Source organism: Salmo salar, chromosome 12 (genome assembly GCF_965601325.2).
Source record: "Salmo salar chromosome 12, fSalSal1, whole genome shotgun sequence".
NCBI lineage: Eukaryota > Metazoa > Chordata > Actinopteri > Salmoniformes > Salmonidae > Salmo > Salmo salar.
The window spans coordinates 48,469,229-48,541,317 of NC_138302.1; the positions used below are offsets into that span (position 1 = coordinate 48,469,229).

General features: G+C 42.3%; 2 protein-coding genes and 1 long non-coding RNA gene across 3 annotated transcripts; 1 reads left to right on the top strand and 2 right to left on the bottom strand.

Moving 5' to 3' along the window:
- Positions 1 to 21,073: 21,073 nt before the first annotated feature.
- Positions 21,074 to 22,826, bottom strand: LOC106565268 (P2Y purinoceptor 1). Its single transcript, XM_014132183.3, has one exon. The coding sequence runs from the start codon at positions 22,416 to 22,418 to the stop codon at positions 21,372 to 21,374; it is 1,047 nt and encodes a 348-aa protein (XP_013987658.1). The 5' UTR covers positions 22,419 to 22,826; the 3' UTR covers positions 21,074 to 21,371.
- Positions 22,827 to 24,497: 1,671 nt separating this feature from the next.
- LOC145859507 (uncharacterized) lies at positions 24,498 to 26,810 on the top strand. Its single transcript, XR_014379707.1, has 2 exons — positions 24,498 to 25,399; positions 25,654 to 26,810. It is a non-coding gene; the product is annotated as an uncharacterized LOC145859507 (long non-coding RNA).
- A 2,225-nt stretch (positions 26,811 to 29,035) lies between these two features.
- LOC106565316 (CCN family member 5) lies at positions 29,036 to 49,339 on the bottom strand. Its single transcript, XM_014132265.2, has 5 exons — positions 49,183 to 49,339; positions 46,244 to 46,463; positions 34,763 to 35,017; positions 30,471 to 30,730; positions 29,036 to 30,053 (listed from the first exon to the last, which is right to left on the bottom strand). Exons 1-5 carry the CDS (start codon positions 49,237 to 49,239, stop codon positions 29,766 to 29,768), a joined length of 1,080 nt encoding a protein of 359 aa, XP_013987740.1. The 5' UTR covers positions 49,240 to 49,339; the 3' UTR covers positions 29,036 to 29,765.
- Positions 49,340 to 72,089: the final 22,750 nt, after the last annotated feature.

The following is a 72,089-nucleotide window of genomic DNA, read 5'->3' on the forward strand; positions in this document are numbered from 1 at the left end:
GTTCGTATCAGTCTGATTCTCTGTGCACTGAGTCGGACGGGGACCAGCTTGAGATAGGCTGTACCTTCCAAAAGTGTTGAAAGTATATATCTCCCATTTATAACACTGCACTAATCCATCACATTTTCTCACAGTAAACTGTAACCTGTGTGTCTGCTTGTTTACGTCTCTGTCTCCTATCCTGTTCCCTTAAACTCTTCTCCAGTTCTCCAGGACCTAGGGGTTCTGCCCAACACCCAGACGTGGATCCACCAGATGTCCTCCATTACCAACCACCCTCCAACTTTTCATGACATCATCGACAGCTACTGTTATTGTCATGTTGTCATTATCTGCTAAGAAAGTTTTCTCACTCTATCATACTGGGCACATAATATGTGAGATACACAGATTAATTAACTAAAAACACTAGCACTGCAAACATGCAGAACAAAGAGAGCAGGAGTGCCTGGACTTTACAGTCTCCCTCTTCAAGTCCCCCTTCCCGAGCCTGGCTGCCTGTTGAGAACAAGTGGCAGGCAGAACCTCCCACCCACACAGCAACCACCTCCTCAAAATTCCATACACCAGAATTCAGTATTTTAGTCTATGATTGCCATGTGAGTGTACAAAAAAATGGTTGAAAATAAATTAATGACACAACTGTACCAAAAAATATCAACGTTTATGTATTAAAATTTTAAATATTTCCAGGTTGGTTTTCACATCTGTTTCACAGGGTGTTCATTATTGTAAGTTGTAAGGTGTGCTTTGATGGTATTTATTTGTTCCACATTATTCATTGTTGTATCCTAGGACCTACAATAAATACGTAATATATATTCAACTATAAGGGCGTACTATGCGAAATAGAAAAAAAATGAATCATAATAGAGGACTACTGAAATTATATTACTTCAGTGTAGGTAAGGGAAGGTCAGGTTAAAATAAAAACATGACAGCCAGACAAGCCAGTGTATGAATCATGCGTATTTGCATATGAATGGAGTGGAAATTAGCTGACTTCGTGATCTAAGCAGATTACACATTTTATTTGCCATTTCCGAATCGTAGCAACGTTTAAGATGTGGATTTCATGTTGTAATGTTAACAAGGTACTCAAAAGTAGTTTGAAGTAATGTTTTCATTTTATTAGCTAAACAAAACTTGTTTAAACTGCGAAATTGTTGCCGAAATCAGCCTTGTTTGCATAGCGATGAAGAAAATAACGTAATTTAGGCTGTAATGGTCTCCAAAATTCTAATCATTAGGTCATCACACCGTTGATGTAGCATTGGACGCTAATTGTTTATCGAATCCCATTGTGACGCAGAGAGAGACACTTTTTGGCCGGGGGGACATTATTTGGCATGACAGCGCCACTAAAATGTTTTGACCAGGGCTCATCGGGGTAGTTCACTATGTAGGGAATAATAGGGTATCATTTGAGATGTAGATAGAGACCGACAGTCTGTCAACATTTAAGCCTGATGCTCATATTTCACCTCATCAGGCTTGCAGTGTATGGGTAAATATTTGTGCTGACAAGCAGAGGCAAAACAGGTGCGCCTTGGGGTATTTTTACTCTATAATCACGGTATGATTTGAAGAACCCTTTTTACTAAGGGTTGTTTTTTTAAATTTTATTCTCTCTCTGGTATTTATGGGTCTGAATAGGAGGTTCTTGGGTTATAATTTTCCCCGTGAGAGAGGTCCATCATTACAGCTCGCTTCTGGAAGACAATGATGTTGCTGATCACACAAATAGCCTGCATAACAATGGAAAAACGTCATAGACGCTTCCCCCTACTGGTGAAATCTTATCACTGCCACAGTCATGCTATCTGTGGTTTATAAACAAAATACAACATAATTGGATTAAAAAAAAAATATGAATTGGGTGTTGGATTAAATTTTACGTGGAATCCAATAGAAATGTCAGATTTATAAGTGAAAGCAAAACAATTCTATTGCTGATGGTAATAACATTATATAACAGAGCTTATACTCTGATTGTACAAAACATAGGAACACCTGCTCTTTCCTTGACATAGGCTGACCAGGTGAATCCGGGTGAAAGCTATGATCCCTTATTGATGTCACTTGTTAAATATACTTCAATCATTGTAGATGAAGGGAAACAGACAGGTTAAATAATGATTTTTATGCATTGAAACAATTGAGATTGTCATACATAACCACCAATGCAGTTCAAGAAATAGAGTTTAGAAAATATTTACTAAATAAACTGAAGTAAAAAAATATCTAATAAATCAAGAAGTAACACAAGAAAATTACATAACAATAACAAGGCTATATACAGGGGTACCGGTATCGAGTCAATGTGCGGGGGTACAGGTCAGTCGAGGTCATTTGTAAAGTGACTATGCATAGATAATAGACAGCGAGTAGCAGCAGTTTAAAACAAAGGGAGGGGGGTCAATGTAAAGAGTCCAGGTGGCTATTTGATTAATTTTTCAGCAGTCTTATGGCTTGGGGGTAGAAGCTGTTAAGGAGCCTTTTGGTCCTAGACCTGGCGCTCTGGTACCACTTCCCATGCGGTAGCAAAAAGAACAGTCCATGACTTGGGTGACTGGAGTCTTTGGCGATTTTTTGGCCTTCCTCTGACACTGCCTAGTACATATAGCACCTTGCGGTCAGATGCCGAGCAGTTGCCATACCAGGCGGTTATGCAACCGATGCAGCATGCAAATTATTGATTATAATCGATGTGTTCAAAACATTCAATTTTGAGCGCATTATGAAGCCTTCAGAAGGTATTCACGCCCCATGACATTTTCCACATTTTGTTGTGTTACACACTGAATGTAAAATGTATTACATTTAGATTTTTGTGTCCCTGGCCTACACACCATACCCCATAAACATTGTAAAGCTGAAATACGGTATCTTAAGTCAATAAATATTCAACCCCTTTGTTATGGCAAGCCGAAATAAGTTCAGGAATGAATTATTTTTCTTAACCTCTCTGGGGTATGTGGGACGCTAGCGTCACAAAAAACAGAAATACAGCTAAATTTAATCACTAACCTTTGATGATCTTCATCAGATGGCACTCATAGGACTTCATGTTACACAATACATGTATGTTTTGCTCGATAAAATTCATATTTATATCCAAAAACCCCATTTTACATTGACGTGTAATGTTCAGAAATGTTTTGCCTCCCAAAACTTCCGGTGAATGACACATCAATTTACAGAAATACTCATCATAAACGTTGATAAAATATTCAACAGTTATTAAAAGAATTATAGATACACTTCTCCTTAATGCAACCGCTGTGTCAGATTTCAAAAAAGCTATACGGCCAAAGCAAATTTTGCAATAATCTGAGTACAGCGCTCAGATATCAAAACAAGCCATACAGATACCCGCCATTTTGGAGTCAACAGAAATGACAAAAATTACATTATAAATATTCACTTACCTTTGATGATCTTCATCGGAATGCACTCCCAGGAATCCCAGTTACAGAATAAATGTTTGTTTTGTTCGATAAAGTTAATTTTTATGTCCAAATACCTCCATTTTGTTCGCGCGTTAGGTTCACTATTCCAAATGTAAGGCACGCGCTTACTAAGTCCAGAAGAAAAGTCAAAAAGTTATACTACAGTTTGTAGAAACATGTCAAACGATGTATAGAATCAATCTTTAGGATGTTTTTATCATAAATCTTCCATAATATTCCAACTGGACAATTCCTGTGTCTTCAAAAAAGAAAAGGAACACAGCTAACTCTCATGTGAGCGCGCGCCACTGAGCTCATGTCATTTTCTCACTCATCTAATTCCAGGAGCTCTTATTCTCTCCCTATTCACAGTAGAAGCATGAAACAACGTTCTAAAGACTGTTGACATCTAGTGGAAGCCTTAGGGAGTGCAAAATGAACCCTAAGTCACTGTATACTGTATAGGCAATCACTTGAAAAACTACAAACCTGAGATTTCCACACTTCCTGGTTGGATTTTTCTCCGTTTTTTGCCTGCCATATGATTTCTGTTATAATCACAGACATCATTCAAACAGTTTTAGAAACTTCAGAGTGTTTTCTATCCAAATCTACTAATACTATGCATATCCTACCTTCTGAGCCTGAGTAGCATGCAGTTTACTACGGGCACACCTTTCATCCGGACGTCAAAATACTGCCCCCTACCCTAGAGAAGTTAACAAGTCACATAATAAGTGGCATCTCTGTACACCACATATAATGATCTGTAAGGTCCCTCAGTCGAGCAGTGAATATCAAACACAGATTCAACCATGAAGATCAGGGAGGTTTAACAATGGCTCGCAAAGAAGGGCACCCATTGGTAGATGGGTAAAAATAAAAAGCAGACATTGAATATCTCTTTGAGCATGGTGAAGTTATTAATTAGGCTTTGAATGGTGTATCAATACACCCAGTCCCAACAAAGATAAAGACATCTTTCCTAACTCAGTTTCCGCAGAGGAAGGATATCGCTCAGGGATTTCACTTTACAGATAACTGAGGATGGATCAACAATATTGTAGTTACTCCACAATACTAACCTAAATGACAGTGAAAAGAACGAAGGCCTGTACAGTATAAAAAATATCCAAAACATACATCCTGTTTGCAATAAGGCACAAAAATAAAACTGCAACAAATGTGGCAAAGAAATTAACTTTGTCCTGAATAAAAAGTGTTATTTTTGGGGCAAATCCAACACAACACATCACTGAGTACCACTCTTCATATTTTCAAGCATGATGGTGGCTGCATCATGTTATGGGTATGCTTGTAATCAGCAAGGACTAGGGAGTTTTCTAGGATTAAAAAGAAATGGAAGAGAGCTAAGCACAGGCAAAATCCTAGAAAGAAAACTGGTTTACTCTGCTTTCCAACAATAACCTAAAACACAAGGTCAAAAATACATTGCTTACCAAGACAGCATTACATTTTACATTTTAGTAGACGCGCTTATCCAGAGCAACTTACAGTAGTGAATGCATACATTTCATACATTTTTTTTTTCGTACTGGTCCCCCGTGGGAATCAAACCCACAACACTGGCATTGCAAACACCATGCTCTACCAACTGAGCCACACAGGAGTATTGAATGTTCCTGAGTGGCCTAGATACAGTTTTGACTTAAATTAGCTTGGCAAGAATTGAAAATGGCTGTCTAGCAATGATCAACAACCAACTTGACAGAGATTGAATAATGTTTTTAAATAATAATGATAAAATATTGTACAATCCAGGTGTGCAAAGCTCTTAGAGACTTACCCAGAAAGACTCACAGCTGAGCACCGGGTTATCTCTGAGATAGGCAAAGCCAAGATGCCAAAGGTGATTCTAACATACTGTATATTAACTCAAAGGTGTAAATACTTATGTAAATGAGATATTACTGTATTTAATTTTCAATACATTTGCAAATAAATCTCAAAACATGTTTTCACTTTGTCATTATGGGGTATTGTGTGGTAATCCGTTTTGAATTCAGGCTGTATCACAACATAATGTGGAATAAGTCAAGGGGTATAAATACTTTCTGAAAAATTCCACACACTCTGATACGAAGACCTCTGGCTGCTGTAATCGTCAGACATTTTCGAGGACTTTTCTCAAATGTATACAAAATAACCTCACAACGTTGAACCTGTGTTATTTGTGTTCATTGCTATGGTAATTTTGAAGCACACCTTTCAAAACACAAATTCTGCGAAGACTTCCAGATGTTTTCAAACCATTCGTTGTGCAAGATGGCAATTCATTAGACGGAGCAGGTAAGTTATTATACTTGAAATTCAGTAGGCCAAATGTACACCGTCGGTTAGTCATAGAGAATTGTTCAACTTGAAGAAAAGACATCTTCTCTGTGCATGTTTTGACCACTGTTCCCGAAAGCCTTGGCCTTCTGTAAATTTGCACTTGCCATCTTCTGCTATTAGTAGCCTATCATATATGAATTGTCTGGACACAATCTCAGTAATTTGGGGAGTAAAGATTAATATATTTTCATGTGGTTGAAATTATGATTACTGGTGCTACTGCTAAGAATGAATCAATACTGAGAATACATTAGCTAGCCTATAATTTAATGAGCTTGTCTTGTAACATGGCTGCCTGTGATTTCTACCATAGGAGGTTGGTAACACCTTAATTGGGGAGAACAAGTTAGGTTGAAAGAGGAAGTCTCAAATCTGTCTTCAACGGAAAACCTGACCAAAAAAGAACTAGCCAAGCTTATCGTTGCTCAGCTTGAGCGTGTGTTCAGTGTAACCTCCAGATAAGAAAGAATACACAGTATGTAGCAAAGTAATACAGACAGAGATCAATTATAATCTAAGGAAAATGTCCATTTATGTCTTGCAGCTAAAAGGAAAAGAATGATGAGCAGCTGCAAGGGCAAAGTGGAGATGGAGGCCATAGCCTATGGATATCAGGAGGTCGACTACATACATCAGTGGATTGTGCAGCTCATTAAGGCGATTGCGGACTTGAACTCGTTACTAATGTCAGGGCAGCAGCACACAAAGCACAGGCTCATCTCTGAGACGGGCAAAGCCAAGATGCCCCAGATCCATTTGAGACTGTCCGTCAAGATGCACAGGAAGTTCGACATGTCTCTGGCTGACAGCGTCCGGCTGCACTGGGGCAGGAGGAGCAGGAGCCCAGGGAGCAGTTTGAGATCTGCTACAAGCTCCTCCAGCTGACCAACATGGAGGAAGGGAACCAGCTAGGAACAGTGACCTGTGACTCATTCTGCATACAGGTCAACAACCTGTTGGCGCAGAGGTGCTACGAGTTCACGGTGAAGCGGACCGATGCCTGCTGCCTGGTCAACGGGTTCTGGAAGGACACCATGGTGCCCAGAAACTATCACCAGGGGGCTTCACTAGGAGGCAAGAGCAGAGGAGGATATTTCCCTTGTAGTGGGCTAGTGGGGCGTGAGTGCATAGCTATATATTTATTTTTTCATCTCTCTAATAAAAGACGTTGTCAATATAGAATTTTTTGGAGCTCAGTCCTTTAATGATACAGAGCAAAAAATGAATGTTTGTCTGATATGTAGTTATGACATTGTTATGTCTACATCCTAGACATATTGCCATATCTCACATAACAGCATGTTATTATTGGTAGTCTTTTGAAGCTGTGTGTGGTATTGCATCTCTGTGGTTGGGATTACTCGCAATCAAACAATCTGACATTTAACTCAACACACTATGTTTATGCAATCATATAGGTTTTTTTAGAGCATCAGGGATTGCCTCTCTCACAAATGGAAAATGCTAATATTTATTTTATGTCTACAAAAACATGCAGTACATTTGGACACACCTCATTCAAGGGTTTTTCTTTATGTTATTATTTTCTACATTGTAGAATAACAGTGAAGACATCAAAACTATGAAATAACACATATAGAATCATGTAGTAACCGAAAAAGTGTTAAACAAATCAAAATATATTTTAGATTTGTCAAAGTAGCCACCCTTTGCCTTGATGACAGCTTTGCACACTCTTGGCAAAGCTTTTGAATGGTACTGTATGTGAGGCCTTAATAAGCCCTACACAAAACAATGACTGTATCCCAAATGCCACCTTATTCCCTATATAGACCACTATTTTTGACCAGAGCTCTATGGACCCTGGTCAAAAGTAGTGCATTACATAAGAAATCGGTTGCCATTTGGGACACAAAAATCTCATCTCCAGCTTCCAATGTATCAGACAGATAGAGGGGGATGAATCAGTGCTTGGATGTGTTCATATTTCAAATGCCAAGTATGGTCTGAACTTGTCTGGCTAACACTTAACTCTCAAAGTTTTCTTTTGAACTAGGCCTGTTAAGGAAAAAAAGTATGAGACGTGACGTTCAGAGCCCTTGTTATTGTGAAATATGTGAATGCTTGTAGTGCATTACAACCTTCCAGCATTAAGCCCTTCCCAGTTTTTACATTGTGTCATGTTGGGGGTGTATAACTGATTACACAAGAAGGGCACTGGGCACTAAGGGCACTGTAAGAATTGTGCATTGGGATGCCGAAATTGTTCCAGTTTATTTTGAGTTAAAGTTCTTGAGTCCAGCCTCTGTGGACGTTTCACACCAGGAGCATACTGTTCAACTGTGTGTTCCTGTTTACTGCCATACCATGAGCCAAAATGCAAACCAGAGAGAAAGTGCAGTGTGTCATGGACTCCAGATGAATTAACGGTATTGAGCAGCCTCCAGGTCCTGTTGATCACTGCACAGAAAGGACACCTTGACCACAAGGGGCCAGAGCTGGACAGCAGACCTGGGTTCAAATACTATTAGACATCATTTCAAATACTTTAAGTGTGCCTGATTGAGCTGGCATGTTGCAATGGAACCTATAGAAAAGTCCCAAATGTGCAAACACTCAAGGTATTTGAAAGATTTCAAATAGTATTAGAACCCAGGTCTGCTGGACAGGGCTAAATATACGACAGAGATACTGTAGAAGCAACAAACAGTTCATGAACATTTTGCAGTCACTATGTCTTTTTCCCCCCTCATTAACTCCAAACTCCTTCCTGTTTTACTTCGGGTGATTCATGGGTTTTGGGGGGGTATTTGCACGCTCGTATTGTTTTATTTCCCAGAAACTTGTAAATAGTGACCATTTCCATTTCAGGTGAAATGAAAATACCAGCTTGACTTTCATTTACAGTCACGGCTGGAGATAAGCAGGTGTTCCCCTTTTCTTGCATGGCCACCCAACCCTTATCATAACACTGTACACACACTACATGTCTATTTCCTTGGAACTAGTGTAGTGTAGTGTAGTATTTAAGGTTGTCATGTCCTGACCAGTAAAGGGGTTATTTGTTATTGTAGTTTGGTCAGGACGTGGCAGGGGGTGTTTGTTTTATGTGGTTCGGGGTTTGTTGGGCTATGTGCTTATGTAAGAGGGGTGTTTGTTTTATGTGTTCCGGGTTTTTTTTGGTCTATGTTCTATGTAAGTGTATTTCTATGTTAGTTCTAGTCTTTCTATTTCTATGTTTAATTAATGGGGTTGACCTTCAATTGGAAGCAGCTGCTCCTCGTTGCTTCTGATTGAAGGTCCTATGTATAGGGGTGTTTTTGTAATGGGATTTGTGGGTAGTTGGCTCCTGTTTTGTGTCTGTGCACATGACAGGACTGTTTAGTGGTTGTTTTCACCTGTTTAGTTGTGGGTAGTTGTTTCTGCAATGCGTTTTGTTAGCCTGCAAAACTGTTCCTGTTGTGTTTCTGTATTTTCTTGTTTTTTCGTGTTCACGTCTTTAATAAATAATATGTTGAGCACGCAACCCGCTGCGCCTTGGTCTCATCACTACGACAGCCGTGACACTGTGCCTAGGGTCAACTTAATCCCAGAGCCACGGAGAGAGGCACGATAGTGACTGTTTTCCTCCTGCCACTCAAACCAGGTTAATCCTAATCTCATTGGTCCTATACAACAGGACGGGGCTAGGATTCAAGTTCCTGGTGGTAAGGATCATTGGATAAAGAGGGACACTGACTGGAGCAGTTCATATGTTGGGCCTATAAGAAGCCTTGCACAAGCCTTGGCTCAGTGTAAAAGTAGAAATAATTTCAAATTCCTTATGTTAAGCAAACGGCCCCATTTTTTTATTTATGGATACCCAGGGGCACACTCCAACACAGACATAATTTACAAACGAAGCATGTGTGTTTAGTGTGTCAGCCAGATCAGAGGTAGTAGGGATGACCAGGGCTGTTCTCTTGATAAGTGTATGAATTGGACCATTTTCCTGTTCTGCTAAGCATTCAAAATGTATCAAATATTTTTGGGTGTCAGGGAAAATGTATGAAGAAAAAAGTAGATTATTTTCATTAGTGAAGTAAATGTGAAAGTTGTCAAAAATATAAATAGTAAAGTACAGATACCCAACAAAACCTACTTAAGTAGTACTTTAAAATATTTTTGCTTAAATACTTTACACCAATGATAATTGGTATAAGTTTCCTACATGGTTTTATTTAAAGTATTGTTCTCAAATTAAGAAACAACATTGTTCTGTGGGAATTTCAGTACTTCAGCATAACATTTTACTTCAGCATAACAGTGATATGTTGTTTCCATTACTTCAGGCCCTTGTACCTTCCTCGTTATTATTTGTGATTGTGCAACATGGAATTGTAATAGATGTGATTAAATGGAGTCCCCAAATATTCTTACTGTATGGTAATTGATAGCATGTCAGCGTCACTACAGCTGGAGTGTATTTCTTTAATTCTCAACCTTTATGTTGCTTTTGTCAGTAAGCATGTAAAGAACATACATTTTATTCATTCACATGATGGACAAAACACTTATTGTACAGAAAAGGATTAGACTATACATGTACATCAGTTCACATACTGGCTAAACAATATGAAAATGATTAGACTACATGGACATCAGTTCACAAAAACAGTATGCCAATCAATATGCCAAGCAGTCAAATGCACTTGGTATTGACCCCACAACTGGTGTCTGGGGTGCTTGCTCATTAAGGGCTGGAATCCCAGACATAGATTAAGCTTGTAAAATTGCCAGTGTAGACATCCCCCACAATAACCAATGTCTAGTCAACAATATGTATTCCATTTTATTCACATTTAATAGACAATCAAAAATTGTTTGGTGACAACAGTATTACAGACAAGACAGATTTTGGGGCATAACATGGGACACAACATCACAGTAACATCTCGATAAATGCATTAGCTATATTGTAGGATATTTCATTTATTTATGTTAGAAATTTGGATCACATCTAAGCCTATGTAATTATGTTGTAAGGATGTAAGGATAAAGATGTATTCAAGCTCTAAATAGTCATCCCCAAAAAAGCAAACATGCATTGATAATGGCGACATCAACCATTTATGAGCATGAAGGGCCTTCAGCTTCCAAAAAAAAAAGAAGGTTGTCTCCCACAATGCTTTGGTTCCAATTTCAAGTTTCAGTTGGTGGGGAAAAACTGCAGAAATTTCCAGTTGACAGCAGTTGAAAGTTTATGACCCCCATCACATGGTTGTTGTAAAGGTCGCAAGTCAGACATATTTTGTACCCACTTTTTTGCAACACACTTTGAAAGACGCTGACTAAAGACACTTCTTGACAAAAGTGATCCTCTTGAACGCGCCCAATTGGCTTGTTCGACATTGCAGCCGACGGTGCCGACTACCAAGAACTTTGTATCATAAATAACTACTCATAATTTTTTTTACCCCCTTTTCATGGTATCCAATTGGTAGTAGTTACAGTCTTGTCTCATCACTGCAACTCCCATGTGGACTCGGGAGAGTCGAAGATCAAGAGCTATGCGTCCTCCAACAACCCAACCTAGCCACACTGCTTCTTGACACAACACACATCCAACCCAGAAGCCAGCCACACCAATGTGTCACCTGGCGACCTGGTCAGCATGCAGTGCACCCAGCCCACCACAGGAGTCACTAGTGCACAATGAGACAAGGATATCCCTGCCAGCCAAGCCCTCCCTAACCCAGACATCTGTGCATCACCCCATGGACCTCCCAGTCACGGCCAGCTGTGACAGAGCCTGGGCTCGAACCCAGAGTCTCTGGTGGCACAGCTAGCACTGCAATGTAGTGCCTTAGACCACTGCGCCACCCGGGAGGCCAACTACTCATTATTATATATTTACCCATGATACATTATGGTTTTGATCCTCTCGAACACAGCAAGAGAAAGACATGATGGCTCTGGTGTGGGCAGGGCTTTTTCTTCCAACCAATTAGTTGAGCGCATTACCTTTTACTCCGATCAATCACATGAGCGCATTGCCTTTTCTTCCGACCAATCAGGTGAGGTTTTGTCACTCTGCGCCCTTAACCTAACTTTGCAGGCATGAAACATATACCTGAAAATAGATTCTCTACATGATGTAGATTCTCTACATCAGGGCTTTGATCAATTCTGAACATTAATAAATTATCAGCAAAAATATTCCAGCCACAATCTGACATTGAGTGCCAAAATTAAAAGGACTTTGGTGGTTGTCTATAGCAGTGGTGCCCAAACTGCTGGAAAGGGGTCCCGAGTGATACATTTTAGGAACCCTGGTCTATAGTGTAGTTTCTAGAGGTTTTGGGGGGGTTCTGTCTATGTAGCATGTTGATTATTTTGTCTTCATCTGATTTTGGCTCTAGTGTTGGAACGGTTTAAGCTACAAAATATTATGACCCCATTCCTGAAAGCTACAACTCTCAGGAACACGTATGTGCCTCTCTGATGCTCTCAAGCACTTGTTAGAAGTGAGAGTGATCAAAACATTTAACTAATGACTAAGGGAAATGAATTCAAAGCATACTTCCTTCAGTCTGGAATTTGATATTACCTGATTTGACATGTCTTTGTGTTATTTATTGAAATGCTTAATTTTCAGATGATTTTAAAACAACCTAATTACTTTTAAGAAGCTTTTAATAGTTAAACTGGTGAACGAGAGTTGCGCCTTTGCCTTTTCAATGATGAGCTAATGTTTTGGTTGCACCTCGACTCACGTTGGTTGAACACCCTCCACTTCTTCCCTAATTACTTTTAGCAACATTTCATTTTAAGAAAAGTTATTTATTGCTGTGTTGCTTTTTTATACAGTTCTTCTGATGAATAACCGCATGTGGGAAATGCCCAGCCCCCCTGAAATTAACCTTTTATAAATCTGGCATCTGTAAAATATACACTGAACAAAAATATAAACGCAACATGTAAAGTGTCAGTCCCATGTTTCATGAGCTGAAAAAAAATATCCTAGAAACTTTCCATATGCACAAAAAGCTTATTTCTCTCAAATTTTGTGCACAAATTTGTTTACATCCCTGTTAGTGAGTATTTCTCCTTTGCCAAGATAATCCATCCACCTTGTGCTGGGGACAATATAAGGCCACTCTAAAATCTGCAGTTTTGTCACACAACACAATGCCACAGATGTCTCAAGTTTTGAGGGAGCGTGCAATTGGCATGCTGACTGCAGGAATGTCCAACAGAGCTGTTGCCAGATAATTGAATGTTCATTTCTATACTATAAGCTACCTCCAATGTCATTTTAGAGAATTTGGCAGTATGTCCAACCAGCCTCACAACCGCAGACCACGTGTAACCATGCCAGCCCAGGACCTCCACATCCGACTTTTTCACCTGCGGGATAGTCTGAGACCAGCCACCCGGACAGCTGATGAAACTGTGGGTTTGACCAACCGAAGAATTTCTGCACAAACTGTTATAAACTGTCTCAGGGAAACTCATCTGCATGCTTGTCATGCTCACCAGGGCCTTGACCTTACTGCAGTTCGGCGCCGTAACCGACTTCATTGGGCAAATGCTCACCTTTGATGGTGTGTGTGTGCTCTTCATGGATGAATCGGTTTCAACTGTACACGGCAGCTGGCAGACAATGTGTATGGCGTTGTGTGGTTGAGCGGTTTGCTGATGTCAACGTTATGAACAGAGTGCCCCATGGTGGTGTTATGGTATGGGCAGGCATAAGCTACGGACAACAAACACAATTGCATTTTATCAATAGCAATTTGAATACATAGAGATACCGTGACAAGATCCTGTGGCCCATTGTCGTGCATTTCATCCGCCGCCATCACCTCATGTTTCAGCATGATAATGCACAGCCCCATGTCACAAGGATCTGTACTCAATTCATGGAAGTTGAAAATGCCACAGTTCTTCCATGGCCTGTACACTATCATGAATGAGCCTTTTCAATGTTACTTGAATATGACTCCTCTAGTCCCCAGAATAAACTCTGGTAATACTGAAACAAGAAAGAGCAAGAAGAAGCGGAAGAAGGTCAGGAAGCAGCCTCAACCACAAGCAGCGAGAGAGCAGCAGGATGTACTGTATGCAGATGTTCCTCTACTGGAGGGCGGACGTTCATCTTGGCAACACCCCCTTCAAAATCAAGCCCTGGGTGTGAGCTGGTAGAGTTGACGGATGGCACATGGGCCATGAAGCAGATGACATGACGGTTTGTCGTTACCTCCGAAGAAACCAATGTGTTACCTGACTCTGTGTAGACATCACATTTAAAGGAGACAGTGTTTTATGTAACTTTTCTTAAATGTTATGTGTAAGGGGAGGATGTATTGTGTGGCTGTAGTCAAATGAGGCATGGGCTTGAGCAAAAAGTGTATAAAACCCAGGGGTGAAAGTAAGGCAGTACGGTCTGGTACGGCATCCCAGTAAAACATGAGCCTATCACAATAATGAAAACAAAATGTCAAGAAACCTCTAGGCTATTACATCATTATCTATCATTACTGCATGTCAGAGGCATGAAACACTTGCAAATGGACTTGAAAACAGGTGGTATATCCTATGCAAAATGTGATGTGGTTCGACAAGAATACTGACATTTTGCTAAGGCAGAGATGAGTGGCCGAAACCGAGACACGTGCGAACAGCAGTGGTGTCATTAATTTTTTCCTAATGACAATTGGCAAATGTCATTACACGTTTTGTTGTTTTGTGTAACAGACGTCTCTTTCCATTCACCACTTTGTTTGGAGGCTTCAAATACAATGCTTTCGAAAAGTTTTCAGACCACTTAACTTTTTCCACATTTTTTGCATTACAGCCCTATTCTAAAATGTAAAAAAATGTAATCCTCATCAATCTACAAACAATACCCGATAATGACAAAGCAAAAACAGGTTTTTAGAAATGTTTGCAAATGTATTCAAAATAACACCGAAATACCTTTTTACATAAGTATTCAGACCCTTTGCTATGAGATTCTAAATGGAGCTCAGGTGCATCCTGTTTCCGTTGATCATCCTTGAGATGTTTCTACAACTTCATTGGAGTCCACCTGTGGTAAATTCAAATGATTGGAAATGATTTGGAAAGGCACACCCCTGTCTATATAAGGTCCCACAGTTGACAGTGCATGTCAGAGCAAAAACCAAGCCATGAGGTCGAATTCATTTTCCATAGAGCTCAGAGATAGGATTGTGTTGAGGTACAGATCTGGGGAAGGGTACCAAAAACATTCTTCAGCATTGAAGGTCCCCAAGAACACAGTGGCCTTGATCATTTTTCTCCCCAATTTTGATCTTGTCTCATCTTGTCTCATTCCTCAACGGGCTCTGGAAATGAAGGTCGAGTCATGCGTCCTTCTTAACACCCGCCCACTTAACTCAGAAGCCAGCTGCAGAGGAAACACCATTGAACTGATGACCAGAGTCAGCCTGCAGGCGCCTGGCCTGCCACAAGGAGTCGCTAGAGCACGATGAGCCATGTAAAGCCCCCCCCCCCGGCCAAACCCTCCCCTAACATGGACGACCCTGGGCCAATTGTGCGATGCCCTTTGAGACTCCCAGTCAATACTGGTTGTGACACAGCCTGGGATCAAACTCAGGTCTGTACTGATGCAGTGCCTTAGACTGCTGCGCCACTCAGGAGGTCCATAATTCTTAAATGGAAGAAGTTTGGAACTACCAAGATTTCTCCTTAGAGCTGGCTGTCTGGCCAAACTGAGCAATCGTGGGAGAAGGGCCTTGGTCAGGAAGGTGACCAAGGACAGAGCTCCAGAGATCCTCTGTGGAGATGGGAGAAACTTCCAGAAGGACAGCCATCTCTGCAACACTCCACCAATCACTCCTTTATGGTAGAGTAGCCAGACGGAAGCCACTCCTCAGTAAAAGGCACATGACAGCCTGCTTGGAGTTTGCCAAAAGTCACCTAAAGGACTCAGACCATGAGAAACATTCTCTGGTCTGATGAAACCAAGGTTGAACTCTTTGGCCTGAATGCCAAGCATCATGGTGAAGTATGGTGGTGGCAGTATCATGCTGTGGGGATGTTTTTCAGCAGCAGGGACTGGGAGACTAGTCAGGAGCAAGGGAAAGATGAACACAGCAAAGTACAGAGAGATCCTTGATGAAAACCTGCTCCAGAGCACTCAGGACCTCAGACTGGGTCAATGGTTCACCTCCCAACAGGACAATGACCCTAAGTGCACAGCCAAGACAATGCATGAGTGGCTTCGGGACAAGTGTCTGAATGTCCTTGAGTGGCCCAGCCAGAGCCCGGACTTGAACCCAATCGAACATCTCTGGAGAGACCTGAAAATAGCTGCGCAAATTATTTTCCTGTATTGCATTATTCATCAGGAAGTGCTCTGTGAATGTGCTCTGAAAATGAGCCATGTTGTGGATACAGTCACTAAAGTGGTAAACTTCATAAGAGCAAACTCTTCAAACCACAGGCAGTTTGTCTCACTGTTGGAAGAGACAGACTCCAGTCATGCAGAACTCCCCTACCTCACAAACGTGAGATGGCTGAATTTGGGGTAGGTGCTTAAAAGGGTGTGGAACCTGAAGTCAGAGATTACTGAGTTTTTGCAAATGAAAGGAAAATATGTGGATTTCCCTCAACTGCAAGATAAAGAATGGTTGGCTGAATTTGCCTTCACTGTGACATCATGACCCTGAATAATGAACTGAATTCCAAACTACAAGGGAATGGCCTTTTTGCACATCAGATATACAGTCTTGTCAAGCGTTCAAGGGAAAATTACTCCTCCTGACCCGCCAAGTAGAAGCCAACGATCTCACCCACCTTCCGACACTACTAGTTTGTTGCCTATCAGATGACCAGCGGGAGAAGTATACATCATTGCTGCGTGCTTTGAACGGTGAGTTTTCTCATCAATTTGAGGATTTCAAAGTGTTGGAAAATGACATGCTGTTGGTTTCCTCTCCTTTCACCTTCAATGTGGATAACGCTCCCACTGACCTGCAACTTGAGCTTATCAATCTTCAGTCTTATGCAGTGATTGGAGAACTATTCAAAACAATGTCACTGACGAGGTTCTATGCATCTCTTGACGAACAAAACTTTCCAAAGATTAGGAGTCATGCTCAGAAGATGTTTGTACTGTTTGGGTCAAACTATGTATGCGAACAGACATTTTCAGTGATGAAATATAACAAGTCAAGGCACAGATCATCTCTTACCGACTCTCACCTCTCAGCAATCCTGCGCATAGCGACGTCAGAAACTATACCTGACTTCACTGCTCTAGTCAATGCCCATCAGAGACTTCACTCCTCGCACTGATTGATTAGTTTAAATGTAATGTTGAGCTCTCTCTCTTTCTTGTGTTTTTGTGCATTCCCATTAACAAGAGTTCTATCCGTGGTGCTGAATGCACAGTGTACTTTTCCCTCTGTGTAGTTCATTGCTTAATAATGTTTAATAATGAAAATACCTACCAAAAGGAGAACATGGATGCGGTTTATTTCTGTGCATGTTAAAAAAGTAAAATAAGTAGCATATCTGGACAGGATTTACAGTAGATATACTGTATCTGTCAACACAGTCATACACATAATGTATAATCCTGTAATATGATTCTGGCCTGCAATGGCAAAAATATATTCTAATGTGGCCCTAATGTGGAAAAGAATTGCCCAGGCCTGGTGTAAATGAAGGGGAGGAGACAGGTTAAAGAAGGATTTTTAAGCTTTAGTCAATTGAGACATGGATTGTGAATATGTGCCATTCAGAGGGTGAATGGGCAAAACAAAAGATTGTGTGCCTTTGTACGGGGTATGGCAGTACGTGCCAGGCACACCAGTTTGAGTGTGTCAAGAACTGCAATGCTGCTGGGTTTTTCATGCTCAACAGTTTCCTGTGTGTATCAAGAATGGTCCACCACCCAAAGGACATCCAGCCAACTTGACTATGGATTCAACATGGGCCAGCATCCCTGTGGAATTTTTTCGACACCTTGTAGAGTCCATGCCCCGACGAATTGAGGCTGTTATCAGGGCAAAAGGGGGTGCAACTCAATATTAGGAGGTGTTCCTACACTCAGTGTATATATTACTCACACTCTGTAATATTGCTGCCACAATTGTAATGGCAGTTTGCTATCCAATGTCCACAAGTATGTTGATGATTAACTAACGTTACTAGTCTAGCAAGTTAGCAAGCTAGTTCATTTGGAACTGTATCAAGTGCAAGCAAGATAGCTACATTTATCTGCCTTTGATTTTTTTTTTTCTCTGATGAGTTTATTAAAATATTTCCAGCCACAGCAGTGAAGGAGAAAGGGGGAATTACTTGTGGATCTAATTAATTATGTTGTTAGATATTTTAAATATCACTTCATTACCTATCGTTATTTTGGCAAAATATCAGCTGCTTCGGTGTCAAGTGTCAATCATAGAGATAACTGGAGGATATAATGGAAGATATAACTCGTTTTAGTATAAACATTTCCATTGAGGGCTTTCCCCATTTAAAAGTAATCAACTGGGTGGGCTTCCAATGGGCTGGGAGTGATCAGCCAGTGATCAGAGAGCATTTTCTTCTTCAAATTGGGTTGCCTATGGTTTGTAAACCAAAGACTAAAGTAATATCCAGGAGCCAAGACCAAGATTTATTCCAGGACATTGGTCCCAAGATCTAGACCCAGTGAGTTGAGACCATGACAAGTTAGTTAAAGACCGAATCGATATGGTCTTGAATGGTTTCAAGACCAAGACCACTAGGTCAAGAGACCATGGGCCCTTTCTTTAATTGTAAGAAACTTAAGTACAATAAACTTCAGTACAGTAGACTACAGTACAGTAAAGTACAGTAGAGTACAGTACAGTACAGTAGAGCACAGAGTTTTTTAATGTGTGTGTTTTGGTACTACCATCAAAAGTTTGGACAGCATTTTTGTTGAGAAAGTAAAAATAGATCAGTATCTTTCAATGTAATAGAACAACTCAAGAAGTTCTATTTCTTATTTTCATACATGAAGTTTAGGAAGAAGGGTTTGGGACAGCCACCTCTAAATAGAAATAGGTGTATAAACAATGACTTTGTACTATATTAATTTAACAATATGTTCGTATATGCCTAGGATTGAATTTGAAAATGTCATTATGTAAATAAATGTACTAAGTTTGGAGACTCAAGTATTGTTTTTATAGTTTTTTGGGGGTGGGACTGCAATTTGCACCACTTCTGTAGAATCACCCATATATAGCATCAGGGATTGCCTCTCTCACAAATTAAAAATGCTAATATTTATAATGCGACACCCTACGAAAGTGTGTGTGAGGCCTTAATAAGACCTCATAGACAAAACAATGCCTGCATCCCAAATTACACCCTGTTCCCTATATAGTGCACTACTTTTGACTAGAACCCTAAAGACCCTGGTCAAAAAGTAGTGCACTACATAGGAAATAGGGTGCCATTTGGGACGCATCCTTTCTCATCTCCGGCCTCCCACGTATCAGACAGACAGAGGTGGATGAATCAGTGCTTGGATTTATCTGTATTTCAAATGCCGAGAATGGTCTGAACTAGCCGTGTTAAGGAAAAAATTAACTATGAGAAACCACAAGCAGTGCCCTTGGTATTATGAATTACACCATATATACAAAAGTATGTGGACACTCAATCAAATTAGTAGATTCGGCTATTTCAGCCACACCCGTTGCTGACAGGTGTATAAAATCAAGCACACAGCCGTGCAAGCTCCATAGACAGTAGAATGGCCTTAATGAAGAGCTCAGTTCATTTCAACGTGGCACAGTCATAGGATGCACCTTTCCAACAAGTCAGTTCGTCAAATGGCTGCCCTGCTAGAGCTGCCATTTCAAATTCTTGAGTCCATCCTCGGTAGACGTTTCACAACAAGAGGCTGCTTAGCTCTCCCATAGGTGCACTACACCCACATCAGTGAAGGCTGGTGGAAGGAGCTATAGGAGGACTGGCTCACTGTAATGGACTGGAATTACTATGAGTAATTCGTGGGTTTTGGGGGGTATTTCAGATGAAACGGAAATATCGGCTTCACTTTCATTTACAGTCACTGTTTCCCTTGTCTTGCATGTTGAGTCTTAACACAATACAGCATGCTTCTTTCCTGTATTACTGTATTTAAGGTGGTGTATTGCAGCCTTGGTACCAGTCTGTTTAGCTATGATTTCACTCATTGCCACTCCTGTCATGCTAAACATTAGTGGAACGTAATAGCTGAACAGAGACTGGAAACCAGGCTGGGTTTATTTTGGTTATGCTTTAACAAGTGTTTCGACAAGTGTTAAACAAGGTTTAGATAAATTAGTACATGGAACTCTGCTCTACAGTATGTGTGACTGATAGAAGTGCTCTAGCCTGGTCCCAGATCTGTTTGTGCTATCATGTGAACTCATTTGCCACTCATTGTCATGCTCTCAATGGCAAGTTGTAGTCTGACAGTTTTCTTGAACTGCTAACCGCAATGGAGTGCCTGCCGGTTGAGGTCATACTCAATCAATAAAAGGTGTAGGTCATAGATTCAAAACATTGCATTTGCAGTTGTTTTTATTTAAACTTCTCTTGGCACCATTTTCTCATAACAGTCATCCGCTAGGACTTGCCCTAATGCCAAACCCCCAGCTCTCAGTGGTCTGTGAAGGTAACAGAAGGGAGTGAAATATCACTGCATGCTTGTGCTGCTGGAGAGTGAGAATTTTCACTACGCCTGTTTTGTGCAAACATCCAACTTCTTGCACTCGAATGCTTGCACAAACAGACTTGGCTTTGTTTTTATCAACTGTTCTTAAATGAAAGTTATTTATGCAGAGTATAAACTGTTATGCATTATCATTCTAGCCAGTCAAACAGTCCCCCTCTTTTTAAGTAATGTTGAGAGAAAGTGTTTCTGTTTTCCTATTTTGACTGCACTACTTGTCATTAGGTTCTAGAATTTTTCCCAAAAGGCACCCTATTCCCTTTATGGTGTACTACTTTTGACCAGAGCCCTATCGGCTTTGGTCAGAAGGAGTGCACTATAAAGGGAATAGGGTTCCATTTGGGATGCATTTTGGGACACAACCTTGTGTATGTCTGTCTGCTGAGTCTTCTAAATAAAGTGAGCCTCAAGTCCCGATTCTCTAACCTGTACCTAAAACCCTACTGACCAGTCATATGCAATTAATAAATATGTATGACATCAATTTCCTGTGCATGTTGGTGTTGAGGGATTTTTGCCCTCAGTTCAAATCTTTTGTTTCCCCTGTCTCAAGGACAAGGTAAGATGGACAAAGTCCTTTGAGCTTGACACAATTGTACTGTTTATTGAAAACAGAGGAATACTTCTGCCATTGTTATGTAATAGGATGCTGGAATACCTGTCATTCTTATGTAATATCGGAAATGCATATTGAGTTAGTTTTTTTCAGTGATATAGCTCTACATGTCACTGACTAAATGGAACAATATATCACTATACACAAGTGCATTCAGCCACTCATAGGCTCTCACATAACACAATCAAATACTCTGAGAACGATGAATGAAGCATAAAGTACAGTATGTTTACATACAGGCCTTTGGTACAATATTGGTTTAAATAACTAGCTGGTCAAAGTTTGCTGGTTGAAATTCTTCTGTTGATGGATCTGCCTTGCGGTAAATTACAGCACCAGTCCAATGAACAAGAGACATCCTGGCTCGTTTGCTGACATCATGAAAGCGCATGAGGAAATCATCATTTCCAATCAAGTAAATCAACGGATTGATTGCGCTATTCAGGCAAGCTAGGCCGCGGCTGATTTGATGAACAACATAGATGTCATCGAAGCTTGCTTTGCAGGTGCCTTCCATTTTCAAAATCCTTATCTTCAAATTGAGATTTCGCAAAACATGGTAAGGGATAAAGCAAATTGAGAATAACACAGTCAAGATGATGACTAGTTTTAGACACCTCTGTTTCAATAAAGTATTGACGTTGGCTTTGGTGGCAAGGACCACTACTATATGTCCATAGCAAGCAACAATGACGAGCAATGGTATAACGAATCCGGTAACGGTCCAGCCAATGCTATACGGCAGGTAATCCTTGATAAGGTGGTCGGCTGTTGAGTCATAGCACGCATCTGAGGAATTTGGCGCTGTCTTGTCAAAGAACATATCGGGAAGTATCTGAATAAAAACCAAAATCCAGACAAGAAAACTTATTGCCACAGAGTGGCGAGTGGTGATTCTTCCCATCACGTGCATTGGGTGCACAATACCAAGGTATCGATAAATACTGATGCATGTCAGGAACCCGATACTGCCGTAGAGATTCAAATTGAAACAGAATCTGGTGATCTTGCAGAATGTTTGTCCAAATATCCATGTACTGTTTAGCGCGTAATAGACAACCAAAAATGGTAATGTAAATAGGTATAGCAAGTCCGCTATTCCAAGGTTGAGAATAAATATGTTAATACTTCCAATTTTCTTCCAGCGTGTAAAAACAGTTTTTAACCCACAGAAGTTTGCAAAAGTTCCGACGACAAACACCAGCACGAACACAGCTGGTAAAAATCTGTGCGTAAAAAACTGGTTAATATTTGCACATGTGGTCGTGTTGAGAACGTGCACATCGTGGTCCTCTGACATTTTCATCTTCGTTCTTTTCAGAGTGAAGTCAAGACACAAGCTATTTTTCGAATTGCAGAAGAATATCAATCGATGACGCCCAGAAGTTAATGAAATCAAACTTGGACATGGACACACTTCTGAAATCGTAGCCGTCCACAAACATGCTGCGCATGACTACCTAATGTGAAACTAAAAGTGTATACACTTTTTTTTATTTTTATATAAGGATTATTCCATTAGTTTACAGGAGGTAATGTGATACTGTATCGAAAGATAAATTAGCAGAGTTATAGTATCCTGCAATTATTACTGCAAGTTAAGATATGAGTAACAACCCACTGGGCACACACTGGTTGAGTCAACATTGTTTCAATGGTCAACCTATTGTGACGTGAAATATAAGTGGAAAGCACATTTGGATTTGAAAAAAGTCATCACCAGTAGATTACTGTTTTCATCTCATTTCAACCAGCATTGTAAACATTGCAATTAGGGAAAAACTTAAACTTAAGTACAATGACTTAACCTGACTAACAGGTTGTTACATTAACATAATCATCAGAACTATCTATACATTGGAATTGAGTCAGAAATTCCATGTAGAAATGTAACAAATATTTTTCATCCTTTGTACTGAGTGTACAAAACATTAAGAATGACATATACTGACCAGGTGAAAGCTATGAGCACTTATTGATGTCATGTGTTATATCCACTTCAATCAGTGTAGATGAAGGGGTGGAGACACTTTAAAGAAGGATTTTTAAGCCTTGAGACAATTGAGACATGGATTGTGTATGTATGCCATTTAGAGGGTGAATGGGAAAGACAAGATTTAAGTGCCTTTGGAAGGGGTATGGTAGTAGATGCCAGGCACACCGGTTTGTGTCAAGAACTGCAACGCTGCTGGATTTTTCTCACTCCACAGTTTCCTGTTTGTATCAAGAATGGTCCACCACCCAAAGGACATCCAGCCAACATGACACAATTGTGGGAAGCATTGGAGTCAACATGGGCCAGCATCCCTGTTGAACGCTTTCGATACCTTGTAGAGTTTATGCTCCGACAAATTGAGGGCAAAAGGAGGGGGTGCAACTCAATATTAGGAAGGTGTTCTGAATGTTTTAAACACTCAGTTATTGGGGTGGTTCAAATTTTGTGGAATTTCATATTTGTATAGACATTTCATTTGACCTTGTTTCAATGTTGATAGTAAAATTGTATTTTTTAATCAATGTCATTGTTTCAATGTCATGCCATCAACCTAAATAAAGAGGTATATTGAATTAAAATATGGAACCACAGTCCAACAACTCTTGCCTGAACAGTGACTCCTACTGATAATGATGTGGAATAATGCACTTCAGTAAGAACAAGCCTACCATGCAGAGATCTTCCTCTATGAAACCTGCTTAGCTTTGGCAACACCTTGCAGCTAGTACAACTGAGCTATCATGTAACCACATTTAGACATAGATGAGGTTCCATACTCATTTTTTTGTAGACTACCTAACTCTAACTTCTCTTACACAAGTTGTATGTGAAAGTCAATTCGAAGTGAAGTTGGGTTAATGTAGGCCACATTTACTATTGATTTGCCCAAAGGACACCATTAGTTCAAAGTGTGGCTATGTATCATTCATCCATGGTTGATTGGATCTTTGGACATTTAGATGTCGTTATCATTAGCCCTATAAATAGGATGCCAAATTCATGATATTAATAATAAACTTTTACCTGTGGATATTTTCTTTTATATGAAGGATGGTTGGTTGATTTCAAATGTCATTTACAAGTTAATAATTCACATGTTAGATTCACGTCTCCATCTCAACCAAAAATCAAATAGGACTAGATCCAATCAAACTTAATTTGAAGTGCATTTTAAGTTTTATTTGATTTAGTGCTGTTCTTTAACAGATTCTTGGTTGCGATAGAAACGTGAATCCAACATATTAATCATTCATTTGCAGACAAACTGGATATTGAATGAACGCAACCAAATCTACACTTGAGGGAGATGTATCTTCAGTTTGGATGGTATATACTGTATATATCATGAAAAACATATATAAAAGACAATATCCAAAGGTAAAAGTTTATTGCTAATATCATGAATTTGGTATCCTATTTATAGGGCTAATGTTACTACTTCTAAACTTCCAAAGATCCAATCAACCATGAATGAATGAAAGTATACCTAGCTTCATGCTGAAATGATTGTGTCCTTTGGGCAAATCACATGTCAATGTAGCCCCCATAAACCAAACCTCACTCCGAATTTACGTTCAGCTTGTGTAAGAAAAGTTAGAGGAGTTACTTTCCACTATTCAATGTTATTTTGGTAGTCTACGCAAATGAGTATGTTCAACGTCTAAATGTGTTGACATGATAGCTCAGCTGAAATGAACGCAGCGTGTTTACAAAGCTTAAAAGGGTACATAGAGGTATGCATCGAGATGTTAGACTTGTTCTCACTGAAGTGCATTACCCCTCAAATACCAGTAGTTACGGTTCAGGCAGGAATTGTTGGACTGTGGCTTCACATTTTATTTAAATATTCCCTTTATTTAGGTTGATGACGTTGAAACAATTACATTGAATCAAACATACCTTTTTACTATCAACATTTAAACAAGGTCAAATAAAATATGTCTAATAATATATGAAATTACTTTCAATAACAAAGCATTCAGAAAGCATTCAAACCCGTTCCCTTTTTTTTCAAATGTTGTTACGTTACAGCCTTATTAGAAAATTTATAAAATAAATGTTGTTCCTCAGAAATCTAAATATAATACCCCATCCCCTCTCTCCACTGGGATTCTCTGCCTCTAACCCTGTTGCAGGGGCTGAGTCACTGGCTTACTGGTGCTCTTCCATGCCATCCCTGGGAGGGGTGCGTCACTTGAGTGGGTTGAGTCATTGACGTGATCTCCTGTCTGGGTTGGCGCCCCCCATTGGGTTGTGCCGTGGCGGCCTTGTCTCAGCCTTGTCTCAGGATGGTAAGTTGGTGGTTGAAGATATCCCTATAGTGGTGTGGGGGCTGTGCTTTGGCAAAGTGGGTGGGGTTATATCCTGCCTGTTTGGCCCTGTCCGGGGGTATTGTCGGGGGGCTAGGGCCAGTCTGTTATATCTGGAGTATTTCTCCTGTCTTATCCTGTCTTATCCTATCCTGTGTGAATTTAAGTATGCTCTCTCTAACTCTCTCTCTCTTTCTCTCTTTCTTTCTTTCTTTCTTTCTTTCTCTCACTCGGAGGACCTGAGCCCTAGGACCATGCCTCAGGACTATCTGGCCTGATGACTCCTTGCTGTCCCCAGTCCACCTGGCCGTGCTGCTGCTCCAGTTTCAACTGTTCTGCCTGCGGCTATGGAATCCTGACCTTTTCACCGGACGTGCTACCTGTCCCAGACCTGCTGTTTACAACTCTCTAGAGACAGCAGGAGCGGTAGAGATACTCTCAATGATCGGCTATGAAAAGCCAACTGACATTTACTCCTGAGGTGCTGACCTGTTGCACCCTCGGCATCCACTGTTATTATTATTATTTGACCCTGCTGGTCACCTATGAACATTTGAACATCTTGGCCATGTTCTGTTAATCTCCCCCCGGCACAGCCAGAAGAGGACTGGCCACAACTCGTAGCCTGGTTATTCTCTAGGTTTCTTCCTAGGTTCTGGCCTTTCTAGGGAGTTTTTCCTAGCCACCGTGCTTCTACACCTGCATTGCTTGCTGTTTGGGGTTTAGGCTGGGTTTCTGTACAGCACTTTGAGATATCAGCTGATGTAAGAAGGGCTTTATAAATAAATGTGATTGATTGATAATGACAAAGCAAAAACAGGTTTTTAGACATTTTTGCAAATTTATAAAAAATCTAAAACAGAAATACCTTATTTAAATAAGTATTCAGACCCTTTGCTATGAGACTTGAAATTGAACTCAGCTGCATCTCTGATGTTGCACCTATCCTGGGATTGTGTATGACTTAGATGCTCACTCTCCTCTGTGAGCTCGTCTAGGCGTGTGATCAAGGACATGGGTTTTACTTGAGATAGGGGTATCTGGAGTTGACAGTTGATTTATGCCATAGAATGAGTTGGTGTTTATGTACTATGAAGTACCAGGGACGTGATCTGAGCCTTGTCTTAGGGGCCAAACTCTGTACAATAAGAACAGTCTTCATAGCAAATGCTATCTGGCTGGGGGATACTCCTTTCTCAATTATCAAGTCTCACCTTCGGACCCATTCCACACATCTGTTGTTTGCTATGTAGACTAAGGGGGTGTATCTTTGCTATAAAAAGGTCTTTGTATCCTTTGTGTCGGGGCTCTCAACGAATCATCTGAGGGTGGTTCGTCGACCAGCCATCGCTATTGCAGAGCTCTCACTAATAAAGATTCAGTTTAAGTATAACTCTGACTTGTGTGATAAGTTTGTCTCTCCTCATTGATAACACAGAAATTAACCACTACGGTGGCCTCCATCATTCTTAAATGGAAGAAGTTTGGAACCACCAAGAGGCAAACTAGAACTGGCCGCCTGGCCAAATTGAGCAATCAGGGCAGAAGGGACTTGGTCAGGGAGGTGACCAAGAACCTGATGGTCACTCTGACAGAGCTCCAGAGTTTGTCTGTGGAGATGGGAGAACATTCCAGAAGGACAACCATCTCTGCAGCACTCCACCAAGCGTGCTGGTGGCAGCATCATGCTGTGGGGATGTTTTTAAGCGGCAGGGACTGGGAGACAGGATCGAGAGGAAGATGAACGGAACAAAGTACAGAGAGATCCTTGATGAAAACCTTCTCCAGAGAGCTCAGGACTTCAGACTGGTGCAAAGGTTCAGACAGTCAAGACAACGCAGGAGTGGCTTCAGGACAAGTGTCTGAATGTCCTTAAGTGGCCCAGCCAGAGCCCGGACTTGAACATGATCAAACATCGCTGGAGAGACCTGAAAATAGCTGTGCTGTGATGCTCCCCATCCAACCTGACAGAGCTTGAGAGGATCCGCAGAGAAGAATAGGAGAAACTCCCCAAATACAGGTGTGCCAAGCTTGTAGCGTCATACCCAAGAAGACTTGGGCTGTAATCGCTGCCAAAGGTGCTTTAACAAAGTACTGAGTACTTACAGTACCAGTCAAAAGTTTGGAAACACCTACTCATATTTTCTACAATGTAAAATAATAACGAAGATATCAAAACTATGAAATAACACATTTGGAATCATGTAGTAACCAAAAAAGTGTTAAAATATATATATACCGTAATTTCCGGACTATTAAGCGCACCTGAATATAAGCCGCACCCACTGAATTTAATTTTTTCGAACATAAATAAGCCGCACATGTCTATAAGCCGCAGGTGCCTACCGGTACATTACATTTACATTTTAGTCATTTAGCAGACGCTCTTATCCAGAGCAACTTACATTTCATTTCATACATTTTTTTTCCCCATACTGGCCCCCCATGGGAATCGAACCCACAACCCTGGCGTTGCAAACACCATGCGTGCAAACACCAGGCTCTACCAGCTGAGCTACAGGGAAGGTATTGAAACAAATGAACTTTACACAGGCTTTAACGAAACACGGCTTGTAACAAAAATAAATAGGCTTTAACGAAACACGGCTTGTAACAATAATAAATAGGCTTTAACGAAACACGGCTTGTAACAAAAAAAAAATAGCAGTAAGCTTTAGTTGTCTTTTTGCACTGAGTCAATTCCTCACGCTGCTGTTTCCAACGTCTTATCATCGACTCATTAAGACCAAGCTCCCGTGCAGCAGCTCTATTTCCTTTTCCAACAGCCAGATCAATCGCCTTCAACTTGAAAGCTGCATCATATGCATTTCTCCGTGTCTTTTCCATGATGAGGGTGACAAAATGACTACCGTAATCAGAATGATGGGAAATTTGAGAGCGCTTGATTTAATCTATACAGTAAACAAAAAAGTTGTTTGACCTTAACCCGTTCGGCAATTTCATTGGTCTAATGAAAGCTTCATGCTGCCAAAAAACTGAGCACGTCACAGAATGTGTTTTTTTGAAAAAAAAAAAAAAATTGAAAGCGGGTAAAATCCATATATTAGCCGCGTCATTGTTTAAGCCGCGAGGTTCAAAGCCTGGGAAAAAAGTTGCGGCTTATAGTCCGGAATTTACGGTATATAAATATATATATTTTAGATTTTAGATTTTTCCAAGTAGCCACCCTTTGCCTTGATGACAGCTTTGCACACTCTATTCAGACCCCTTGGGCTCTGGCTGAGTCCAAGGAGTCTGAATACTTTCCGAATGCATGAGCATAGGATGAAAAAGATTTTTGATGTGGAATTTCCAAAACAATTTCAATGTTTACATAGTTCTGATGATTATGTTGAAATTAGACTGGCGTAACAACCTGTGAATCAGGTTAAGTCGTTGTATTTAAGTTTACGTCTTACTCTAATTTTAATGTTTACAATGCTGGTTGAAATAAAATGAAAATAGTAATGGTTGATTACTTTTTACTAATCCAAATGTGTTTTTCATGTAGAGTCCACGTCACAATAGGTTGACAAATGACATTGAAACAATGTTGATTCAACCAGTGTGTGCCCAGTGTGAATAGGCTATTAAGGCATGAATGTGAGAATTTCAATATTTAATTGATGATGTTTTAATTATTAACCATACCAATCTACAAGACAGTAATTCAGGTGTCTTTATGCTCATTGTAACATAGCATAATAACAATATTACTGAAAAAAATATTTGACTGATAACCTAATACTTACAGTTTACTGAAATGATGACTGACAGCTAAGCTTGCACATGAAGGTCACTTGGAGTTGACACCAACCTATTCTTACTTACAGTAACTACCTACTGTACATTCAGTTCCATGTTTACTTTGAGGTAACCGAAACGGCCGCAATAGGCCTCCACCTCCATCCACCACCATGCATCAATCAATCAACTAGTCACTCATCCTCTCTCTCTCTCTTCCTCTTTTTCTCTCTCTCGTTCTCCCTCTCTCACACACACACACCTTTTCTAAGAATCTTGATGATGGAGGTATTCATTTAAATTAAATGGCCCTAATCAATATTCAAAATCAAATAGAGGATGAAATTCAATCAAACATGCACTGCAGAAATTGTTAACACTGTTTTTACACATATTCTAATCAATGCAAAGCATTTGACTATATTTACTGTGTTAAACTAATGGTGCTTTTTCAACAGCGCAGGAACCATGTGTTTTTTCCCACAGTGCAAGTTTGATTGAATCCCACCCTACCCTTCGATTCCTATTCGTATGTCATTGTCCAGTATCTTCACTGACAGGTCCTGCCCATCTCTGGCTATTTCACTCTCCATGGTCCTATACTCTAAAGCCAGGGAATGGCTCTCCTGTAGGCTGTGAATGGGGACTGGGGACAATTGTAGTGGTGGCAGGAGCAGGACTCAATCATCATCACCTGCTGGTGGATCATCCTGCCCTGGGGGCAGCGGAAGGCCATGCTGACGGTCCTGGTGCGGTAGGGGCTGCAGCAGCGGCCTTCCAGACACTGCAGGCCACAGAACCGGAACCTGTAGGCCCACATGCTCAAACAGCCCTGGTGCTCCAGATGAATGGGCACGGGAGACCTGAAGCTGCTATCGCAGGCACCCGTTCCCTGCAATACACATAACAGTGGACTTCAATTAAAAACATTGAATGATTTTAAATGATCTCTTATTTCAACTTTTAGTTGATCTACATGGACATTGAAATATTAGGACATTTTGACAACTCTCAATACAATTCTTCATAATGCAGTTATTCTGATGGCACACATTTATGGTCAATGCTGTATCTAAGAAAAGGTACAATGTAAATTATATCAAGTAATTCATCCCATTTGCCAAAAAGTGAGGTACAAGAATGAAAGCAAAACATTTCTAATGGCCAAACTGTCCACCCACCTCAAGTGGCAATTCATTCTACCTCAACTAACCTCGAAAACAATATGGCCAGACAGCAGTAAGAGTATTTGCAAAGTGTTTGAGAGTGTTTGAGGTAAAGAAAGGCGGAGACCGCTGCTCCCACTCACCACATGCGACCTGCTGCGAGGCACGGCAGTGGCCTGGCATGGCCTGACTTGGCACAGTCTGGTTTGGGTCTGCGGGCGGCAGGCCCAGTTCTTGTTTGAGCTGCGGGTGGAGACACCTGGGCCACAGCTGCTGGAGCAGGGGCTCCAGTCTGTGCTCTGCTCAATGCAGTTGGAGTTCAGGCCCTGGCCTGGAGACTGAGCCCCACCACCATCACCACGAAATCCCTGACGCACCCTCTCCCGCTCTAGTGGTCTCTCCACTGGGTAGTGTTGAAAGACAAGGGCAATGTGATGCTGTTAGTCCATTTGTATACTCATTGGGTTCGTTATGTGAGGATATTGATATGGCTATGCTATTACACACAAAGGAAATGTTATGTACATTTCTTGTCCATTAAATATGAATATTGTGGTTTTAAATTCTTAAATATATGTGACTTCTGGATTCAATACATCCTGCCTATTTGTATGATGTGACTACTCCTTGCACACACGTGTCTTCCGTTGAAGCATCAACAGGTTAGCTACAAAAAAGGGTAACACTTTACTTACATAAGGCATTCATAACACCTTTATGAAACCATTCATAACATGTGTTAAGAACATTGTTATTAAGAACTTTTTTTAATGATACTGTAACATTCATAAAGCTGGTATTTTATGAAGGTATAATGAGTGCTTCAATTAAAGGGTTACTCCAAAACAATAGTCTACCTGTTATTAATAGTATTAAAAAAACGATTCCATTATGTTATTTTGCCCTCTGAATGCTACTGTGTAAACACTGCCATGCAGGTTCAATTAAACTGCACCCTTTTGTCAAAAAGGAAATAGTTGAGGGGAAAAGGAAACCGCACACTGCTCTTAATAGTGTCACTGATCTTCGTCAAAGCTCTGACCAAGGCTGTGAGGCCGATAGGTAAATCTTATTAAAGATCAGTGATACATCCAAATTCCTCTGTGTTGTGCACTTGAAGATGTTTTATCCTGGCAAACAAGCAGTAAATCGCACTGCATCACCTAAGTTACTTCAAGACTTTAACGTCACGCCAAGTTGTTGCTAAATATTTTCAACATTTTGACCAAGGGATTCTCTATTTTGTTACTGTGATCTGTAACTCAAAATTATAAATTTGTAGTTAAAGGGATACTTTGGGATTTTGGCAATTATGTCATTTATCCACATCCCCAGAGTCAGATGAATTTGTAGATACCATTTTTATGTGTCCAGTATGAAGGGTGTTAAAGGTAGTTTCAAGAGCCAATGCTAACTAGCATTAGCGCAATCACTGGCATGCTAGCAGATACCAATAGACTTCCAGTCATTGCGCTAATGCTAGTTTGCATTGGATCGTGAAACTACCATACTGGACACATCAACTTAAAAATGGTATCCATGAGTTCAGCTCTCTGGGGAAGTAGATAAAAGGCATCATTGCCAAAATCCCAAAGTATCCCTTTAAGTATTTAAAATAAATGTAAAAGAAAATAAAAGAAAAATAAATATTTATATTGGGACCACTTTATTTTAAATGTCTCCGCAAGATTATCTGTAGATGCAAAAAAATATATACTTTGACAACCTGTAAATTTCTTCAAAAATATTGTTCTTGTAAACAAAATGGACAGACAATGGAAAGTTCAGCCTGATCACCAGCTTTAGGTTTCTTTTCAAAATGTTTGTACAAGGTAGTTACAGTATGCAGTTGGGAGGCGTTGTGGAATTTGTCCATGCGAGGACAGCAGAGTTGTAGAAGAGTTGCTTGCAAGGGGGAGTGAGGCATTCCCGTGTGAGACATTCAAAACGTTATGCCTCGACTTAACCCTCAAGGTTGTTGTGTCCTATAAGTCATAATTGAACCAAATTATGATTTATAGGACGCCACAATGTCGAGGGAATGTTGCAATTGTCATGAGTGAATGAGCCCAGCATCTTGGAACCTGATTGCACATTTTGGCAACCCGATCTCACATTGCAAGACATTTCGCGTCTTCAGGACAAATTTCATATATACAGTGCCTTCGGAAAATATTCAGACCCCTTGACTTTTTCCACATTTTGTTACGTTACAGTCTTATTCTGAAATTGATTAAATCCTTTTTTCCCTCATCAACACACAATATCCCATAATGACAAAGCAAAAACAGGTTTTTAGAAATCTTTGCAAATTTATAAAATAAAATAAAAAAACTGAAATATTACATTTACATAAGTATTCAGACCCTTTACTCAGTACTTTGTCAAAGAACCTTTGGCAGCGATTACAGCCTTGAGCCTTCTTGGGTATGACGTTACAAGCCTGGCACTCCTGTATTTGGGGAGTTTTCTCATTCTCTGCAGATCCTCTCAAGCTCAGTCAGGTTGGATGGGGAGCGTTGCTGCACAGCTATTTTCAGGTCTCTCCAGAGTTAATAGATCGGGTTCAAGTCCGGGCTCTGCCTGGGCCACTCAAGGAAATTCAGAGACTTGTCCCGAAACCACTCCTACATTGTCTTGGCTGTGTGCTAAGTCCCGTTGTCCTGTTGGAAGGTGAACCTTCGCCCCAGTCTGAGGTCCTGAGCGCTCTGATGCAGGTTTTCATCAAAGATCTCTCTGTACATTGCTCCATTCATCTTTCCCTCAATCCTGACTAGTCTCCCAGTCACTCCTGCTGAAAAACATCCCCACTGCATGATGCTGCCACCAACATGCTTCACCGTAGGGATGGTGCCCGGTGTCCTCCTGGCGTGAAGCTTGGCATTCAGGCCAAAGAGTTCCATCTTGGTTTCATCAGACCAGAGAATATTGTTTCTCATGCTCTGAGAGTCCTTTAGGTGCCTATTGGCAAACTCCAACCAGGCTGTTGTGCTTTTTACTGAGGATTGGCTTCCATCTGGCCCCTCTTCCCTTGGCTCCATCCTTCTCCAACCAATCTCCTGATTCTGCCTCCTCAACCCTCCTCTCCTCCCTTTCTGCATCCTTTGACTCTCTATGTCCCCTATCCTCCCGGCCGGCTCGGTCCTCCCCTCCTGCTCCGTGGCTTGACGACTCATTGCGAGCTCACAGAACAGGGCTCCGGGCAGCCGAGCGGAAATGGAGGAAAACTAGCCTCCCTGCGGACCTGGCATCTTTTCACTCCCTCCTCTCTACATTTTCTTCCTCTGTTTCTGCTGCTAAAGCCACTTTCTACTACTCTAAATTCCAAGCATCTGCCTCTAACCCTAGGAAGCTCTTTGCCACATTCTCCTCCCTCCTGAATCCTCCTCCCCCCCCCCTCCTCCCTCTCTGCGGATGACTTCGTCAACCATTTTCAAAAGAAGGTTGACGACATCCGATCCTCGTTTGTTAAGTCAAATGACACCGCTGGTCCTGCTCACATTGCCCTACCCTATGCTTTGACCTCTTTCTCCCCTCTCTCTCCAGATGAAATCTTGCGACTTGTGACGGCCGGCCACCCAACAACCTGCCCGCTTGACCCTATCCCCTCCTCTCTTCTCCAGACCATTTCCGGAGACCTTCTCACCTCGCTCATCAACTCATCCTTGACCGCTGGCTACGTCCCTTCCGTCTTCAAGAGAGCGAGAGTTGCACCCCTCTCAAAAAACCTATACTCGATCCCTCCAATGTCAACAACTACAGACCAGTATCCCTTCTTTCTTTTCTCTCCAAAACTCTTGAACGTGCCGTCCTTGGCCAGCTCTCTTGCTATCTCTCTCAGAATGACCTTCTTGATCCAAATCAGTCAGGTTTCAAGACTGGTCATTCAACTGAGACTGCTGTTCTCTGTGTCATGGAGGCTCTCCACACTTCTAAAGCTAACTCTCTCTCCTCTGCTCTCATCCTTCTAGACCTATCTGCTGCCTTTGATACTGTGAACCATCAGATCCTCCTCTCCACCCTCTCCGAGTTGGGCATCTCCGGCGCGGCTCACTCTTGGATTGCGTCCTACCTGACAGGTCGCGCCTACCAGGTGGCGTGGCGAGAATCCGTCTCCGCACCACGTGCTCTCACCACTGGTGTCCCCCAGGGCTCAGTTATAGGCCCTCTCCTATTCTCACTATACACCAAGTCACTTGGCTCTGTCATATCCTCACATGGTCTCTCCTATCATTGCTAGTCAAGGGGTCTGAATACTTTCCGAATTATATCATTTTTTGTTTTTTTACTATTTCTCCATTTTATCTTTTTACTTTATTCACTTTGAGACTATTCTTGTAAAATGATAAGCGATTTACAAATGTAATAAATGATTACTATTAATCCTTCCTAATCAAAGTATTATTTTCACATTTTTGCCTATCGAGTACTGTACCTGCAGCCATAGTGTCTGGGTAAATGTTGTTGTCCAGGCTTTCACAGACCCACTCCCTGCAGCACCTCCCAGGCTGGCGCACTAGCTGAGGGTTGGGGCAGTTGGCTGCGGCAGGAACCTGTAGGTCATCGCTGCACAGTGGCACACAGGTCACCCCACCACCCAGGCAGTGGCACAGCTGTGCACACGACGGCTGGAATGTCTGGCCCTCCTCGAAGTGCATGCCGTTCAGTTCACATCCCAGCATGTTCTGGCCTGGTCACAGAGAGAGGAATAGATGGGGAGACAGATGGGGAAGTGAGAGAGTGAACTTTGATCAGTTAAGTAAACTCAAAAAAAGAAACGTCCTCTTACTGTCAACTGCGTTTATTTTCGGCAAACTTAACATGTGTAAATATTTGTATGAACATAACAAGATTCACAACGGAGACATAAACTGAACAAGTTCCACAGACATGTGACTTACAGAAATTGAATAATGTGTCCCTGAACAAAGGGTGGGTCAAAATCAAAAGTAACAGTCAGTATCTGGTGTGGCCAAAAGCTACATTAAGTACTGCAGTGCATCTCCTCCGCATGGACTGCACCAGATTTCCCAGTTCTTGCTGCTCTTCCACCAAGGCACCTGCAAGTTCCCGGACATTTCTGAGGGGAATGGCCCTAGCCCTCACCCTCCGATCCAATAGGTCCCTGACGTGTTCAATGGGATTGAGATCCGGGCTCTTCACTGGCCATGGCAGAACACTGACATTTCTGTCTTGCAGGAAATCACGCACAGAACGAGCAGTATGGCTGGTGGCATTGTCATGCTGGAGGGTCATGTCAGGATGAGCCTGCAGGAAGGGTACCACATGAGGGAGGAGGATGTCTTCCCTGTAACACACAGCGTTGAGATTGCCTGCAATGACAACAAGCTCAGTCCAATGATGCTGTGACACACCGCCCCAGACCATGACGGACCCTCCACCTCCAAAGTATCCAGCTCCAGAGTACAGGCCTCGGTGTAATGCTCATTCCTTCGACAATAAACACGAATCCGACCATCACCCCATGTAAGACAAAACCGCGTCTCGTCAGTGAAGAGCACTTTTTTCCAGTCCTGTCTGGTCCAGCAACGGTGGGTTTGTGCCCATAGGCGATGCTGTTGCCGGTAATGTCTGATGAGGACCTGCCTTACAACAGGCCTACAATCCCTCAGTCCAGCCTCTCTCAGCCTATTGTGGACAGTCTGAGCACTGATGGAGGGATTGTGTGTTCCTGGTGTATCTCGGGCAGTTGTTGCCATCCTGTACCTGTCCCGCAGGTGTGATGTTCGGATGTACCGATCCTGTGTAGGTGTTGTTACACGTGGTCTGCCACTGCGAGGACGATCAGCTGTCCGTCTTGTCTCCCTGTAACCCTGTCTTAGGCATCTCACAGTACGGACATTGCATTACATCTGCAGTCCTCATACCTCCTTGCAGCATGCCTAAGGCACGTTCACGCAGATGAGCAGGGACCCTGGGCATCTCAGTGTTTAAACCCTTAACAATGAAGATCTGTGAAGTTTTGGGGATTTTTACAAAATATCTTTGAAAGACAGGGTCCTGAAAAAGGAATGTTTCTTTTTTTCCTGAGTTTTAGGTGAAGCGGCTCAAAACAAAATAAATCACATTGCATTACTCACAATGCGCAGAATACCACAGGTTTAGACCTTACAGTGAAATGCTTACTTACAAGCCCCTAACCAACAATGCAGTTTAAAAAATATGAAGAAGAATAAGAAATAAAAGTAACAAGTACTGAAAGATCAGCAGTAAAATAACAATAGCGAGACTTATATACAAGGGGTACCAGTACAGAGACAATGTGCGGGGGAACCAGTTAGTCGAGGTAATTGAGGTAATATGTACATGTAGGTAACGTTATTAAAGTGACTATGCATAGATGATAACAGAGAGTAGCAGCGGCGTAAAATAGGGGTGGGGGCAATGCAAATAGTCTAGGTAGCCATTTGATTAGATGTTCAGGAGTCTTATGGCTTGGGGGCAGAAGCTGTTTAGAAGCCTCTTGGACCTAGACTTGGCGCTCCGGTACCGCTTGCCTTGCGGTAGCAGAGAGAACAGTCTATGACGAGGGTGGCTGGAGTATTTGACAATGTATTTGGGCCTTCCTCTGACACCGCCTGGTATAGAGATCCTGGATGGAAGGAAGCTTGGCCCCAGTGATATATTGGGCTGTACGCATTACCCTCTGTAGAGGCCGAGCAGTTGCCATATCAGGCAGTGATGCAACCAGTCAGGATGCTCTCGATGGTGCAGCTGTAGAACTGCACCATCGAGGACTGAGGACCCATGCCAAATCTTTCTCCATTCTCCTGTCTCCTGAGGGGGAATAGGTTTTATTGTGCCCTCTTCACAACTGTCTTGGTGTGCTTGGACCATGATAGTTTGTTGGTGATGTGGACACCAAGGAACTTAAAGCTCTCAACCTTCTCCACTACAGCCCCGTCGATGAGAATGGCGGCGTGCTCGGTCCTCCTTTTCCTGTAGTCTACAATCATCTCCTTTGTCTTGATCATGTTGAGGGAGAGGTTGTTGTCCTGGCACCACACGGCCAGGTCTCTGACCTCCTCCATATAGGCTGTCTCGTCGTTGTCGGTGATCAGGCCTACCACTGTTGTGTCATCGGCAAACTTAATGATGGTGTTGGAGTCGTGCCTGGCAGTGCAGTCATGAGTGAACAGGGAGTACAGGAGGGGACTGAGCATGCACCCCTGAGGGGCCCCTGTGTTGAGGATCAGCATGGCGGATGTGTTGTTACCTACCCTTACCACCTGGGGGCGGCCCGTCAGGAAGTCCTGGATCCAGTTGCAGAGTGAGGTGTTTAGTCCCAGGGTCCTTAGCTTATTGATGAGCTTTGAGGGCACTATGGTGTTGAACGCTGCGCTGTAGTCAATTAATAGTATTCTCAGATAGGTGTTCCTCTTGTCCAGGTGGAAAAGGGCAGTGTGGAGTGCAATAGAGATTGCATCATCTGTGGATCTGTTAGGGCGGTATGCAAATTGTAGTGGGTCTAGGGTTTCTGGGATAATGGTGTTGATGTGAGCCATGACCAGCCTTTCAAAGCACTTCATAGCTACCTTAGTGTTCTTGGGCACAGGGATGGTGGTCTGCTTGAAACATGTTGGTATTACAGACTCGGACAGGGAGAGGTTGAAAATGTCAGTGAAGACACTTGCCAGTTGGTCAGCGCATGTTCGCAGTACAAGTCCTGGTAATCCGTCTGGCCCTGCGGCCTTGTGAATGTGGACCTGTTTAAAGGTCTTACTCAAATCGGGTACGGAGAACGTGATCACACAGTCATCCGGAACAGCTGGTGCTCTCATGCATGTTTCAGTGTTATTTGCCTCAAAGCGAAAATAGAAGTAGTTTAGATCATCTGGTAGGCTCGTGTCACTGGGCAGCTCCTGGCTGTGCTTCCCTTTGTAGTATGTACTGGTTTGCAAGCCCTGCCACATTTGACGAGCGTTGGAGCTGGTGTTGTACGATTCGATCTTAGTCCTGTATTGACACTTTGCCTGTTTGATGGTTCGTCGAAGGGCATAGCAGGATTTCTTATAAGCTTCCAGGTTAGAGTGCCGCTCTTTGAAAGTGGCAGCTCTAGCCTTTAGCCCAGTGCGGATGTTGCCTGTAATCCATGGCTTCTGGTTGGGGTATGTACGTACGGTCACTGTGGGGACGACGTCATCGATGCACTTATTGATGAAGCAAATGACTGATGTGGTGTACTCCTCAATGCCATAGGAGGAATCCCGGAACATATTCCAGTCTGTGCTAGCAAAACAGTCTTGTAGCTTTGCATCTGCTTCATCTGAACACTTTTTTATTGACCGAGTCACTGGTGCGTTCTGCTTTAATTTTTGCTTGTGTCAACATACAGTGGCAAGAAAACGTATGTGAACCCTTTGGAATTACCTGGATATCTACATGAATTGGTCATCAAATTTCTTCTGATCTTCATCTAAGTCACAACAATAGACAAATATAGTGTGCTTAAACTAATAACACACACATTATTGTATTTTCCTTCTCTATATTGAATACATCATTTAAATATTCACAGTGTAGGTTGGAAAAAGTATGTGAACCCCTAGGCTAATGACTTCTTCAAAAGCTAATTGGAGTCAGGAGTCAGCTAACCTGGGGTCCAATCAATGAGACGAGATTGGAGATGTTGGTTAGAGCTGCCTTGCCCTATAAAAAACAAATGTTTTGTTTGCTATTCACATGAAGCATTGCCTGATGTGAACCATGCCTCGAACAAAATAGATTTCAGAAAACCTAAGATTAAGACTTGTCGACTTGCATAAAGCTGGAAAGGGTTACAAAAGTATTTCTAAAAGCCTTGATGGTCATCACTCCACAGTAAGACAAATTGTCTATAAATGGAGAAAGTTCAGCACTGTTGCTACTCTCCCTAGGAGTGGCCATCCTGCAAAGATGACTGCAAGAGCACAGCGCAGAATGCTCAATGACATTAAGAAGAATCCTAGAGTGTCAGCTAAAGACTTACAGAAATCTCTGGAACATGTTAACATCTCTGTTGACGAGTCTACGATACGTAAAACACTGAATTTTACAAGAATGGTATTCATGGGAGGACACCACGGAAGAAGCCACTGCTGTCCCCAAAAAACATTGCTGGACGTCTGAAGTTTGCAAAAGTGCACCAATATTCTGTGGACAGACGAAACCTTCAGTTGAGTTGCTTGCGAGGAACACACAACACTATGTGTGGATAAAAAAGGCACAGCACACCAACATCAAAACCAACATCCCAACTGTAAAGTATGGTGGAGGGAGCATCATGGTTGGGGGCTGCTTTGCTGCCTCAGCGCCTGGACAGCTTGCTATCATCGACGGAAAAATGAATTCCCAAGTTTATCAAGACATTTTGCAAGAGAATGTTAGCCATCTGTCCTCCAATTGAAGCTCAACAGAAGTTGGGTGATGCAACAGGACAACGGCCCAAAACGCAGAAGTAAATCAACAACAGAATTGCTTCAACAGAAGAAAATACACCTTCTGGAGTGGCCCAGAAAGAGTCCTGACCTCAACCCGATTGAGATGCTGTGGCATGACCTCAAGAGAGCAGTTCACACCAGACATCCCAAGAATATTGCTGAACTGAAACGGTTTTGTAAAGAGGAATGGTCCAAAATTCCTCCTGACTGTTGTGCAGGTCTTATCTGCCTACCCAAACACTTCCTGTTTCCGGTCACAACTTGCAGACTTGTTTACGCTGCTGTGCGTTTTTGTTGCCGATCTTACTTTGATACCTGACGGTTTTTTACTTTTTCATTACCGTATATTTTTACTTTTTCCCTCACTCAACTTTTTTCCTCACTCAACTTTTTTCATTCATCCCCGGAGGTTTTATCTGGACATGGTTCGTCAGGACTTCAAACAGCCGAAGCTAAGTAACATTAACATGATGCCTTCTAATTGCAGTCGTTGTACTTATAATATACAGGAGAACGATCGCCTTACGGCAAGGATAGCTGTGCTGCAAGCCCAGCTTCAGACGCGATCGTTAGGCAAGGGTAATTTCAGTGTAGGAAAGGATGAAACAGCGTCTGTGCCACCAGTAAGTACAGATAGTAACGTTAGTATAAACCCCCTCGCACGGTCCCCGCAGCCGGACATCTTTCTCATGGCTTCTGGAGGGAAACGCTGTAGGAATGCTCAACCGGTGTCGCTTATTCAGCCGACAGAAACTTTCAACCGGTTCTCCCCATTAAGCGAGTCGGGGTCGGAGGCCGAGACTTCTCTGGTCTCTACTCCTCCCGTTGTGGGGTCTGAGACGCCGACGGCTCCCACCATTAGCTCTGACAAATTGAAAACCCTAGTCATTGGCGACTCCATTACCCGCAGTATTAGACTTAAAACTAATCATCCAGCGATCATACACTGTTTACCAGGGGGCAGGGCTACCGACGTTAAGGCTAATCTAAAGACGGTGCTGGCTAAAGCTAAAACTGGCGAGTGTAGAGAGTATAGAGATATTGTTATCCACGTCGGCACCAACGATGTTAGGATGAAACAGTCAGAGGTCACCAAGCGCAACATAGCTTCAGCGTGTAAATCAGCTAGAAAGATGTGTCGGCATCGATTAATTGTCTCTGGCCCCCTCCCAGTTAGGGGGAGTGATGAGCTCTACAGCAGAGTCTCACAACTCAATCGCTGGTTGAAAACTGTTTTCTGCCCCTCCCAAAAGATAGAATTTGTAGATAATTGGCCCTCTTTCTGGGACTCACCCACAAACAGGACCAAGCCTGGCCTGTTGAGGAGTGACGGACTCCATCCTAGCTGGAGGGGTGCTCTCATCTTATCTACGAACATAGACAGGGCTCTAACTCCTCTAGCTCCACAATGAAATAGGGTGCAGGCCAGGCAGCAGGCTGTTAGCCAGCCTGCCAGCTTAGTGGAGTCTGCCACTAGCACAGTCAGTGTAGTCAGCTCAGCTTCCCCCATTGAGACCGTGTCTGTGCCTCGATCTAGGTTGGGCAAAATTAAAAATGGCGGTGTTCGCTTTAGCAATCTCACTAGTATAAAGACCTCCTCCATTCCTGCCATTATTGAAAGAGATTGTGATACCTCACATCTCAAAATTGGGTTACTTAATGTTAGATCCCTCACTTCCAAGGCAGTTATAGTCAATGAACTAATCACTGATAATAATCTTGATGTGATTGGCCTGACTGAAACATGGCTTAAGCCTGATGAATTTACTGTGTTAAATGAGGCCTCACCCCCAGGTTACATTAGTGACCATACCCCCCGTGCATCCGGCAAAGGCGGAGGTGTTGCTAACATTTACGATAGCAAATTTCAATTTACAAAAAAAAAAACAACAATGACGTTTTCGTCTTTTGAGCTTCTAGTCATGAAATCTATGCAGCCTACTCACTCACTTTTTATAGCTACTGTTTATAGGCCTCCTGGGCCATATGCAGTGTTCCTCACTGAGTTCCCTGAATTCCTATCGGATCTTGTAGTCATAGCAGATAATATTCTAATTTTTGGTGACTTTAACATTCACATGGAAAAGTCCACAGACCCACTCCAAAAGGCTTTCGGAGCCATCATCGACTCAGTGGGTTTTGTCCAACATGTCTCTGGACCTACTCACTGCCACAGTCATACTCTGGACCTAGTTTTGTCCCATGGAATAAATGTTGTGGATCTAAATGTTTTTCCTCATAATCCTGGACTATCGGACCACCATTTTATTACGTTTGCAATTGCAACAAATAATCTGCTCAGACCCCAACCAAGGAGCATTAAAAGTCGTGCTATAAATTCTCAGACAACCCAAAGATTCCTTGATGCCCTTCCAGACTGCCTCTGCCTACCCAAGGACGTCAGAGGACAAAAATCAGTTAACCACCTAACCGAGGAACTCAATTTAACCTTGCGCAATACCCTAGATGCAGTTGCACCCCTAAAAACTAAAAACATCTGTCATAAGAAACTAGCTCCCTGGTATACAGAAAATACACGAGCTCTGAAGCAAGCTTCCAGAAAATTGGAACGGAAATGGCGCCACACCAAACTGGAAGTCTTCCGACTAGCTTGGAAAGACAGTACCGTGCAGTATCGAAGAGCCCTTACTGCTGCTCGATCATCCTATTTTTCCAACTTAATTGAGGAAAATAAGAACAATCCGAAATTTCTTTTTGATACTGTCGCAAAGCTAACTAAAAAGCAGCCTTCGCAAATGGAGGATGGCTTTCACTTCAGCAGTAATAAATTTATGAACTTCTTTGAGGAAAAGATCATGATCATTAGAAAGCAAATTACAGACTCCTCTTTAAATCTGGGTATTCCTCCAAAGCTCCATTGTCCTGAGTCTGCACAACTCTGCCAGGACCTAGGATCAAGGGAGATACTAAAGTGTTTTAGTACTATATCTCTTGACGCAATGATGAAAATAATCATGGCCTCCAAACCCTCAAGCTGCATACTGGACCCTATTCCAACTAAACTACTGAAAGAGCTGCTTCCTGTGCTTGGCCCTCCTATGTTGAACATAATAAACGGCTCTCTATCCACCGGATGTGTACCAAGCTCACTAAAAGTGGCAGTAATAAAGCCTCTCTTGAAAAAGCCGAATCTTGATCCAGAAATTATAAAAAACTATCGGCCTATATCGAATCTTCCATTCCTCTCCAAAATTTTAGAAAAAGCTGTTGCACAGCAACTGACTGCCTTCCTGAAGACAAACAATGTATACGAAACGCTTCAGTCTGGTTTTAGACCCCATCATAGCACTGAGACTGCACTTGTGAAGGTGGTAAATGACCTTTTAATGACGTCAGACCGAGGCTCTGCATCTGTCCTCGTGCTCCTAGATCTTAGTGCCGCTTTTGATACCATCGATCACCACATTCTTTTGGAGAGATTGGAAACCCAAATTGGTCTACATGGACAAGTTCTGGCCTGGTTTAGATCTTATCTGTCGGAAAGATATCAGTTTGTCTCTGTGAATGGTTTGTCCTCTGACAAATCAATTGTAAATTTCGGTGTTCCTCAAGGTTCCGTTTTAGGACCACTATTGTTTTCACTATATATTTTACCTCTTGGGGATGTCATTCGAAAACATAATGTTAAATTTCACTGCTATGCAGACGACACACAGCTGTACATTTCAATGAAACATGGTGAAGCCCCAAAATTGCCCTCGCTAGAAGCCTGTGTTTCAGACATAAAGAAGTGGATGGCTGCAAACTTTCTACTTTTAAACTCGGACAAAACAGAGATGCTTGTTCTAGGTCCCAAGAAACAAAGAGATCTTCTGTTGAATCTGACAATTAATCTGGATGGTTGTACAGTCGTCTCAAATAAAACTGTGAAGGACCTCGGCGTTACTCTGGACCCTGATCTCTCTTTTGAAGAACATATCAAGACTGTTTCAAGGACAGCTTTTTTCCATCTACGTAACATTGCAAAAATCAGAAATTTTCTGTCCAAAAATGACGCAGAAAAATTAATCCATGCTTTTGTTACTTCTAGGCTGGACTACTGCAATGCTCTACTTTCCGGCTACCCGGATAAAGCACTAAATAAACTTCAGTTAGTGCTAAATACGGCTGCTAGAATCCTGACTAGAACCAAAAAATTTGATCATATTACTCCAGTGTTAGCCTCCCTACACTGGCTTCCTGTTAAGGCAAGGGCTGATTTCAAGGTTTTACTGCTAACCTACAAAGCATTACATGGGCTTGCTCCTACCTATCTTTCCGATTTGGTCCTGCCGTACATACCTACACGTACGCTACGGTCACAAGACGCAGGCCTCCTAATTGTCCCTAGAATTTCTAAGCAAACGGCTGGAGGTAGGGCTTTCTCCTATAGAGCTCCATTTTTATGGAATGGTCTGCCTACCAATGTGAGAGACGCAGACTCAGTCTCAACCTTTAAGTCTTTACTGAAGACTTATCTCTTCAGTAGGTCCTATGATTAAGTATAGTCTGGCCCAGGAGTGTGAAGGTGAACGGAAAGGCTGGAGCAACGAACCGCCCTTGCTGTCTCTGCCTTGCCGGTTCCCCTCTTTCCACTGGGATTCTCTGCCTCTAACCCTTTTACAGAGGCTGAGTCACTGGCCTACTGGTGTTCTTCCATGCCGTCCATGGGAGGGGTGCGTCACTTGAGTGGGTTGAGTCACTGACGTGGTCTTCCTGTCTGGGTTGGCGCCCCCCCCCCCCCCCCCCCCTTGGGTTGTGCCATGGCGGAGATCGTTGTGGGCTATACTCGGCCTTGTCTTAGGACGGTAAGTTGGTGGTTGGAGACATCCCTCTAGTGGTGTGGGGGCTGTGCTTTGGCAAAGTGGGTGGGGTTATATCCTGCCTGTTTGGCCCTGTCCGGGGGTATCATCGGATGGGGCCACAGTGTCTTCTGATCCCTCCTGTCTCAGCCTCCAGTATTTATGCTGCAGTAGTTTATGTGTCGGGGGGCTAGGGTCAGTCTGTTACATCTGGAGTATTTCTCTTGTCTTATCCGGTGTCCTGTGTGTATTTAAATATGCTCTCTCTAATTCTCTCTTTCTCTCTTTCTGTCTTTCTCTCGGAGGACCTGAGCCCTAGGACCATGCCTCAGGACTACCTGGTATGATGACTCCTTGCTGTCCCCAGTCCACCTGGCCGTGCTGCTGCTCCAGTTTCAACTGTTCTGCCTGCGGCTATGGAACCCTGACCTGTTCACCGGACGTGCTTGTTGCACCCTCGACAACTACTATGATTATTATTATTTGACCATGCTGGTCATTTATGAACATTTTAACATTTTAACATTTTGACCATGTTCTGTTTTAATATCCACCCTGCACAGCCAGAAGAGGACTGGCCACCCCTCATAGCCTGGTTCCTCTCTAGGTTTCTTCCTAGGTTTTTGGCCTTTCTAGGGAGTTTTTCCTAGGGAGTTTTTCCTAGCCACCGTGCTTCTTTCACATGCTTTGCTTGCTGTTTGGGGTTTTAGGCTGGGTTTCTGTACAGCACTTTGAGAATATCAGCTGATGTACGAAGGGCTATATAAAAATAAATTTGATTTGATTTTTGATTTGAACTACAGAAAACGTTTGGTTGAGGTTATTGCTGCCAATGGGGGCTCAACCAGTTATTAAATCCAAGGGTTCACATACTTTTTCCACCCTGCACTGTGAATGTTTACACAGTGTGTTCAATAAAGACATGAAAACATATAATTGTTTGTGTGTTATTAATTTAAACACACTATGTTTGTCTGTTGTTGTGACCTAGATGAAGCTCAGATCAAATTTTATGACCAATTTATGCAGAAAAATAGGTATTTCCAAAGGGTCCACATACTTTTTCTTGCCACTGTATGTGGTGTCAAATCTAGGGAGAAGACATGTGTACAAAAATAACATTTGAGTCATTTAGCAGACACTTATCCAGAGCGACTTACAGTAGTGAGTGCATACATTTTTTTACTTTTTTGAACACTTCTCATGGCTGCCCTTTATTAACATCAATGTCGCAATACTTGTTGTATCCAACTGGATATTGTGGGATTATTACCCATGGCTGCCGTTCCCAATCCTAAATAACTTAAGTACTTGGCTCTTTTCCTATTATTTATGGCTATGAAATAGAACATTCAACATTCATCTTAGTCAAAGATTTGCTGTGCTTGAAAACTGGGATACACTCTTACATCTCACTCCATTTGAGTTCTTATTATCATTATCATTATCATGATCACATAATGGAAATGCTTTGAGGCTTTGTACAGTATTTGTAACCGGCAAAGTAGTCGCCTGGTCCCAGATCTGTTTGCGCTGTCTTGCCAACTATACTGCCTTGTTGTCTTGTAGTTGGATCTTACAGTTGGCAAGATACCACAAACAGATATATCTCACAGTTGGCAAGACAGCACAAACAGACCTGGGACCAGTTTAACAGGGTAGCGCTGTACTCACTGACACACTCTCCAGGACCACCGGGGTAGCTGGCGCTGTAGTCACACTGCAGGCCCTGCTGGCTGTCACACACAAACCTCTCCGTGCAGTCTTCGCCCTCCTGTCTGGCGCACACCTGGCAGCAGCGGCACCCATCCAACACCGTGGGCACCCCCAGAGGGCAGCGTGGTGCGGGCCAGGGGCAGTTGTGACACGGGCCCCCGCATAGCTGGCAGCACACCTAACACATGTGGGTTGACAGTAGGATGATTAACTGCAGTAGCGTTTGTGGATAAAATATGTGTGAGACTGCAGTTTTCACCGGTAGCCTTTTGTTGACTGTAGGGGTTAAGGCTATTTTGTCTGTGACTGTACTATAAATGTTACTGTACTTGTTTGTATAACCTGTAGGGTTAAAATCCTTACAGCTTCCCAAAATCCCAATTGGAGGTATTCCGGAATCAGCAGGGAATAAAATGCAAGGGAATCCTCTAACCTGGAATTTTTTAACCATGAACATCATAGGATATATTGCACACATATTACGCAGAAAAACTGTATGCTGGTCATTCATAGCATCACTTAAATTTATGTTGAATCTTAATTTGATCACTTTTTTTCCCTGCAGGAAATGCAGATAAGCTTTGTGATTTAAATACATTCACTGAAACCCAGCACTAACAAACACAGTTATAGTAACAGTATTGCACTTTTTTCATGTAGCCTAATTTTGTTCAGCTAATAGCCTAACCACCAATCAAGCAACACTATGGACTAAACATTCAAATCCTGTTGATGCGATTATTTTGATAATTCTGGTAAAATACTGCCCTCCTGCAGTGCAAACGCATTGTACTCTTTATGTTTTTAAAGCCCTCCTGCATAAACTTCCACCTTACCTTATCTTATTGTTTGCTAATCGACATACAAGATACTAGACCCGGTCTCAGGGATGGCTAACTCCGGAAATCCCTTCAATCTCCAGTGACTTATGTAAATAAAAAAAAATTGCACCATACTTGTAATCTCCAGCGCTCTCTAAAATTGGTTGAATTGGTGCCTCTAGGGCAATTCTAAAGGCTGATTGAGGACCTTTTTACAGAAAAATGTGTTTGTTTTCTATGATTGTGTTTTGCTTTTAGTGTATTGATGTGAATATTGATGTATATATTGGTGTATAATTGATGTGTATCAGTGGTGTTCGGTGCCGTTTAAGATGAGGGAGAACACTTTTTTTTTAATGAGCATGGCCTTAATTCTATTACAGCATATTGGATGACTGTCCTTCATATTCCATTCACCCAGCTCAATGTAACATCGACAGGTTTAGGCTACTAATGTACATTATAACTTTACCCATCATGAGGTTGCGACAACTTAGCCTATGAATGAAAGTTTACAGCGCAGGTGCACAGGACTACAGAAATGTTTTTGTAATCAAGGTGACAGACAGTGACACATTCAATACCACCTTGCACACTCTTGCCTGCATCTAACTGATCTAGGGTGTAATCATTAGTCCAACAGTTGCAAACAAGAGTTTCGATTGGACAAATTCAAGTCTGTTTATCCCCGTTTCTTTCTATTTGCTTCCGTTTAAGAAATGTTTTTTCAACTGAATTGGTGGAATAAATACACCCCTGATCACCCACAAATACAGTTCACTTTCATAGCAGCACACATAAAAACAGCATGATCACTTTGTTCATTGTATAATTCCTTCTCGCATTTACGCGCTGTCCTCCTCTCACCATTTCCATTCGCTTGTGGACTTCAGTGTACAACACAACAGCTGTCTGTGACCAGGCGAAGAAACCTTTCCAAGCTAAACTTTCATACCATAACCGCTAACCACTACACACAGCCTACATCATTGTCACCATATTAGCTAACGTCATAGTCAACATACCTACTAGAACTAAGGCATTAGTAAACCTGCTTCAATCATGCAGTACAGTGTATAGTAAGCAAGCAGTTTAGCAGTTACACCTTCGGGCCCTGGTGGCAATAAATTAATAAAACCAAAAGCTTACCTTGACTTGGAAGAGTTTCAACGTTGAATAGCCATAGCCAGCTAACATAGCATCCCTTTCTGTTGGAGCCGGATGTTTGAGTAGGCTAAACTAGCTAGCTGCATTCACTAGCTAAGTAAGTGAAAGTTAAAAAAAATACAACAAAATATAGCTAGCTTTCTCTCTCTCTCTCTTTCTTGCTTCTGTCTTTCTCTCTCTTTGAGTCAACTAGTCACCACAATTTATGCACTGCAGTGCTACCTAGCTGTAGCTTATGCTTTCAGTGCTAAATTCATTCTCTGATCCTTTGTTTGGGTGGACAACATGTCAGTTCATGCTGCAAGAGCTCTGATAGTTTGGAGGATGTCCTCCGGAAGTTGTCATAATTACTGTGCAAGTCTAAGGTATGGGGTGAGCACCATGTGCCTCCTCGTTTTTGTATTGAAGTCAATGTACCCAGAGGAGGACAGAAACTAGCTGTACCCCGGCAACACCATGGTGCTACCCCAGAGAGTGCTGTTGAGGCTACTGTAGAGCTACATTGAAAAACAGTGTGTTTTAATCAATTATTTGGTGACGTGAATATATTTAGTATAGTTTTATCTAAAAAGGATAACTTTTTTATTGTTTCACTATTTTTATTTTACTGAAATTCACTGAGGAGAATGGTCCTCCCCTTCTTCCTCTGAGGAGCCTCCACTGATAGTGTATATGGATGTTTTTTATTTGTATTGATAACGTTTAGTATCAGTTTGTGAACCACCATATACTATTCACTTACCAAAAACAAGTGCATACAGTATGTTGCAAACAAGTTCATCATCCCATGACGTCCCTCAAACATTAAATTCCATTTCTTCCCCAAAATATCACAAGCTTACTTTGACAAATGAAAGATGTTTGACAACTTGAATTCTTAAGGAAATTCTTGAGCTTGTCAACCCTCACCTGAGTGATGATACACAACAGCAGGGAACCAAGGAGCGTAGCATCTCTTCGGTCCATCTTCAGGGGTTAGCCAGTTCTCTCTCACTCTCTCTTGTCGCTCTATCTCCTCAAGAAAGCCGCGATGCCATTAATGCTGTGTGTTAGCAAACTGCCTGCCTCTCTCCATTCATTTATAAAGTCTGCCTTCTGATGTCACAGACGGTTGACTGCAATGTAAATAGTTACTGGACAGGAATCAAAAATAGTTGTAATTCCACATTCTTGCTACCCATTTCCTTAGTCTCTCACGCTCTCTCTCTTTCTCTCCAAGCCAAGCACTTTTTCCGAAGACTTTCATGGCTTTTAGAGGCAGTTTAGACTGAAGTCCATATACTGTGTATTGAGGTGGTGAATTGTGCTTGCGATTGGTCGTGGCTGAGTTAAATTGTCTGTATTTCTTACCGGGATGATGTTCCTGCTTTGACCTGGTGTTTTGTTGGCACTGTGTAATAGATAGAGGTTCACCAAGGTAACTTCTACTGTATGCCCAACCTTTGGTTAGAGTGACTTTTAGTCTCTTGTGACAGACTTTAACATTTAAATATTAGACGGCGAGATTCTGTTCTGGGTGCCGAGTTTAAGTGACTCTCAACCACTGCAAGTACAGCTGAAGTTTACAAGCATTTCACTACACTCGCAATAACATCTGCTAACCATGTGTATGTGACCAATAAAATTTGATTTGATTTGAGTTATTTTCACTGTGATGAAACTTGTGGTTGTTCTACAGGCTAATAAAAGTCACTTTAAAATGGTGTATCATTGCATTTGAATTAAGGCAACAGCTTAGCCCTCAGAAGCCTGTAGATATGTGTCAATAATTAGCACACACTTGCCTATGTCTATGCATTGCATGTGAAAAAATCAGCTATTGTTGTCTCAATGCACTACAGTGTAAAGGCAGGGCAGGTCATAGTGAAACGTATTCTCAATAATGAATCAAATGGATTTGACAGATTTTTCTTGGCATACAGTATATTGCCACACAGCATTCCCACACAAGCAATAACAAGCTAGTCCATACATAACTATTTGACTTTAGATGGGCACACTCATCAATTCAATGTAATCATACAAGACACCTGAAAGATAATGATCATGAATTGCATTTACATGATACAGTATTTATTTCACTAGGTTTCAAAGTACTTTACATTGTAGGGCTACAATGCCCCACCAATGTAGCTAAAATGTTATATGACCACTACTGTTCTACACTTACAACTTGCAACAGACTTCGCCACATCTGTCTACCAAAGACAGACCAAAGACTAGACTACTGTTTGCTTCCCTGCTTCCAAAAACAAGCCTTTTCCTCAAAGTTGGATGTATTTTTGCCCACCAATACAGTATGAAGGAAGTATAAATGACGCTGTCTGCTGAAACATTCTCAAGCATCTGCTGTTACAATAACATAACCCCACAAAGCAGCTTCTACCCCATGACTGCACAGTTTCTCTATGGGGGAGGTCATATGACGCATTTCTCTCTCTCTGTGTGTGTGTTTATCACAGAGTGCACAAAAACCTACAGAGCAAAGACCATCCCTGGCACAGCTATGGACACCGTCGTTCTAGATTTGAACATCTGCAGGTATGTTGAATCCACACACATCCTTTGGCCCTTCTCTAGGTTTTGTGGTAAAGAAGTAATTATTTTTCTCAGAACTCACTGCAAGATTTGTGTGATTGACAGGGTTAAAGGGATAGTTCACCCAAATCACAAAATTACATTTTTGTTTGTTTCCTTAGGCTGGCAAGCAGTCTACAGACAAGGAGAGACCGCTAGATGGGGTGCTAGATTAAATCCGTATCACCAAAGTATCGCGGAAGAGCCACGTTAAAATGTAAAGATAATTTCCGACTGAGCCGACATTTGCAGCGTTTACCATTTTTTTATTTCACCTTTATTTAATCAGGTAGTCCAATTGAGAACAAGTTCTCATTTACAACTGTGACCTGGCAAAGATAAAGCAAAGCTGTGTGACACAAACAACACAGAGTTACACATGGGAAAAACAAATGTGCAGTCAATAACACAATAGAAATGTCTATATACAGTGTGTGCAAATGTAGTAAGATTAGGGAGGTAAGGCAATAAATAGGCCATAGTGGCGAAATAATTACAATTTAGCAATTAAACACTGGAGTGATAGATGTGCAGAAGATGAATGTGCAAGTAGAGATACTGGGGTGCAAAGGAGAAAACAAAAACAATAACAATATGGGGATGAGGTAGTTGGGTAGGCTATTTACAGATGGGCTGTGTACAGGGGCAATGTTCGGTAAGCTGCTCTGACAGCTGACACTTAAAGTTAGTGAGGGAGATATAAGACTCCACTCCAGTAATTAATTTTACAAAGACAGGGTCCAGATTGTCTAGCCCAGCTGATTTGTAGGGGTCCAGATTTTGCAGCTCTTTCAGAACATCAGCTATCTGGATTTGGGTGAAGGAGAAATGGGGAGGCTTGGGCAAGTTTCTGTGGGGGGTGCAGAGCTATTGACCGGGGTAGGGGTAGCCAGGTGGAAAGCCGTAGAAAAATGCTTATTGAAATTCTCGATTATCGTACATTTATCGGTGGGGACAGTGTTTCCTAGCCTCAGTGCAGTGGGCACCTGGGAGGAGGTGCTCTTATTCTCCATGGACTTTACAGTGTCCCAGAACTTTTTGGAGTTTGTGCTACAAGGTGCAAATTTCTGTTTGAAAAAGTTAGCCTTTGCTTTCCTAACTGCCTGTGTATATTGGTTCCTAACTTCCCTGAAAAGTTGCATATTGCGGGGGCTATTCGATGCTATTGCAGTACGCCACAGGATGTTTTTGTGCTGGTCAAGAGCAGTCAAGTCTGGAATGAACCAAGGGCTATATCTGTTCTTAGTTCTATATTTTTTGGAATGTGTCATGCTTATTGAAGATGGTGAGGAAAGCACTTTTAAAGAATAACCAGGCATAACCAGGAATAACCGGGAATGTAGTCTCTGCGACTGCGGGAACATTGCCTTTAATCACGCTACGGATTTATTAGAGCCCTTGGTTTTGGTTACCTACCTAGCCATAGTAATACAGTTATCCTCCAAACAGAGGGGATGGAAGTGACTGAACAAATACATTTCAGTCACTTCTCTTGAATATGTCTGCAAAAAACAATGTCAGTTTATTAGCCCTTTCATGAGTTTCAAATACCTCTAACGGTCGCCCCAGCGTGAGTGTGTTGGTCTGCCTCCATCACCACCAGCATCTTCAAAGGGAATTGGGACTTTGTCAGTGGACAAGGGGTCCTCAGATTCAGGGTTCTCAATGGCTGGGGGGCAGCTCCTCATTGTCACTGTCAGAATCTCATTCCTGACTTTCAGACTCATTGTCAGAATTGTAAAAAATCTCCAGAATTTCTGCAGTTGTGAGTTGTCTCCTTTTGAAAGACATTGCTAATGCTACAGCTTAGCTCACTAGCTACATACTTAAACAACAACACTGAATGGCTCAGAGTGGGAGTAAGAGGTTACGTGATTGACTGCCTGCACGTGCCATTTGTATCAATAAATCACTGTCAGAAAATGTTTTGTGTGGTAATTATTGATATATTTACGGTTTTATTCACGTTTTTCAAGTACCGGTGATAAATCATGCATTCCGATATTATGTGTGTAAAATACTTTTTTGAAGGTTGAACTGATTATGATGAGCTCAGCTAATTCCAGCTATGTGTGCAGCCATGTTTGTTGACATACAATGCATTCTGGGTTTCACGTAATCGTCTGTCGGACTAAGATGCTATAACAAAATGAAGTGAGTAAGGGTTGACTCATTTTTTGAGAACTTCAGGAAGTGAATGGTGGAATGTGAACGATGGTAGACGACACACCCCTTCAACATGCATACTATAAACAGACCAAACTCATCTTGTCTTCTCTTATTATCTTTGGTTTCTGTGAGGAAAAAAAGAATGGCGGCGCGCTGAAACGACTCATCGTCGAATTCTAGAAAGTGTTTTATTCAATTATTTCGATCAATGGTGAGCTCACCCGTGATGTGATTAATTATAAATAGTAATTGCTATTAACCTGTTAGGGCTAGGGGGCAGTATTGACACGGCTGGATAAAAAACATACCCGATTTAATCTGGTTACCACTCCTACCCAGTAACTAGAATATGCATATACTTATTACATATGGATAGAAAACACCCTAAAGTTTCTAAAACTGTTTGAATGGTGTCTGTGAGTATAACAGAACTCAAATGGCAGGTCAAAACCTGAGAGATTCCTTTACAGGAAGTGGCCTGTCTGACCATTTCTTGAACTTCTTTTCCATCTCTATCTTTTACTAAGGATCTCTGCTCTAACGTGACACTTCCCACGTCGTCCATAGGTGCTCAGAGCCCGGGAAAAAACAGAATGTCGTCATTCCAGCCCCAGGCTGAAACACATTATCGCCTTTCTCAAGTGGCCGATCAAGGGACTCTGGGCTTATGCGCGTGACCCGACCGCCCCCGCCTTTGTGATTTTTTCCTCTGTTTGCCGAAAAGGAGATTCCCTGTCGGAATATTATCGCTTTTCTACGAGAAAAATGGCGTAAAAATTGATTTTAAACAGCGGTTGACATGCTTCGAAGTACGGTAATGGAATATTTAGAATTTTATTGTCACGAATTGCGCCATGCGCGCGACACTTCTTTACCATTTCGGATAGTGTCTGGGACGCACGAACAAAACGCCGCTATTCGGATATAACGATGGATTATTTTGGACCAAACCAACATTTGTTATTGAAGTAGCAGTCCTGGGTGTGCATTCTGATGAAGACAACAAAAGGTAATGAAACTTTTATAATAGTAAATATGATTATGGTGAGTGCTAAACTTGCCGGGTGTCTAAATAGCGAGTCCGTGATGCCTGGGCTATGTACTTAGAATATTGCAAAATGTGCTTTCACCAACAAGCTATTTTAAAATCGGACATATCGAGTGCATAGAGGAGGTCTGTATCTATAATTCTTAAAATAATTGTTATGCTTTTTGTGAACGTTTATCGTGAGTAATTTAGTAAAATGTTAGCGAATTCCCCGGAAGTTTGCGGGGGGTATGCTAGTTCTGAACGTCACATGCTAATGTAAAAAGCTGGTTTTTGATATAAATATGAACTTGATTGAACAAAACATGCATGTATTGTATAACATAATGTCCTAGGGTTGTCATCTGATGAAGATCATCAAAGGTGAGTGCTGCATTTAGCTGTCTTCTGGGTTTTGGTGACATTATATGCTGGCTTGAAAAATGGGTGTCTGATTATTTCTGGCTTGGTACTCTGCTGACATAATCTAATGTTTTGCTTTCGTTGTAAAGCCTTTTTGAAATCGGACAGTGTGGTTAGATTAACGAGAGTCTTGTCTTTAAATAGCTGTAAAATAGTCATATGTTTGAGAAATTGAAGTAATAGGATTTTTAAGGTTTTGAAAATCGCGCCACAGGCTGCAAGTGGCTGTTACGTAGGTGGGACGAATTCGTCCCGCCTAGCCCAGAGAGGTTAACTAATTCATATTGTAGTTTATGTCAGCAGAGAGTTATAAAATATGACCGCTTGTGTTGCATCAATCTTTCCTCAGTTAGCGCTAGGACAAATGTAGCCTACATTAGTCCAGTTTGGATGATTGTGTAATGCTATAGATACTTCTGTGAATATCTGAACATTGCATCCAAAAATAACTGCTCACATTCTGGACATAACTTTGTAAAGACTGTGTTTGTGTAAATAGTATCTGAAAAAAGTGTGGCCAGCTCAAATGCTGATTATTGCGTCATTCGAAACGTGCCGTTCTAAATAAGCATTCTAATCACACGGGTGTGATCGTACGCTTCAGGGACCACTGTAGAACGATCACACCCGTATGATGGTATGATGGTACATGTGAAAGGGTTAAGAAGTTTTTTTAAATCTTTATTTTAACAGGGAAAACAGACTGAGACCTGGATCTCTTTTACGGCTGTGCCCTGTGTAAACATGTTGACATGTACAGTTTTAGGCATACAGACAAGAACATTTCAAACATACAAAACAAAGACACAATTCAACAGAAACAATCACAGACAACATCATATTGATCCTCCATAACATTTTTTAAATGGGCAAGGGACACCAGAGTGTCTAACTTAAGTTGGATCTGCAGTTTGTTCCATAAATAAGGTGCAAAGGAACTAAAGGCAGTCCTACCCAACTCTGTGGAGACCGCAGGAGTCTCTAATGTAATCCACATCTGTGCTCTGGTTTTAAAATTAGTATATCTAGTGGAAATTAATGATGATATATATGGAGGTAGTTTTAAAAGAAGTGCTTTTTAAATAAACAAGAGAGCATGTTGCGCTCGCCTCACAGATAGAGAGGCCCAACCCACATGTTGATATAGGATGAGTGGTGAGTGATGAGTTTTGTAACTATCACCTGTGATAAACCTGAGTGCACAATGGTAAATAGCATCCAGTGGTTTTAATGTGTTTGCCGATGCATGCATATAGATAATATCACCATAATCTAAAATGGACATAAAAGTAGCCTGCACAATTAGTTTTCTATTTACGAAGGACAAACCTTGTTTCTGTAAAGGAACCCTATCTTGAATTTGAGCTTTTTTCCCAATTCAGTAACATGTTTTTTAAAAGAAAGCCTATCCTCTAACCATACCCCTAAGTATTTATATGCAGAGACCTGTTTGATTTGAGTACCATCCAAGCTAGTGATTACAAAAGTGTTTCTAACTGAGAGTTTCGACCTAGAAAAAAACATGACATTTGTTTTCTTAGCGTTTAAAACAAGTTTAAGCTGAAAAATAGACCCCTGTAATATCCGAAAATCAGTCAAATAAATAAGATAATACAGTACATAAAAATAGAAATGTACCATCACACAGCCTAGTGAAAGTCTACACACCCCTTGCACAGTCTTCACATTTTGCTAAATCTAAAAAGGGATAAAAAAAATGTAATCTACAGAAAGAAAGTTCTAGAACATTTTCTAAATTAATTACAAATAAAAAAACAAAGAATGTCTTGATTGCGTATGTCTTCATACCCCAGAGTTAATACTTGGAGGAAGCACGTTTGGCAGCCATTACAGCTGTGAATCATTTCAAATAAGATTCTACCAACTTCGCACAACTCTTAGGGCAACACACTGAGTGTACAAAACATTAGGAACACCTTCCTAATATTGAGTTGCAGACACTTTTTCCCTCAGAATTGCCTCAATTTCGTCGGGGCATGGATTACAAGGTGTTGAAAGCGTTCCACATGGATGCTGGTCCATGTTGACTCCAATGCTTCCCACAGTTGTGTCAAGTTGGCTGGATGGACCATTCTTGATACACATGGGAAACTGTTGAGTGTAAAAAACCCAGCAGCGTTGCTATTCTTGACACACTCAAAACCGTGCACCTGGCACCTATTTCCATACCCCATTCAAAGGCACTTAAATATTTTGTCTTGCGCATTCACGCTATGAAAGGCACACATACACAATCCATGTCTCAGCCTCCCCTTCATCTACACTGATTGAAGTGGATTTAACAGGTGACATCAATAAGGGATCATAGTTTTCACCTGGTCAGTCTATGTCATGGAAAGAGCAGGTGTTCCTAAGGTTTTGTGCACTCCATTGTTTTTGTAAAAATTGATCAAGCTCAGTAAATTTGGATGGGAATCATTGATGACAGCAATATTCAAACCTTGTCTCCGATTTTCAAGCACATTTAAGTCAGCACTGAGACAAGACCACTCAGGAACACTCAACACCTCTTGGAAAGCCATTCTTGGTGTGTCTTTAGCCTAAAAATGTGTGTAATTGTCTCGCTGAAAAATAAAACTGTGGCAGGTTTTCCTTTAACTAATTTCCTGGGCTTTGCTCCTTTCATGTTTATTTTGATCCTGACAAACTCCCCAGTTCCTGCTGATGACAAGCATACCCATAACTTTCACACCCTGATTACTGACCTCTGCCTGCCGTTGACCTGTCGTTTCGCCAGCCCTCTGTTCAAGTAATAAACTTTTGTTATTTGGACACTGTCTGCATCTGGGTTTCTCCTGAAACGTGATAGTATGAACTGGCCATGACTGACCCAGCAGACTTGGACCAGCTCCGCAATGCAATCTCCTCCCAAGGAGCCACCATTGGAAAGCACAAGGAGTTGCTTCGTGGTCTTATGGAAGGGTTCCAGACCTTGGCTGAATGCCATGACTGAGCGTTGAACACATTGCTGGAGCAATTCCACGGGTTGTCTGTTAGGCAGCCTACCACAACGGTAACTTCCCAGCCTCCCTGGCCACTCCGATTTCCCGGGAACCCCGCTTACCTCCCCCAGAACGCTTCGATGGAGAGTCAGGCACCTGTCGGGCGTTTCTCGCTCAGTGTTCCCTCATCATCGAGCTACAGCCCTCCTCCTTCCCCTCAGACCGCTCTAAGATAGTATACCTCATCATGCTGATGTCCGGGAGGGATCTTGCCTGGGCTACGGCAGTATGGGAACAACAGTCGGCTGTATGCTTCAGTCTGGAGGAATTCATGGCGGAGGTGAAGAAAGTTTTCGATTGTACATTGTCCGGGAGAGAGGCTGCCCAGAAGTTACTCCAGCTTCGGCAAGACTCCCGCAGTATGGCAGACTATGCAGTGGATTTCCGCACGTTGGCAGCTGAGAGTGCCTGGAACCCAGAAGCGCTTTTCGACATGTTCCTGCACAGAGTATCGGCGGAAGTAAAGGACGAGCTTGCAGCCCGGGAACTACCGATGGATCTCGACTCGCTCATCGCCTTGACCATTCGGATCGATGGGCAACTACGGGAGCGTAGGAAGTAGAGGAGGTCCCCGATCCTGGAAGTCCCCGATGGCCACATTGCTGAGAGAACCCGAGGCTACCTGAGTTCCCCCGAGAGTCTCCAAAGTCTGCCAATTCACCTCTTCCCGAGACGATGCAACTAGGCAGAGCCAGGCTGTCCCCAGCCAAACGGATATACAGGCTTCACACGAAGAGTTGCCTGTATTGCGGGACCTACTGTTCATTTTGTGGCCACCTGTCCACTAAAAGACCAGGCTCACCGGTAGGAGCGAGTACTCTGGTGGGCCATTAGGATAACTTTTCCTCTCCCCTTACTCGCACCCCTTTTCATGCCATCTTGCTGTGGGAGAATCAGTCAAAATCTCTCTGGGTACTCATTGACTAGGGCCGATGAGAGCTTTATGGAAGCTACCCTGGCGTTCGAGCTGGGCATCCCCACTCAGCCCCTCTCCATTCCCATGGACACTAGAGCGCTGGACAGGCGCTCTATAGGCCGGGTCACCCACAATACCACCCCCATCAAGAAGTTTCGAGGTATTGCTCGCCTGAGGTAGAGTACCTGTAGACCACACTATCTACTGAGAGTTCTCATCTATATTATTCGAAGCCGTCTATTTACCACCACAGAATGAAGCTGGCACTAAGATCGCACTCAACCAACTCTATAAGGCCATAACCAAAGAAGAAAATGCTCACCCAGAAGCAGTGCTCCTAGTGGCCGGGGACTTTAATGCAGGCAAATGTACATTCTTGTTAATCTAACTGCACTGTCCAATTTACAGTAGCTATTACAGTGAAAGAATACCATGCTATTGTTTGAGGAGAGTGCACAATTTTGAACATGACAGTTATTAATAAACAAATTAGGCACATTTGGGCAGTCTTGATACAACATTTTAACAGAAATGCAATGGTTAATTGGATCAGTCTAAAACTTTGCACATGCACTGCTGCCATCTACTGGCCAAAATCCAAACTACACCTGGGCTGGAATAATACATTATGCCTTTACTCTTGCATTTCAAAGATGATGGTACAAAAAAATACAAAAGAACGGTTGTTTTTGTCTTTGTATTATCTTTTACCAGATATATTGTGTTATATTCTACTACATTCCTTTCACATTTCCATAAACTTCAAAGTGTTTCCTTTCCAATTGTATTAAGAATATGCATATCCTTGCCTCAGGGCCTGAGCTACAGGCAGTTAGATTTGGGTATGTCATTTTAGGCGAAAATGAGATGCATACAAGGCTCTACCCCACCCTCCATTTGCCAAATCTGACCATAATTCTATCATCCTGATTCCTGCTTACAAGTCAAATCTAAAGCAGGAAGTACCTGTGACTCGCTCAATACGGAAGTGGTCAGATGACGCAGATGCTACACTACAGGACTGTTTTGCTAGCACAGACTGGAATAAGTTCCGGGATTCATCCAATGGCATTGAGAAGTACAACACCTCAGTCATCGGCTTCATCAGTAAGTGCATCGATGACGACGTCCCCACAGTGACTGTACGTACATATCCCAACCAGAAGCCATGGATTACAGGCAACATCCGCATCGCGCTAAAGGCTAGAGCTGCCGCTTTCAAGGAATGGGAGACTAATCCAGATGCTTATAAGAAATCTCGCTATGCCCTCAGACGAACCATCAAACAAGCAAAGTGTCAATACAGGATTAAGATTGAATCCTATTACACCGGCTCTGATGCTCGTCGGATGTGGCAGGGCTTGAAAACTATTGCGGATTACAAAGGGGAACCCAGACGCGAGCTGCTCAGTGACGCGAGCCTACCAGACGTGCTAAATGCCTTTTATGCTCGCTTCGAGGCAAGCAACACTGAAGCATGTACAAGAGCACCAGCTGTTTTGGATGACTGTGATAACGCTCTCGGTAGCCGATATGAACAAAACCTTTAAACAGGTCAACATTCACAAAGCCGCTGGGCCAGACGTATTACCAGGACATGTACTCAAAGCATGCGCAGACCAACTGGCAAGTGTCTTCACCGACATTTTCAACCTCTCCCTGACCGAGTCTGTAATACCTACATGTTTCAAGCAGACCACCATAGTCCCTGTGCCCAAGAAAGCGAAGGTAACCTGCCTAAATGATTACCACCCTGTGGCATTCATGTCGGTAGCCATGAAGTGCTTTGAAAGGCTGGTCATGGCTCACATCAACAGCATCCACCCGGACACACTAGACCCACTCCAATTTCCATACGGCTCCAATAGATCCGCAGATGATGCAATCTCAATCAAACTCCACACTGCCATTTCTCACCTGGACAAAAGGAACACCTATGTGAGAGTGCTGTTCATTGACTCCAGCTCAGCGTTCAACACCATAGTGCCCACGAAAATCATCACTAAGTTAAGGACTCTGGGACTAAACACCTCCCTCTGCAACTGGATCCTGGACTTCCTGACGGGCTGTCCCCCAGGTGGTAAGAGTAGGCAACAACACATTTGCCATGCTGATCCTTAACACTGGGGCCCCTCAGGGGTGTGTACTTAGTCCCCTCCTGTACTCCCTGTTCACCCACGATTGCGTGGCCAAACACGACTCCAACACCATCATTAAGTTTGCTGACGACACAACAGTGGTAGGCCTGATCACCGACAATGATGAGATGGCCTATAGGGAGGAGGTCAGAGAACTGTCAGTGTGGTGCCAGGACGACAACTTCTCCCTCAATGTGAGCAAGACAAAGGAGCTGATCGTGGAGCTGATCGTGGACTACAGGAAAAGGCGGGCCGAACAGGCCCCCATTAACGGGGCTGTAGTGGAGCGGGTCGAGAGTTTCAAGTTCCTTGTTGTCCACATCACCAACGATCTATCATGGTCCAAACATACCAAGACAGTCGTGAAGAGGGCACGACAAAACCTTTTCCCCCTCAGGAGACTGAAAAGATTTGGCATGGGTCCCTAGATCCTCAAAAGGTTCTACAGCTTCTACCCCCAAGTCATAAGACTGCTGAATAATTAATAAAATCGCCACCGGACAATTTACATTGACCCCCCACCTCCATTTTTGTGCACTGCTGCTACTCGCTGTTTATTATCTATGCATAGTCACTTCACCCCCACCTACATGTACAAATTACCTCAACTAACCTGTACCCCCGCACACTGACTTGGTACCGGTGCCCCGTGTATATAGCCTCGTTATTGTTATTCTTATCGTGTTATTTTTTATTGTTACTTTTTATTGTAGTCTACTTGGTAAATATTTTCTTAACTCTTCTTGAACTGCACTGTTGGTTAAGGGCTTGTAAGTAAGCATTTCACGGTAAAGTCTACACTTGTATCCGGTGCATGGGACAAATAAAGCTGGATTTGATTTGATCAACCTACGTGTGTCAGGGAACCACAGTGAGACGATCCAATTCCTGCTTATTAAGTCTCCTCAGGTTCCCGTGGTATTGGGATTCTCTTTGCTCCAGCGACACAATATCCTTATTAACTGGTCTGCTGGTGCCATCATGGGCTGGAGCCCGTTCTGCCATGCTCATTGCCTGAAGTCAGCGCAGCCTAACCCGGGGCATCTTCCTCGGGGCTCGGAAGTTGTTCCGGAGCTCTCTGCTAGTCCCGCGGACCTCCGTGAGGTGTTCAGTAAGGCCCGGGCCACTTCGCTTCCGCCCACCGACCCTATGACTGCGGGATCGACCTTCTCCCAGGCACCACTCTGCTCCGGGCACGACTGAGACCTACATTGAGGACTCCCTAGCTGCAGGGTTCATCCACCCTTCTGCCTCCCCCACTGGCGCAGGGTTTTCCTTTGTGGAGAAAGATAAAACCCTGTGCCCGTGCATCAACTACCGGGGGCTCAACTGACATCACGGTGAAGAACTGCTACCCGCTACCACTCATCTCCTTGGCCTTCGAGCCGCTCCAGGGGGCCACCATGTTCTCCAAGCTGGACCTACGGAGCGCCTACCACCTGGTGCGGATATGGGAAGGGGACAGGTGTAAGACTGCCTTCAACACGGCCAGCAGTCTCTATGGTATCTGGTCATGCCATTTGGCCTTACCAACGCCCCTGCTGTGTTCCAGGCTCTGGTGAATGATGTTCTCCGCAACATGTTGAACCGATTCGTCTTCGTCTACCTTGACGACATCCTCGTTTGCTCCTGCTCCGCACAAGAACACATGCTCCATGTCTGACATGTTCTCCAACACCTCCTGGAGAACCAACTTTTTGTGAAAGCAGAGAAGTGCGAATTCCATCGCTCCACCATCCCCTTCCTGGGTTACATCATCGCTGCAGTGAGTGTACAGATGGATCCCGAAAAGGTGAGAGCAGTGGTGGATTGGCCCCAGCCTATGTCCAGAGTGCAACAGCAACGTTTCCTGGGATACGTCAACTTTTATCGCCAATTTATCCGGGGTTACAGAAACTTGGCTTCCCCCCTGTCTGCATTCACCCCTCCTAAGGCTCCATTCATGTGGTCCCCAGCTGATAACCAGGCATTCCGGGATCTCAGACACCATTTCACCACAGCTCCCACCTTGGTTCATCCTGACCCGCCCCGCCAGTTCGTGGTGGAGGCCGATGCTTCGGATGTTGGAGTGGGAGCTCTCCTGTCCCAGTGTTCTGCCCTTGACCTCAAGTTACATCCTGGCGCCTTCTTCTCCCATCACCTCAACGCCACGGAGAGAACTTACGATGTGGGGAATCGCGTGCTTCTCACGGTGAAGATGGTATTGGAGGAGTGGAGGCACTGGCTGGAGGGGGCGGAACATCCGTTCATTGTGTTGACAGACCACAAAAACCTGGAATATCCCAAACAGTTCAATGATATTAAGCTATATGTATTTGTATTTACATTAGACTATAGCCTGCAAATTGGTATACCACGTAGTCGTAGGCCTATTAGGCTATACTATTGTTTGTTTCTGAACTGGCCGAATGGCAGAGCTATCATTCAGCTGTCCTTCAGCACCACAAGTTGATTCATCTTCTTTAACATCATTGTGTGATGCTGGCACTGTCCTTTCAGTACCACGAAGGGCTCCAATCGTTTAAAATAACACTCATCAAGATCTGTTGCCTACGCCTAATAGTCCTCCTCATCACTTATTATTGTTGTTGCCAGTAGAAGAGTATCACTTCTCACAATGGTGCTTGTTTAGTAAAGTTAGATCAAAGCTGAGTCAATGCTTGATTCAATGCTTGCAAGATCACATAATGATTCATTAGTATTTTACATAAGAGAACCAAATATAATAGTATAGGATAGTAGGCCTATAACGTTACTGTTACACCAAAAACACCTAATTTCTAACGAGATTTTAGGATGGTTAGCAATTTTAGTCTCAATTTTCTTCTCATGGCCCAAACTCAGCAGAGCTTATGTGCTTTCATTAAAACAAAATACAAGAAGACTAAGAGTTTGTTAACACCATCTGCTCTAATTCGCTCACAAAGCAGTAATTCAAGATCTAAATGCATATTCCCATGAAACTGATTGAGATCAATCAAACGATTGGCATGCCGATGCAGTTTCACCAGTAAAACGTGAAGAATTATCATTTAGGCTTGACAACTATATATACAGAAGTATGTGGACAACCTTTCAAATTAGCTGCCCCAGGCAACTGTAAGTGCTGTTATTGTGAAGTGGAAACGTCTAGGAGCAACAGCAGCTCAGCTGCCGCAAGCTCACAGAAAAGGAACGCCTAGTGCTGAAGCGTGTATCCTCGGTTGCAACATTCACTACAGAGTTCCAAACTGCCTCTGGAAGCAACATCAGCACAATAACTGTTTGTCGGGAGCTTCATGAAATGGGTTTCCATGGCCGAGCAGCCGCACACAAGCCTAAGATCACCATGCACAATGCCAAGTGTCGGCTGGTGTGGTGTAAAGCTCACCGCCATTGGACTCTGGAGCACTGGAAACGCATTCTCTGGTGTGATGAATCACGCTTCACCATCTGGCAGCCCGATGGTTACTAGAAGAACGCTACCTGCCCCAATGCATAGTGCCAACTTTAAAGGTTGGTGGAGGAGGAATAATGGTCTGGAGTTTTTCATGGTTTGGGCTAGGCCCCTTTGTTCCAGTGAAGGGAAATTTTAACGCTACAGCATACAATTACATTCTAGACTATTCTGTGCTTCCAACTTTGTTGCAACAGTTTGGGGAAGGCCCTTTCCTGTTTCAGCATGACAATGCCACCATGCACAAAGCGAGGTCCATACAGAAATGGTTGGTCGAGATCAGTGTAGAAGAAGTTGACTGGCCTGAAGAGTGGAGGCTGTTATAGCAGCAAAGGGGGGACCAACTTCATATTAATGCCCATGATTTTGGAAAGAGATGTTCGATGAGCAGGTGTCCACATTTTTGTTATGTTGTGATCACAAGAGTTTTATCTTGTGATCTCGACAAAACAACTTTTGTTATGTAGTGATCATGAGATAAATCAGTCGTGATCTCAACATAATGAGGAAACCATTTTTTTAAATTAATATATGCCCTCTATGGACTTTTAATGCATTTTCTCAAATAAATTATCTAAGGTACATTTCTGTAAATGTATCAATCACTGCCTCTGACTTATATATACAGTAACGTCAAAAGTTTGGACACACCTGCTCATTCAAGGGTTTTTCTTTATTTTGACTATTTTCTACATTGTAGAATAAAAGAGAAGACATCAAACTATGAAATAACACATGGAATCATGTACTAACCAAAAAAGTGTTAAACAAATCAAAATATATTTGAGATTTTTCAAAGTAGCCACCCTTTGCCTTGATGACAGCTTTACACGCTCTTGGCATTCTCTCAACCAGGTTCATGAGGTAGTCACCTGGAATGCATTTCAATTAACAGGTGTGCCTTGTTAAAAGTTAATTTGTGTAATTTCTTTCCTTCTTAATGCGTTTGAGCCAATCAGTTGCGTTGTGACAAAATAGGGGTGGTATACAGAAGATAGCCCTATTTGGTAAAAGACTGTCACATATACTTCCTCTCCGGCCTCTAGGTCATCAGACTGCTGATTATCCCGTACACCTGTCACCATCGTCAAGAGCACCAGCGCCTCATGACACTCACCTGGACTCATCTCCTTGATTATCTTCCCTATATCTGTCACTCCACTTGGTTCTTTCCTCAGGTGTTATTGACTCTGTTCCATGTCGGTGCATTGTTTGTGTTTCGTGTTTATTGTTTTGTTTTGTTTATTCATTAAAACACTCACTCCCTGTACTTGCTTCCCGACTCTCAGCGCACTCATTACAAAGACCAAGTCCACACAATGGCAAGAACAACTCAAATAAGCAGAGAAATGACAGTCCATCATTACTTTAAAAGACATGAAGGTTAGTCAATCCAGAACATTTCAAGAACTTTGAAAGTTTCTTCAAATGCAGTCGCAAAAACTATCAAGCGCTATGATGAAACTGGCTCTTATGAGGACCGCCACAGGAAAGGAAGACCTAGAGTTACCTCTGCAGCAGAGGATCAGTTCATTAGAGTTAACTGCACCTCAGAAATTGCAGCACAAATAAATGCTTCACGGAGTTCAAGTAACAGACACATCTCAACAACTGTTCAGTGGGGAGACTGCATGAATCAGGCACACTTAATCAGCATGGCTACCACCTCATACTGCAGTTTCATGACCTTGTGCTACACTTGTTCTTACAGAGCTTACTTTCTTACAACAACAAAAAAATGTACAAAAAATGTATGGATGTAATATGTGACACAAATTATAATTAAATGAATCTCCCACTGTTCGTTAGTGGAGAATCCTGAATTATGAAATAAAAACATAACCTTGAAGATGGGTTTATTTACTGAATCTTTTCCATTTTAGAACTGGTCAATAACACTATATTATATCCCCTCTAGATGGCACAATTGTAACACTTTTAATCAAGTTTCTCCTGATGTTCCTTTGGAATTAAAACAATTATTTTCTATCGGCATATTCAATTTCTAAAACAAAAAAATCATATTCAAAACATTTTTTTTTAAATACTACCAAAAAGTAAGTGTACATTATATTCACTTTCATGGAATCACGTGACTTTATCCACTCAAGTACGGCTCTGTTAACTGTGTAAATAATTGTCTAGGCAGTTAGACTTCAGATGGTGATTTAGGCCTCAATTCCGACCCGAGTCAAGCTCGCCTAAATGGAACGTAATTCCCTTTTTATGCGCTTTTCTCTCTACGCGTATTCTGACCTTGAACTTAAGCATGAGCGTTTCATTGTGTGAATTGTTTGCCTTTGATTGTTAGTGTACATCAATTCCCCATTACATATATCACCAATAGTACATTTACCATTAATTCCTATCATTTCTAATCTACAATGTTTGTTACTTTGGTTACAGTCATTTCTTTTAATGCATTTAATATTATTATTCCAGTCTTCCTGTTCTTATTGTCAGAATGGACACATTATTTGCAGAGTGCACAACCTAGGCTACACTTGTGAGAAACAATTTTTGGTTTATTTAATTCCTTTTATGAGTTCTGTCAATTTAGTCATTGTCATTTGTTTTCATCTTTCCTGTGAATGTTGAGTATGGACACACACGCATAGAAGTAGGCCTTTTGGCTTATAGGCTACCTGGCCTGCATGCAAATGTAGGGATATAAATGTGCCCATTTGGGGATCTGATTGTATTTGGGACATGTAGCCTATTTGAATCATTATGGAACTCAGACCACACGTAGCAGGTTAAACCTGGAGCCTGGCGCACGGTTCAAGACAACTGGACCGTTGTCATCCAGTTCCATGATTAGTGAGAATTAGGGTAGATTTATAGGATTATTGTTAAACCCCTAATGTACACTTTTTTTCCACCTTCCAATATTTTATGAATTGAACTTGAATATGACAGCTTTCAGGATGAACCAAACCACTGTATTATTTTATTCATCAATATATTTTGTCCGTAAAGGTTCTCCAAATTGTTTATTTATTTATTCATACATACTTTGATAACCTTAAAATTTGCCTAAGTAATCTACAAGATCAGAGTATTTTTTAAACTACCACTTTGTGCTGAAACAGACGGATATGCATAGATGGCTTTTCTTTCATTGATCCCTATATTCTGACCCATTCTCTCTATGTATTCTATTGAGTCTGTCGACAAAACTCTAATTAAAGGTTGTCCGTATTTAAAGAGACTGCTTTAGATCAAAAACAGATACTTCTGTTGAATGAAAATCTGTTGGCCAGCAAGTGAGAGGGTTTTCAGCAGTTGAATGAAATGTATTCAGAGCACGCAAGGTAGCCACACATGCAGAGCACGTTACGTGACTGAAATAGGTAAGTCTGAATACCAAATACTGAGAAGTACATAGGAAAGGCGTGTGTAGGAAAGGCATAAATTCCTAAGTCTGAAGCGGGCCCGTTTAGCTTACCATTTTCATGGTGTCTAAAAATGTGGTAGCACTTAATGTCTTAAAAGTCTTAATACTTAAAGTCTGCAGATAGGCCTATAATGCTGTGTAACTATGTTTGAGCCTTTATAACGTCTTATTAATAGCTCAACGTCCTTTGATGTCACTGGTGCTAATCAATTGGCAAACTTGACGTCCCCAAAAATTCATGTTCGGTTAGATCTAATCTGTAAAGTTTGTTGTCCTGCAGAGGATATCCAGTTCCAAACAAAAAGAGAGGGGGGGAAAACTGTATTCCAACTCAGTCTTCACTATCTGGTCAGGCTGGGAAGGCTGGGAAGGGTGTGAGTACGTCACTTTCTAACCACAACCATGTGATTTCAAGCAATTTTAACTACTAATCCTAATCCATTTCCCTTCTATTCAGATTCTGTGGAGGAATTAAAAATGAAAAATTCTGTCTAATGAATCTAAATAATATACACAACTGAAATAGTTTACTGTTTAATAGCAATTCTCTATTTTTCTATGTGGGCCTGACAGAGACAATGGAAAACCCGCATGTGTCAGCTGAGGTAGGAGCAGAGGACCTTTGCCTTCATCATGAACAAGAGGCTTAGCTAGAGGGGTCTCGAATGGCTCCCTCCACCATTGAGGAGTATTTTTTCCTCCGCTCATACAGGAGTAATAAAGGCCTAGTTCACTAATTTTGTGGGGGGAAAGAAAATGTATTTAAAATGTATTATTGATTTTTTTTTATCAGGGAGTGCTGCTGCGCCCTCAGCACCCGTACTTCCCGCAACTATGGTTGTGGGGTGACAGAGCTGGCAGTGCCAAGAGCAGAGTCAAGTTCGAGAAGTCTCATTTTTTTTATTGTCACACACCAGATAGGTGCAGTTTCACAGGGTCAGCCATAGTAGTACAGCAAATCTGCAGATTTTTCACCTTCTTGGCTCAGGTATTTGAACCAGCGCCCTTCCAGTTACAGGCCCAAAGCTCTAACCACTAGGCTGTCTTCTTCCAGCCTCTCACCCTGGGAAGTAAGGAGTATTTTTGAATGAAAACATATATTCAAAACTCCTTGCACACAGAACACCCAGCTGGTGATATAACTGAGTAGAACAATCCTTGGTAGGAATCAGTGACTAACTGCAAGCCTTGCAAAGCAATCACTAGCCTGCTATTCAAAGGAGTGGGTGTGTGGTCCAAGTCTGGGTTTAAGGGTCTCTTTTCCAAGCTTAAAAGGATAAAAATTCAACAGTGTCCATGCTGTCAATCCAGCATGTCAATCCAGCATGACTTCTGCCGCTTTCAAAACAACTGGAAACTTGGAACTGGGAAATCTCAGACTTCTGTAAGTTCAAGACAACTGGGAACTTGGGAAAAAAAACTAGCTCCGACTGAAAAAATTAGTTTTGACCGGTCATCCAACTCAGAATTCCAAGTCTGGAACTCGGGCGCTTTTCTAGTAATGCTAAGTGTATATTGTGTAGTAAACTGTTAGTAGCCCATGTGCCTCACCCTAATAATGTGGTCCCTTTTCCTCTCATAATTTAGAGTACTGTTCTGACTTGGTTGTGTACATGTAGCCTATAGCCTGTTTAAGATAAATGTAATCATTGAATATTAGAAGAGCTTTCATTGTGTGCTTATATGCCCACTTTATTTATCCTACGGTTCTGACTTGGAGTACAGGGATAATACTGTAAGAACGGCCCATGTTCTAAATTCTGTCGCTGTACATTTCACAAGTGCTGAACAAATAGTTATATTGACTACATCCGTCCTAGCTTGCTCATTAATGTCTCAATTGAAATTACGGATTGCCTCTTATCCGTTCGTCGTCCCCTTATGCCATAGTTTGTACATCTCAATTGTCAGTAGAAATCACATTTGTTTAAGGTAAGTCAGCTATATCAGTAGTTTTTTTAAAAGGCAGTAAAAGAGACTGAATGAACTGTTTTGTTGTCAGACAAGGCTCCGCTGATAGCCTCTACCTTACCTGACACCATAGACCCACTTCAATTTGCTTACCCAAATAGATCCACAGATGATGCAATCGCCATCGCACTGCACACTGCCCTATCCCATCTGGACAAGAGGAATACCTATGTAAGAATGCTGTTCATTGACTATAGCTCAGCATTCAACACCATAGTACCCTCCAAGCTCAGCACTGTGCAACTGGGTCCTGGACTTCTTGACGGGCCTCCCCCATGTGGTGAAGGTAGGAAACAACACCTACACTTCGCTGATCCTCAACACAGGGGCCCGGAAATGGTGCAAGCTCAGCCCCCTCCTGTACTCCCTGTTCACCCATGACTGCGTGGCTATGCACGCCGACACAACAGTAGTAGGCCTGATTACCAACAATGACAAGACAGCCTACGGGGAGGAAGTGAGGGCCCTGGGAGAGTGGTGCAGGAAAATAACCTCTCACTCAACGTCAACAAAACAAAGGAACTGATCGTGGACTTCAGGAAATAGCAGAGGGAGCATGCCCCTATCCACATCAACGGGACCGCAGTGGAGAAGGTGGGAAGCTTCAAGTTCCTCGGCGTACACATCACTGACAATCTGAAATGGTCCACCCACTCAGACAGTTTAGTGAAGATGGTGCAACAGCGCCTCTTCAACCTCAGGAGGCTGAAGAAATTTGTCTTGGCCCCTAAAATTTTTACAGATGCACAATTGAGAGCATCCTGTCGGGCTATATCACCGCCTGGTATGGCAACTGCACCGCCTGCAACCGCAGGGTTCTCCAGAGGGTGGTGCGGTCTGCCCAACACATCACCGGGGACAAACTACCTGCCCTCCAGGACACCTACAGCATCCAATGTCACAGGAAGGCCAAAAAGATCATCAAGGCCAGCTTCTATCTTAAGGCCATCAGACTGTTAAATAGCCATCACTAGGCGGCCTCCACCCGGTTACGCAACCCTGCACTTTAGAGGCTGCTGCCCTATATACCTAGACTTGGAATCACTGGCTACTTTAATAATGGAACACTGTCACTTTAATAATGTTTAAATAATGTTTCTATACTGCTTTAATCATCTCATATGTATATACTGTTTTTTAGTCAATGCCACACCGACATTGCTCAATCTAATATTTATATATTTCTTAATTCCATTCTTATACTTTTAGATTTGGGTGTATTGTTGTGAATCATTTTTAGATACTACTGCACTGTTAGATACTACTGCACCATTGGAGCTAGGAACACAAGGATTTTGCTACACCCACAATAACATCTGCTGAATATGTGTATGTGACAAATACAATTTGATCTGATTTGGTAAGGACTCACTCCATGGTGCTGAAAAGAAAGCTCTGCTGTTGGGACAGCTTTATGTAGGCCCTAACAGTTTGTGGGCACCATTTGTCACAATATTAGTGCAATTAATGTATTGTTTAGTGTTGTGTAGTGGCTTTGCTGGCATGCATCTAAAAAACAATGGGGGAGTTTGCCCATCAAGATGTACATGCTAAAATCGCCACTGGACCAATGTAATGGTTGCCGACATCACTTTCCTTTCAGTAAAGGTGGCCATTTTGGTAGGATGAGAAATAGGATGAGAAGTATCTGTTTTATTAATGACTCTTCTCTCTTTAGGTTTTCAAGGATTGTGGTGCTCGGCTGGTCAAAGGTGTTGTGAATGGGGTCACACCAGGGAGCTGTTGACCAGGAGACTGAGCTGTCTGGCCCTATTACAGAGGCATCGCTGTTGATTCTGCAAGGGGGTATTATGGGCGTGCAATAAAATATCACAAGGGGGCGCAAGCATTTGTCTTGAACATCATCTGCCTACTGATACTGGATCTGTCTACCACCTTACTTCTTGGAGTTTATGGCATGCCAATGGATACACAGTGCATTCGGAAAGAATTCAGACCTCTTGACTTCTTCCACATTTTGTTACGTTACAGCCTTATTCAGAAATGGATTCCATTTTAAAAATGATCTCCTCAATCTACACACAATACCCCATAATGACAAAGCGAAAACAGGTTTTTAGAAATTGTTGCAAATTTATTACAAATAAAAAACAGAAATACCTTATTTACATAAGTATTCAGATCGAAATTGAGCTCAGGTGCATACTGTTTCCATTGATCATCCTTAAGATGTTTCTACATCATGATTGGGGTCCACCTGTGATAAATTCAATTGATTGGACATGATTTGGGAAGGCCTGTCTATATAAGGTCCCACAGTTGACAGTGCATGTCAGAACCAAAACCAAGCCATGAGGTTGAATGAACTGTCTGTAGAGCTCCGAGACAGGATTGTGTCGAGGCACCGATCTGGGGAAGGCTACCAAAACATTTCTGCAGCATTGAAGGTCCCCAAGAACACAGGGGCCTCCATTATTCTTAAATGGAAGATGTTTGGAAACACTAGACTAGTCAGGATTGAGGGAAAGATGAACGGAGCAAAGTACAGAGAGATCATTGATGAAAACCTGATCCAGAATGCTCAGGACCTCAGACTGGGATGAAAGTTCACCTTCCAACAGGACAATGACCCTAAGCACACAGCAAAGACAACGGCAGGAGCGGCTTCGGGACAAGTCTATGAATGTTCTTGAATGGCCCAGCCAGAGCCCGGACTTGAAGCCAATCAAACATCTCTGGAGAGACCTGAAAATAGCTGTGCAGCGACGCTCCCCGTCG

Bases quoted from the DNA above. Each gene is read 5' to 3' on its own strand.
- LOC106565268 (XM_014132183.3), bottom strand. From the start codon at position 22,418: ATGAAAATGTCAGAGGACCACGATGTGCACGTTCTCAACACGACCACA.
- LOC106565316 (XM_014132265.2), bottom strand. From the start codon at position 49,239: ATGGACCGAAGAGATGCTACGCTCCTTGGTTCCCTGCTGTTGTGTATC. The intron at 46,464-49,182 runs GTGAGGGTTGAC...CACATGTGTTAG, and splicing joins TGTTGTGTATCATCACTCAG to GTGTGCTGCCAGCTATGCGG. The intron at 35,018-46,243 runs GTGAGTACAGCG...CTCTGTGACCAG, and splicing joins TGGTCCTGGAGAGTGTGTCA to GCCAGAACATGCTGGGATGT.